Source organism: Triticum aestivum, chromosome 4D (assembly GCF_018294505.1).
Source record: "Triticum aestivum cultivar Chinese Spring chromosome 4D, IWGSC CS RefSeq v2.1, whole genome shotgun sequence".
NCBI lineage: Eukaryota > Viridiplantae > Streptophyta > Magnoliopsida > Poales > Poaceae > Triticum > Triticum aestivum.
Window position 1 is genome coordinate 254837795 of NC_057805.1, and position 72089 is coordinate 254909883.

General features: G+C 44.2%; 1 protein-coding gene across 2 annotated transcripts; it reads left to right on the forward strand.

Annotated features, from left to right (window-relative positions):
* The first annotated feature begins 26891 nt into the window (after positions 1-26891).
* LOC123097405 (protein IWS1 homolog A) lies at positions 26892-44439 on the forward strand. 2 transcript variants are annotated; one of them, XM_044519118.1, is made up of 9 exons: positions 26892-27125; positions 27958-28063; positions 29858-30120; positions 39612-39762; positions 39886-40194; positions 40291-40355; positions 40437-40561; positions 42959-43201; positions 44071-44439. In XM_044519118.1, the coding sequence occupies exons 1-9, from the start codon at positions 27016-27018 to the stop codon at positions 44091-44093; spliced, it is 1395 nt and encodes a 464-aa protein (XP_044375053.1). In that variant the 5' UTR covers positions 26892-27015; the 3' UTR covers positions 44094-44439. The 2 variants fall into 2 exon arrangements, with proteins under 2 accessions (XP_044375053.1, XP_044375054.1); XM_044519119.1 differs by having other exon boundaries at positions 39657-39762.
* Positions 44440-72089: the final 27650 nt, after the last annotated feature.

Below are 72089 nucleotides of genomic sequence, written 5' to 3' on the forward strand. Positions count from 1 at the left end.
TTGGGTTTGTGGTGCCAGTAACTATCGATGTGCAATTCTTTCTATTTTACATGTTTCTTTGTTTTTTTATATACCGATTTTGCAATTTGGGTGGCATGTTTCAAGAAATATATTTTCAGGTAGCATTTAACACTGAAATATCTTCCTCGGAAGTCAGTAAGATGTCTCCTTTTCCGGTCTTTTGCTTAATTTAACTGCTAAATTACATGTTCCCAAAACCAATGTTAATATTTTTACAACTAGACTCAGCGAGTATAGTACCGAAACTGAGCCTATTCGCCAAAATATTTGTTATTTTTCTTATCTTCCTAAGGCCAAAAGTTTTTGCCAAGTGGTTGAATGACAATATTACGCGATTGTGTCTCGCATTCAGTAAAATAACATAGGAAATTTGCACCTGAGTAATCATTTTAGAACATCCTACTCCGTTTGTGGTTTGCTCCTCTCGACGATAGGATGAGGCTAGTAATATTCATCTAATCGCCCCTCTACGGTGTGCATCCGTTAATCATGTTTTATACAGCGGGAGTGCTTCAGTTATTTATTTTCTTGACAGAATGGTACAATATCTGTTTTCTTATATGCAGGTTTTAGAATCATTTATTTACCAGGTTTTAGAATCTGTTACGTAAAGAACATCGGGCACACTTTCCAGTTGGTAGACGATTTTTCCCTATATTCTATAGATATGGCGTTTTGGTTAGCTTGTATTTATTGGTTACTCAATGACCTACTAGTTAGTGTATTACTTGTCACCTGCAACATGTCTCGTATGATCACACTCCTGTAAAGAACATGTGGCACCTGCAATATGCAGGAAAAATGAAATATGTAACCAGAAGTGTGATCATACTTCAGTGGTGTTATGGGCCCTGCTTTTGATACTTCAGTATACCAATTACTTGTCACCTTTAGCGTTGTTCAGTTCCATGCATAAATTCAAGTTTGAGTTTGTGTATAATAATTTAATGCCTCGTATGTTCATATCATTTAGTCATCTCAACTTCGACTTTGAAAGTAGTATGTATGTAGTGAATACAAAGTACACACATGCAGTCTAAATCAAGATCACAATGAGATGGCGCAACTTGATAGCTACTGGGATTAGAAGTACAGGGAAGACTGGTTATAATTACAGCTAGCACCATCGACTTGATTGTCGTGGGTGTCACACAAGCAAGGGACCAAAAGGTCTGCTTGTGTCCAGTCACATTTTTCCATGCATGATGCTTTAATTGCAAGATTACATTTTTGTCGCATTATGTGAGCTTGTTTTCCCATGTGATTATCTTCCAAGTTGTGTTGTTACCTCATAAAATTATTTTTCATCATAGATCGTTTATTTTTGTAACTGTTCTCTCATCATGCTTTGGGTAGTTATTTGTTCTATAAACGGCAACTTGTCTTCTCTTTCCGCTAAACATTATACTAAAACCAAATTCTATGTTCTAATGTACTACAACAGTATGTGATTGTTCAGGAGTTGATACTCAGCTACTTCTTTTCTTCCTGTGATTATTGTGGAGCGATTGCATATGTGCCTTTTACACTCTTATTATATGACATGTTGTTTTGTTTTGTGCTTATGATCTTCTTTATGGATATGAATGACCGTATATAAATTTATGTAGGAAAGATAATGGACTCAATGATCTGCAGAGAGAAAGATGAATTATCGTAGTGAGCAAAACATATCCTGAACTTATAAGGAACCCTTTCTAAAGAGTGGCAGTATAAAGCATGAAGGACCTTCTACTAGTCAATCTCAGAGGAAATCTGCAAATTCTTGTGCACGTAATTTTGCAGAGTTTCCTTGTATAACTATATGTTCCCATCGCTCCTTTTTTTCTCTCTTCATTCTAATTATCAGTAAACTTGTGGCAAGTCTACAGTTTCAGGTGTCTTCCAAAAAAAGACTACGCCGAGCAGCTTGGACCTATTTGAAAATTTTAAATCATATGAACGCTTTTACTTTTTCTTAGGACCCTATTTGAGCTCAAGGTAGTTAGTCCTGACGCAGATATGTCTCAATTGGCAATTTCTTATTGTGTCATCACACATTAATATTTGACTTTGCCACATGCAACAGTGAGGATCCAGATATCCATTTCAAATACATAGAACCACCTGCAAGGACTGGACAGATCAAAGAAGTTAAGCGAGTCAGCAGAGAGTCTATTTTTTATGATGCTGATAAACTCACCCTTTCATACTGAAAGTGCTAGTTATCGACTAGAGGGGGGTGAATAGGCGATTTTTATGAATGTCTTCAAAACATGATAGTTTCGAAGACAAACAATAGAAATGAACCTATTGATATGCAGCGGAAGGTAGACTACACTAAGCAAGCCATAGCCAAGTATTCAATGAAGTGAAAGCACGAAGACTAATAGCAGCTAGGTAGTAAAGATCAAGATGGAAGATAGTATGAAGCCAAACAATGATAGTAGTCACACAGTGAAGTCAAACAGGTAGTGCAAGCAGGCAATGACTTCACGAAGACAAATTGTAAGTAAAGAGAGGGAGAGGATGGAACCAGTCACTTGTTGAGGACACAGGATTTGTTGGACCAGTTCCAGTTGCTGTGACAACTGTACGTCTGGTTAGGGAGGCTGAGATTCAACTCAGAAGACCACGTCTTCACCTTATTCCCCTTGAGCTAAGGACACCCAGTCCTCGCCCAATCACTCTGGTAAGTCTTCAAGGTAGACTTCCAAACCTTCACAGACTTTGTTCACCGGCGATCCACAATGACTCTTGGATGCTCAGAACGCGACGCCTAACCGGCTGGAGGATTCACAGTCCTCAAGTGTAACAAGTCTTCAGGTCACGCGGACAGAAATACTTCAGTGATGCCTAACACTCTTTGGCTCTGGGTGTTTGGGCTTTGTCCTCGCAAGGATTTCTCTCTCTCAAAAGCTTCGGAGGTGGGTTGCTCTCAAACGACAAAAGCCGTGCACTAACTCTGAGCAGCCACCAATTTATGGTGTAGGGGGTGGGCTATTTATAGCCACTAGGCAACCTGACCTGATTTGTCCGAAATGACCCTGGGTCACTCAGGAACTGACACGTGTTCCAACGGTCAGATTTCAAACACACGCGGCAGCTTGACTTGGGCTACAAGTAAAGCTGACTCATCCAGCTCTGGATAAGATTTTCTCTCATTGTATTCGCTCGAAGACATAGGATTTTGGTTGAGCATCACTTCAGTCACTCTGACTTTGTTCACTGGGACCCCACTTAACAGTACGGTTGTTCCTATGACTCAACAAAGAAGAAAAGGAAACAACGAAACAACTAAGTCTTCGCGCTCCATAGTCTTCACGCAATGTCTTCTCTTGTCATAGTCTTCAATGTGAATATCTTCACATACCACCATTGTCTTCATACATTTTTAGGGGTCATCTCCGGTAGGTAAACCGAATCAATGAGGGACTACTACCTGTGTTATCCTGCAATTCTCACAAACGCATTAGTCCCTCAACCAGGTTTGTCGTCAATACTCCAAAACCAACTAGGGGTGGCACTAGATGCACTTACAATCTCCCCCTTTTTGGTGATTGATGACAAACTGGTTGAAGTTTTCAACAGGGATAAAAGTATGTGAAATTGTAAAGGATTTAGGTATTGTCTTCATAAGTAGCAAAAGGCTCCCCCTGAAGATGTGCATATAAGTAATTTGCTTTTGGAATGCAAATGCACATGGCAGGTTGTACTTGTGGAGATCCTCTTCAAATTATGAAGACAATTCATCATGCATGATTTGATATAACGAAGATAATGACATGCATAATGAAAAATGGATGTCTGCAATATGACCTCGTGCGGGATTTATCATCGCACATGCGGAATTTATCATCGCATCACAGAATAGCAAACAAGTAGCAGACGACCATCAAGTTTAAGTGTTACAACTCAAAGAACCAAATGTATCCAAAGCGAGAGTTGTAAACACTAGGCAAAATATAAAGCAACCACCCATATGGACCCGCTTGAAGACTATCAACTCATATGCTTCTCCCCCTTTTGTCAGTAAGGACCAAAAAGGTTTGAAGACATGGAGTCTCTACTCGTTCCCAGAAGGAGTAGGAGAAGATGCAGGGTCGGCGTCGGGGTTTGGCGGTGCAGAAGAACTTGGTGCAGTGCATTCACCGTTGCAACCGAGGAGGAATAATCAGAGTCTTCAAGAGAGGGAGTTCAACGCAAAACAGCATTCCTTGGAGGAGTGGAGTCAAACTTGAATCTTTCAGTGAAGCCATCGTCTTGAAGATCTGCTTTAGCACTCAGCAATGTCAAACTCTTCCATGACCTCCGACAGGTTTCATGTGTGACAAAGGCATTCTTGGTGGCAAGATTGCGAATGCGATTGACGTCCACCAAGAGGCTTTGCATCTGCCACTTCAGCCAGTAGTGATGCTTATCCTGTTTCTGATGTAGGGCAACGAGAAGCTCTCGGTCATTGAGAACACGAGATCGCCTACGAGGCCTTTGAGCAATAGTGCTTTCAGTGGCTTCAGTTTGAGCACGGTGAGGTAAGCGTGTATTGCCAGCCAAAGGATAAACACGAGTGACTGCCTGGACTCCTTCAATGGGCTGTGTGAAGCTTTGGTGATCAGCATTGTGAAGACAAACAGGCTCCTTGGCAGGCTCGGGGTATATGGCTTCAACTGACATATCAACCTCTGGCAGAAAGATCAGATGGTTGCGAGCAGAGGGCTGATAGTTGACAGCTGAATGTAGCTTGATGAGGCGCATAACCCATGGAGCGTAGAACTTCAGTCCAAAGAGATCAGAGCATGATGCAGCCAACTTCCTGATAAAGAAGTCTTGAGCATTGAAGCTGATGCCATTGAAGATATAAAAGACCAAAGTCTTCATTGCTCCTTCAAGTTTTGCTGCTGAAGAATGTCCTTTGACAGGCCATAGAGTTCGCCTTATGATATGATAAATGGTGCGGGGCAGATACTCTAGGTCTTCAACAAAGAACTCTTTTGGGTAATCAGTGTCATGTGGCAAAGGCTTCATCATGCTCAGCATTTGGCTCATGTTGGGCTCTGGCTTCTGAAAGATGCTCTCCAAAGCATTGCGGTGAAGCTGACAACCAGGTTCATATAGTTCACCTGGAGTGGGCAGACCAGTGAGCTCAATAATGTCAAAAGCTTTAGCTTCATGATGTACGTTGCCTGTCATCCACTCAAGGACCCATGTCTTCGGATCCCTGTTGTAGCCGCGAATGTGGAGGGTGGCATAGAATTGCAGCAGAAGCTCTTCATTCCAATGCTCCTTATCAGTCACAAAATTCAGCAATCCAGCATCACGAAAGCAGTCAAGGGCTTCTTCAAGGCATGGCAATCCAGCAATGGCTTCGCAGTCAAGACGCATATGAGGGAAGATGCGCCCTTGATCATAGAGAACACATGAGTAGTGGTTGCGCTGCTGATAGCTCCAAAACCGATCAGATGAAATCCTTGGCTTGGAATAGGGGTTCTTGGCGCTATCAAAGAAAGTGTTGTGCGCAATGAAGCCATTTGCATTGAAGGCCCCAGGTGAAGTGGCAGTACCTAGAAACCTGGGCAGTCTTGGCTTTGGCTTCTGGACCTGAGGCCTGTGCTCGACATGGTAATCAAATTGCGGACCAGCAGCAGGTGGAGGAACCAGAATAGGGCATCTGACAGTGACCAGCTGACCATAGTTGTATGCTTGCTCGATAGTATGTGGCCTGGGAGGCGGTACAGGAGCAGTGGCAATGGCAGTGGCAGTGACTTCAGGCTGCAGATTTGCATCAAGTGCAGCATTGACTTCAGGTGCTATCACTTCGGGCACCACATTGACTTCAGGCGCCACATTTGCGTCAGCCATGACAACGTCATTGGCTTCAGTGTTGGTGTTGGTGGTCGCCTCAGCGTTGTTAACCTCCACTTGAGGAGCTGGAGGGTCGGACACGTTCTCCTCGAGAACAACTTGGTTGGTTGGGGGTGTAGCAACAAGTTCTTCTTCTTCTCTGGGTTCTTCTTGGTCATCGGCTGATGCAGCCGGAATATCTTCAGCCATGTTGGCTTCAGTCTCGGGGTTGTTCACAGTTGGAGAGGCTTCAGGAAAGACTTGGCGTGAAACTGATTGGCGCTCTTCTCCTTCTGGAACACTTGACAGAGTGACCTGTGGCCTTGGTCCTTTGCGAAGCCTTCGGAACGCTGGCGACGCTTGTGGAGATGGAGTTGGTTGGGCCACAAAGTCTTCATCTTCAATCACCGGAGTGGTGACTTGAGTTGGGGGAGTAACTGGTGTTTCTGCTTGACAGGGGGATTCTTGAGGGTGATCAGCCCATGAGTCATCCTGAGCAATTGGCGTCAATGGACGACCAATGTTGATGAGTTCGCTGTTCATAAGAACAGGCGATGATACCACATTGTGCTTGATCTGAGGAAGGACTTCATCATCTTCAACATTGTCTTGATGACAATGTCTTCAGCTGCGGTGGGGTCAACAGCTGGAATATCTTCAGCTTCAGGAGCCTCTAGGGAAGCAGGCTCATGAACTATCAAACGACGTTCTTGTTGTGCAGATGCAGGACGAGCAACAGAAATTGGCTCGACGACAAGGGGCTCTGTGGGAGCAGCCCGATCTTTCTTCTTGGTCTTGCATTTCTTGGTGGGTGGAGCATCATCAGTGGTGTTCTTGGTCTTGCGCTTTCTGGCTTTGGCTTCAGCTGCCCTTGTCTTCTGAAGCTTTGAAGCCACTGCGGGGACCTTAGCCTGTCATACTTGCGGGGAAGACAATGTGAGGTTCTTCCCGCCTGGATGGTTCAGCTTGGTCCACAGTTGGCTTCTTTTTCTTGGCAGCCATCTTTGGGTCGATGCCAGGACGCCCACGTGCCTTGTGCTTCTTAGCTTCATTGTAAGCTAGAACACACTTGGCAGCGAGAATCTTCATGCGCTCACGAGAACCTTTGGCTTCATCACGTTTCTTGTGAAACGCTTCCTTGAGCTCATGCAGCATGACCTTGAAGTTTTAGACGTCTGCCACGCTGAGCTTGGCCATGTGCTTCTTGAACTAAGCCTTTTCATAATCGATCTTGTGCTTCAGCTCAACAATTTTTTGAGCAAGAGCCAGCTCAGGAGCAATGGCGCCATGGAAGGAGACGCTTAGGCCAATGGGAAGTTGCAGATCGTCAAAGCTGAGATTGGGGGTATCAAACCACTCACCAATGAAGTTGTTCAATACTTCCACGTCAAAGAGAGGCAAATCATTGAAGATTTCCGCCTCATGCTTGCTCTTTATCAGCTGCTCAAGAGCATCATCAGCAAGATCGTCGTCACTTGACAGATCAATGGCGTCGTTTTCATTCCTCAGAACAGCAGCAGGGGTCAGAGCTGGGCCAGTGGTGTGCATTGGCTTCTTCTTCTTCTTCTCATACTTGGAGATGCGTGAGAGATCTTCAGACTGCACACTTGGTGCAGGAGGAGCTGTGGCCAGAGGCTTCGCTTGCGAAGCTTTTGGTGCAGGGGAAGGCTTCGAAGCCTTGGGTTTCTTTAGCTTCTTAGGCTTCGGTGGAGCAGGCGCTTTGTCAGAATTAGCGTCATCTGCAGGTTCATCCACGGTTGTCCCTTGAACCATAATATGGGTGATGAGACCTTCCAGATTGTAGAATGGCCCAACAAGATTGGGTTCAGCTTCGCGTGTGCCATCGGCACGAGGAGCAGAGGGACCGGGGTTGAAGTCTAATCCCCGCGACTTCTTGTTTTCTTTGGCCGAGTTCTTGGCAAACTGGAAGTTGCGCTTGAACAGATTGTCGTCACGACACCATAGCAATGAAGATGGGTCGGCATCTGCAGGCTGTGGTCCACGGACCATGCAAGGGTAGAAGCCTTGTTCAATGGCTTCAGCTCTGGACCTAGGTGGAAGATTTTTGTACAAGATGTCTCCCCAGGGTCGCTTGATGGCATTCTTCTCAGCATATTCCTGGGTCACGAACCTGTACTTGTACCATTGTTCTACCCAATATCTTCAAATCCATTGGATTCGGGTTTTTCGCTGATTGTAGTCCTCCTCTGGATCTGTCTTGTACAGCTCATAGAGGTCAGGAGGCAAATCTCTTGATGTATTCCCACGGCGCTGTCTGCCACCCTTCCTTGCAGACTTCTCTGTTGCCATGAAGTTCCGACTGAATGGCTTCAACACTGTCAAAGGCTTTCGTCTGCTGGTCAGACAGGAACTGGCTTCGGGAGAGTTGATATGATGCTGTAAGAATTATGCAAATGAATGCAGACTATGAGAACCAAGGGATTCTCCCACGGACATGTACCTGTGACAGCATTGGAGATGCGAGGGAAGGGGAAGAGGTCATATGCATTCTCAGAAGATTTTGAAGATAAATCAGTTTAGAAGACATTAACCTCATAGTGCGAAGACATTCACTTATATGTTGAGAGTTGGTTCCAGATTTGTACGAATCCAAGAATAAGTACAAGTGAGGAATCTAACTACGTGTGAAGCATAAGTGAATATACTAGGCATCACATGAGATGCAGACAGGATAGATCCAAAGTTGTGGAGGCAGAAACCACTTTTGGTAGTATGGATGAATCTATAGGATCAAAAAGACGGTAAAAAGAGGGTTTTAATTTACCACACGATGAACTGCTAGACGGAGTAGAAGATGAGACCGAGCAGTTCAATCTTCCATGCCCTAACTTGGCGACGGAGGACACCTACGGCGGCGGCGCAGAAGACAATGTCCGGGGCCGGCGTGAAGACGGCGTCGGAGAGGTCGCGACAGCTAAGCGCTTCGTCGCCGGCGTCGTCGAGAGCTAGCAGTGGCGCTAGGGTTTGTCGAAGTGGAGAGGTGGAAGAAAGATTTTGACCGCGATTGGATGTGCATTTATAGGGAAAGGGACGGCACAGCGCAATTACGCAGGTGCCCCTGGCGGTTCACATCTGAGGGACACATGGCGAACATGCAACACATTGGGAATTGTCCCACGTTCCCACGCCCGCCTGGACTGTCGGATGGCCGTTCCGGCTTCTCTGGGTTTCAGGCAATAAGAATTGAGCATTTAAAACAGATTTAATGTTTGTCTCTGTATCTTCTGCTGACAAGGACGCAGAGAAGACATTCGATAGTTTCAACAGAATGCATATGATTTGGATAGATAGAGTTTGAGGTAGAAAGCATAGAGAGGTTAGGTTCCGATCACATTCACTTAGTTCAAAAGATTCAAACAAGATGACATAGCTATAAGTGAATGTTGTAGAGGACAGAACACTAAAATATGTGTGTGTATATATATATCAGAATAAAACCAAATCATCATTGTGAAGATAAACATGAAGACATGTTGATATTGAAGACAAACCAAATGCGAAGACATAGCAAATGTAACGCCATGAGAAAAACACTTCAAACAGAAGAATTTGGTGGTGGCGTTACCCACCGTATAGGAAGTATTAGACCCAGACACGGCGCACAATTATCGTGGCGCTCCGAAGTCGAATTCCGCATTAATGTATTCACACTCAGAGTGTAAGTCTTCATTGATTGAAGACATACATTACTTCGTGTGTTGCACATCTAAGTCATAAACATGCATAAGTGTTAGGATGTGTGCCTGATCACAGGACATTCGAGGATTCCAAGATATTTAGCTCACACCGCAACTTGCAAAACCTTTTCTCATCCAAGGGCTTCGTGAAGATATCTGCCAATTTTTCTTTAGTGTTGACGTGTATGATATCAATATCTTCCTTCATGACATGATCTCTGAGAAAGTGATGATGAATTTCAATGTGCTTTGTCTTCGAGTGCTGAACTGGGTTGTTGGCAATCTTGATAGCGCTTTCGTTGTCGCAGTAGAGTGGGACTTATTTCAGATGGATGCCATAGTCCTTGAGTGTATGCTTCATCCATAGAAGCTGAGCGCAGCAAGATCCAGCAGCAATGTATTCAGATTCAGCAGTGGAGAGTGATACACAGTTCTGCTTCTTTGAAGACCAACAGGCAAGTGATGTCCCAGAAAGTGACATGTGCCTGATGTAGATTTGCGATCCACCTTGTCACCAGCATAATCAGCATCCGAGAATCCAACTAGATCAAACTCTGAGTCCTTTGGGTACCATAATCCTAATGTTGGGGTGTAAGACAAATATCGAAGAATTCGCTTCACAGCTAAGTGATGTGATTCCTTTGGTGCCGCTTGGAATCGAGCACACATGCAAACACTAAGCATAATATCTGGCCTAGATGGACATAAATAAAGTAAAGAACCAATCATGGAGCGGTATACCTTTTGATCGAACTCTTTACCATTGGCGTCAGGACCCAGATGACTCTTGGTTGGCATTGGCGTCGTGTAACCTTTGCAGTCTTGCATTCCAAACTTCTTCAGGCAATCTTTGAGGTATTTCTCTTGAGATATGAAGATGCCATTGCTTTGCTGACGAATTTGAAGACCAAGGAAGAACTTCAGCTCACCCATCATGAACATCTGATATTGCTCTTGCATCATGTGTCCAAATTCATCACTGTATTTCTGGTTGGTGCAGCCGAAGATAATGTCATCCACGTATATTTGGCACACAAACAGTTCACCATCATATGTCTTCGTGAAGAGTGTGGGATCCAGGGAACCAGGTTTGAAGCCTTTGCTCTTCAGGAAGTCTTTGAGTGTATCATACCAAGCGCGAGGGGCTTGTTTGAGGCCATATAGTGCCTTGTTTAGCTTGTACACCATATCAGGATGTTTTGGATCTTCAAAGCCAGGAGGTTGTGCAACATACACTTCTTCTTCAATCTTGTCGTTGAGAAATGCACTCTTCACATCCATTTGATACAGCAGGATGATATGATGGTTTGCATAGGCTAGCAATATGCGAATAGCTTCAAGCCTAGCCACGGGAGCAAAAGTTTCATCGAAGTCAATCCCTTCAACTTGAGTGTATCCTTGAGCAACGAGACGAGCCTTGTTTCTGACAACTTGACCATGCTCATCTTGCTTGTTGCGATATATCCATTTTGTGCCAATTATGTTGTGCTTGCGGGGGTCAGGACGCTTGACAAGTTCCCAGACATTGTTCAGCTTGAATTGTTGAAGCTCTTCTTGCATAGCTTGAATCCATTCAGGTTCCATGAAGGCTTCTGCAACTTTCTTGGGTTCAGATATTGAGACAAATGCAAAGTGCCCACAGAAATTTGCTAGTTGTGTTGCTCTTGAACGAGTGAGTGGACCAGGCGCATTGATGCTATCAATAATCTTCTCAATATGTACTTCATTTGCAACACGAGGATGAACTGGACGAAGATTTTGTTCTTGCTGATCATTGTCATCGTTAGGAGGATTGTCTTCGGGCTGAGCACTGTCTTCAGTTTGATTGGGTGCAGAGATGATAAGTTCCTCTTCAGGCTGTGCATCAGACGGTATGATTTCTCCGGTTCCCATTAGCTTGATGGATTCATCGGGTGGAACTTCATCTAGCACATTTGGCAGGTGCTCTCTTTGTGAGTCGTTAGTCTCATCGAACCGCACATCCACAGTTTCAACCACTTTATAGCGAAAGAGGTTGAAGACTCTGTAGGAGTGCGAATCTTTTCCGTAACCAGGCATAAAACCTTCATGTGCTTTCAGTGCAAATTTTGAAGTGTGATGTGGATCCTTGATCCAGCACCTAGCACCAAATACTCTGAAGTAACTGACATGTGGCTTCTTACCGGTGAGGAGTTCATAGGATGTTTTCTTCAGAAGCTTGTGAAGATAAACACGGTTGATGACATGGCATGCAGTATCAATAGCTTCAAGCCAGAACTTTCTTGGAGTCTTGTATTCATCGAGCATCGTCCGAGCCAACTCAATGAGTGTTCTGTTCTTGCGCTCCACGATGCCATTCTGCTGAGGTGTGTACAGAGCTAAGAACTGATGTCTACTACACAACCTTCTTCTTGTAGACGTTGTTGGGCCTCCAAGTGCAGAGGTCTGTAGGACAGTAGCAAGTTTCCCTCAAGTGGATGACCTAAGGTTTATCAATCCGTGGGAGGCGTAGGATGAAGATGGTCTCTCTCAAACAACCCTGCAACCAAATAACAAAGAGTCTCTTGTGTCCCCAACACACCCAATACAATGGTAAATTGTATAGGTGCACTAGTTCGGCGAAGAGATGGTGATACAAGTGCAATATGGATGGTAGATATAGGTTTTTGTAATCTGAAAATATAAAAACAGCAAGGTAACTAATGATAAAAGTGAGCGTAAACGGTATTGCAATGCTAGGAAACAAGGCCTAGGGTTCATACTTTCACTAGTGCAAGTTCTCTCAACAATAATAACATAATTGGATCATATAACTATCCCTCAACATGCAACAAAGAATCACTCCAAAGTCACTAATAGCGGAGAACAAACGAAGAGATTATGGTAGGGTACGAAACCACCTCAAAGTTATCCTTTCTGATCGATCTATTCAAGGGTCCGTAGTAAAATAACACGAAGCTATTCTTTCCGTTCGATCTATCATAGAGTTCGTACTAGAATAACACCTTAAGACACAAATCAACCAAAACCCTAATGTCACCTAGATACTCCAAGGTCATCTCAAGTATCCGTGGGCATGATTATACGATATGCATCACACAATCTCAGATTCATCTATTCAAACCAACACAAAGTACTTCAAAGAGTGCCCCAAAGTTTCTACCGGAGAGTCAAGACGAAAACGTGTGCCAACCCCTATGCATAGGTTCATGGGCGGAACCCGCAAGTTGATCACAAAACATACATCAAGTGAGTCACGTGATATCCCATTGTCACCACAGATACGCACGGCAAGACATACATCAAGTGTTCTCAAATCATTAAAGACTCAATCCGATAAGATAACTTCAAAGGGAAAACTCAATCCATTACAAGAGAGTAGAGGGGGAGGAGAAACATAAGATCCAACTATAATAGCAAAGCTCGCGATACATCAAGATCGTGCCAAATCAAGAACACGAGAGAGAGAGAGAGAGATCAAACACATAGCTACTGGTACATACCCTCAGCCCCGAGGGTGAACTACTCCCTCCTCGTCATGGAGAGCACTGGAATGATGAAGATGGCCACCGTTGAGGGTTCCCCCCTTCGGTAGGGTGCCGGAACAGGGTCCCGATTGGGTTTTGGAGGCTACAGAGGCTTGCGGCGGCGGAACTCCCGATCTATTCTGTTCCCCGAAGGTTTTAGGGTATATGGATATATAGGCGGAAGAAGTACGTTAGGGGATCCACGAGGGGCCCACGAGGGTGGAGGGCGCGCCCCCTGCCTCGTGCCTTCCTCGTTGCTTTCTTGACGTGGACTCCAAGTCTCCCGGGTTGCTTTCCTTCCCAAAATAACTTCTCCAGAAGGTTTTATTCCGTTTCGACTCCGTTTAATATTCCTTTTCTTCGAAACACTGAAACAAGGGAAAAACAGGAACTGGCACTGGGCTCTGGGTCAATAGGTTAGTCCCAAAAATCATATAAAAGTGCATAGTAAAGCCCATAAAACATCCAAGATGGATAATATAATAGCATGAATACTTCATAAATTATAGATGCGTTGGAGACGTATCAGCATCCCCAAGCTTAATTCCTGCTCGTCCTCGAGTAGGTAAATGATAAAAGAAATAATTTATGAAGTGTGAATGCTAGCAGGTGCATAAGTTTGATCAATGATAATTTCAATCACCTTTTCTAGCATCATTATATGTCATAACAGTAGCTCAACTCATAAAACTTTTCATGAACAAGTAACAAGCTATTCACATGTTAAAGTATAGATCATAAACCTTCTTGAAAACTAACAAACCGTGTTATTAGTCATCAAACAATTACAATTCATCTTATTTTCAGGAAGAGTCTATGTCAGAGCTTTGATTCAGCAAACTTCACATACTCAACTATCATTTAGTCTTCCATGATTGCTACCACTCAAAGCATATTTTTAGAACAAATAGCATCCATCGAACACAGAGAAAGATAGGGGCTTAATGTTTCGCCTCCCAACTTATTTATCATATAGAAATTGTCAACAATAATAATTCATGATCAAATATATTTGAATGGCCATATATGCTTAGATCTTTCCATCATATGATGCTTGCCAACTAAAGAGTAGGTTGGAATGAGAAGGAATACTACTGACTCTTGCATAAAAGTAAAAGATAGGCCCTTCGCAGAGGGAAGCAGGGATTTGCAGAGGTGCCAGAGCTCGAAGCAAAAACAGAGATGAAAATAATTTTGAGAGGTATGCTTTCATTGTCAACATAACGACCAAGATTCCCAATATCTTCCATACTAGATACATTATAGGCGGTTCCCAAATAGAAAGGTAAAGATTTTACTCCCCCTCCACCAACAATCACACTCCACGGCTTGTCCGAAACAACGGGTGCCGTCCAACTTTCAACAATCCTGGGGAGTTTTTTAAATTATTTGCGAATTTGTTTTTGATCTTTTGATCATAGGACTGGGCATCCTAGTTACCAGCCATTTTCTCGTGAATGATGAGCGGAGTCCACTCATCGTGAGAATAACCCACCTAGCATGGAAGATACTGACAGCCCCTAGTCGCTACATGAGCGATTCGGGCATACAAAACAGATTATTATTTGAAGGTTTAGAGTTTGGCACATGGAAATTTACTTGGAACGGCAGGTAAATACCGCATATAGGCAGATATGGTGGACACTCATGGAAGAAACTTGGTTCAAGGAATTTGGATCCACAAGCAGTATTCCCGCTTAGTACAGATATTTTGGCTAGCAAAGGATTCTAAATAGCAAGCACCACATGTTAGAGGATCCATAACAATATAACTTCTATACAAATATACCCAAGCATAACTCATTATGTTGTCTTCCTTGTCCAACTTCAACTAATTTGCTCAGGTTTGAAAATAATTAATGGGGCTCACAATCATAGAAGATGTCCAAGATAGTATATTTATATGTGAAATCTCTCTTCCTTCAATATTCTTTCATGAATTGTTCAAGTGACCAATACAATGTTTGCTAACCTTCAAAAAATTTACCACCTCTACTTCTTATATGTGAAGGCATTACTCCCCATGGGAAAGGCATATGAAACATATATAATTTCAGATTTATGACATTCAAATCATTCAACCATTTACTCATAGGATATAAGTGAAGCACACGAGTAAATGACAAACTACTCCAAAAAGATATAAGTGAAGATCAATGAGTAGTTAAATAATTATGTAGCTATGTGAAGACTCTCTCTCATTTAAGAATTTCAGATCTTGGGATATTATTCAAACAGCAAGCAAAACAAAATAAAACGACATTTCAAGGATAGCACTCATCATGTGAAGAAGCAAAAACTTAGGCTCAACCGATACTAACCGATAATTGTTGAAGAAGAAAGGTGGGATGCCTACCGGGGCATCCCCAAGCTTAGATGCTTGAGACTTCTTGAAATATTATCTTGGGGTGCCTTGGGCATCCCCAAGCTTGAACTTTTGTGTCTCCTTAATTCCTTTATATCACGGTTTCCTAAATCTCGAAAGCTTCATCCACACCAAACTCAACAAGAACTCGTGAGATAAGTTAGTATAAACCAATGCAAAAACCTTATCATTCTCTACTGTAGCAAATCACTAAAATTATTATTCAACATTGCATACTAAATGCCTCTGCATATTTAATACTCCTATCCTCAAATAGAATCATTAAACAAGCAAACATATGCAAACAATGCAAACATAACAGCAATCTGCCAAAACAGTACAGTCTGTAAAGAATGCAAGATTCATCATACTTCCCTAACTCCAAACATTATGAAATTCTACCACAGTGTAGAAAATTTATCAGAGCTTATTATGCAAAAAGTTTCAACATTTTATCACATTCTGACTTTTCTAGGGAATTTTTGCAACAGCGGTAAACTTTCTGTTTTGAAACAGCAACATGTATACTTGCAAAATAAGCATGGTAAAAGCTATCCTTGACATTTTTATTGAAACTAGAGATGCAAAACATTATTCTAAATAACAGCAAGCAAATACTAACAAAAGAAAATGACGCTCCAAGCAAAACACATATCATGTGGTGAATAAAAATATAGCTCCAAGTAAAGTTACCGATGAACGAAGACGAAGGAGGGGATGCCATCCGGGGCATCCCCAAGCTTAGGCTCTTGGTTGTCCTTGAATATTACCTTGGGGTGACTTGGGCATCCCCAAGCTTAGGCTCTTGCCACTCCTTATTCCATAGTCCATCGAATCTTTACCCAAAACTTGAAAACTTCACAACACAAAACTTAACAGAAAACTCGTAAGCTCCATTAGTATAAGAAAATAAATCACCACTTAGGAACTGTTGTGAACTCATTCTAAATTCATATTGGTGTAATATATACTGTATTCCAACTTCTCTATGGTTCATACCCTCCGATACTACTCATAGATTCATCAAAATAAGCAAACAACACGCGAAAAACAGAATCTGTAAAAAACAGAACAGTCTGTAGTAATCTGTAACTAACGCAAACTTCTGGAACTCAGAAAAACCTACCAAAATAGTAAGACCTAGATAATTTGTTTATTGATCTGCTTCAATTGGAATCAGTATTTTATCACTTTATGGTGATTTTTAACAATTGTTTTCGTGAACAGAAAGTTTCTGGAATTTTCAGCAAGATCAAATAACTATCATCCAAGAAGATCCTATAGGTTTTACTTGGCACAAACACTAATTAAACATAAAACCACATCTAAACAAAAGCTAGAAGGATTATTTATTCATAAACAGAACCAAAAAGCAAGAAACTAAAATAAAATTGGGTTGCCTCCCAACAAGCGCTATCGTTTAACGCCCCTAGCTAGGCATGATGATTTCAATGATGCTCGCATAAAAGATAAGAATTGAAACATAAAGAGAGCATCATGAAGAATATGACTAGCACATTTAAGTCTAACACACTTCCTATGCATAGGGATTTTGTGAGCAAACAACTTATGGGAACAAGAATCAACTAGCATAGGAAAGCAAAACAAGCATAGCCTCAAGATTTTCAACACATAGAGGGGAAACTTGATATTGTTGCAATTCCTACAAGCATATGTTCCTCCCTCATAATAATTTTCAGTAGCATCATGAATGAATTCAACAATATAACTAGCACATAAAGCATTATTTTCATGATGCACAAGCATAGAAATTTTATTACTCCCCACATAAGCAAATTTCTTCTCATGAATAGTAGTGGGAGCAAACTTAACAAAATAACTATCATGTGAAGCATAATCCAATTGAAAATTAAAATCATGATGACAAGTTTCATGGTTATCTTTATTCTTTATAGCATACGTGTCATCACAATAATCATCATAAATTGGAGGCATGCTTTCATCATAATAAATTTGCACATCAAAACTTGGGGGACTAAAAATATCATCTTCATCAAACATAGCATCCGCAAGCTTGTGGCTTTGCATATCATTAACATCATGGGTATTCAAAGAATTCATACTAACAACATTGCAATCATGCTCATCATTCACATATTTTATGCCAAGCATTCTATGTAATTCTTCTTCTAGTACTTGAGCACAATTTCCCTTCCCATCATTTTCACGAAAGACATTAAAAAGATGAAGCATATGAGGCACCCTTAATTCCACTTTTTGTAGTTTTCTTTTATAGACTAAACTAGTGATAAAACAAGAAACTAAAAGATTCGATTGCAAGATCTAAAGATATACCTTCAAGCACTCACCTCCCCGGCAACGACGCCAGAAAAGAGCTTGATGTCTACTACACAACCTTCTTCTTGTAGACGTTGTTGGGCCTCCAAGTGCAGAGGTCTGTAGGACAGTAGCAAGTTTCCCTCAAGTGGATGACCTAAGGTTTATCAATCCGTGGGAGGCGTAGGATGAAGATGGTCTCTCTCAAACAACCCTGCAACCAAATAACAAAGAGTCTCTTGTGTCCCCAACACACCCAATACAATGGTAAATTGTATAGGTGCACTAGTTCGGCGAAGAGATGGTGATACAAGTGCAATATGGATGGTAGATATAGGTTTTGTAATCTTAAAATATAAAAACAGCAAGCTAACTAATGATAAAAGTGAGCGTAAACGGTATTGCAATGCTAGGAAACAAGGCCTAGGGTTCATACTTTCACTAGTGCAAGTTCTCTCAACAATAATAACATAATTGGATCATATAACTATCCCTCAACATGCAACAAAGAGTCACTCCAAAGTCACTAATAGCGGAGAACAAACGAAGAGATTATGGTAGGGTACGAAACCACCTAAAAGTTATCCTTTCTGATCTATCTATTCAAGGGTCCGTAGTAAAATAACACGAAGCTATTCTTTCCGTTCGATCTATCATAGAGTTCGTACTAGAATAACACCTTAAGACACAAATCAACCAAAACCCTAATGTCACCTAGATACTCCAATGTCACCTCAAGTATCCGTGGGCATGATTATACGATATGCATCACACAATCTCAGATTCATCTATTCAAACCAACACAAAGTACTTCAAAGAGTGCCCCAAAGTTTCTACCGGAGAGTCAAGACGAAAACGTGTGCAAATCCCCTATGCATAGGTTCATGGGCGGAACCCGCAAGTTGATCACCAAAACATACTTCAAGTGAGTCACGTGATATCCCATTGTCACCACAGATACGCACGGCAAGACATACATCAAGTTTTCTCAAATCATTAAAGACTCAATCCGATAAGATAACTTCAAAGGGAAAACTCAATCCATTACAAGAGAGTAGAGGGGGAGAAGAAACATAAGATCCAACTATAATAGCAAAGCTTGCGATACATCAAGATCGTGCTAAATCAAGAACACGAGAGAGAGAGAGAGAGAGATCAAACACATAGCTACTGGTACATACCCTTAGCCCCGAGGGTGAACTACTCCCTCCTCGTCATGGAGAGCACCGGGATGATGAAGATGGCCACCGTTGAGGGTTCCCCCCTTTGGCAGGGTGCCGGAACAGGGTCCCGATTGGGTTTTGGTGGCTACAGAGGCTTGCGGTGGCGGAACTCCCGATCTATTCTGTTCCCCGAAGGTTTTAGGGTATATGGATATATATAGGCGGAAGAAGTAAGTCAGGGGAGCCACGAGGGGCCCACGAGGGTGGAGGGCACGCCCCCTGCCTCGTGCCTCCCTCGTTGCTTTCTTGACGTGGACTCCAAGTCTCCCGAGTTGCTTTCCTTCCAAAAATTACTTATCCAGAAGGTTTCATTCCGTTTTGACTCTGTTTGATATTCCTTTTCTTCAAAACACTGAAACAAGGGAAAAAACAGGAACTGGTACTGGGCTCTGGGTCAATAGGTTAGTCCCAAAAATCATATAAAAGTGCATAGTAAAGCCCATAAAACATCCAAGATGGATAATATAATAGCATGAATACTTCATAAATTATAGATACGTTGGAGACGTATCAAGAACTCATGAGTGATGCCTAATGTATCGAAGTAAAGGTCGAGGCCGGTGTTCTTGAACTCAGTGCCGTTGTCACTCCTGATGTGCTTGATCTTGACGCCATAGTTGTTCATGGCACGGTTGGCGAAGCGTCTGAAGACATCCTGCACTTTAGTCTTGTAGAGAATTATTTGCACCCACGTATATCTTGAATAATCATCAACAATGACGAAACCATAGAGACAAGCAGTAGTAGTAAGAGTAGAGTAGTGAGTAGGGCTAAATAAGTCCATGTGTAGCAGCTCGAAGGGTTGAGATGTCGTCATGATTGTCTTCGAGGGATGCTTGGCCCTTGTCATCTTTCCAGCTTCGCAGGCACCGCACAAGTGATCCTTCTTGAACTTGACGCCCTCGATGCCTATGACATGCTTCTTCTTTGCGAGAGTGTGTAAGTTCCTCATGCCAGCATGCCCTAGCCTCCGATGCCAGTGCCAACACTCTGAAGCTTTTGCTAGAAGACATACGGCAAGCTGTGGTCCTGCTGAGAAATCTACCATGTACAGATCATCTTTCCGGTACCCTTCAAAGACTAGAGACTTGTCAGATTCCATTAGTACAAGGCAACGATATTTTCCAAATATCACAATCATGTTCAAGTCACAAAGCATTGAGACAGACATTAAGTTGAAACCAAGGGATTCAACAAGCATCACTTTATCCATGTGCTGATCCTTTTAGATTGCAACTCTACCTAGACCCAATACCTTGCTTTTACCAGTGTCAGCAAATGTGATGTGACTCTTGTCAGATGGACGTAAGGTTGAGTCCATGAGAAGACTTCGATCACCAGTCATATGATTAGTGCATCCGCTGTCCATAATTCATTCTGAAGCATGACGTGTCATACCCTACAGTACAATTAGGGGGATAGGCTTCACCAAGAGTATTGTGAAGCATAAACATTAGATGGGCAAGAGGATTATCAAAGCTCAGATCAAGATTAGGACTGATAGGATGATTGGCAAGCGATTCAGGAACAAAATACATAGTAAGACCATTTGGGCATTTGATCTTGCGCCCTACAAGATGTTTTAGGTCCCCAGCAATAGCATCAGGCGCCTTTGATTTCTGGCTGGAGACCTTTCCCTGCAAAATAAAGTTAATTCTTCTTAACCACCCACATCTTCAGGGGTGGCTCAGAAGCAATGAGTCTAAGTGCAGCATTTGAGAACTTCGGCTTTGGAGCCCTAGCAAATAGCCTTGCAGGAGGTGAATAGTACTCATATGAATAAGCAGAAAAGTTCTTAGTTTTATGAACATAGCGGTTTGAAGAAACACGCTCATATTCGTAAGTCTGAGTATGGTTTCCCTGCAAAACATTGGCGTTAGGGTGACTCAGGTGAGTCATGTATCTGTATGAAGCCTTTGGACCATATGAAGCCTTTGGTCTGGGATTTGTCTTCTTCCCAGGTGGTGTCATGATGACGTTCACGGGAAGATTCCCAAGACAACTTTTGGGAACCCAGATCTTCTTCATAGGCGGCCCATTCCTGCAGTTAGTACCAATATACCTGGCAAACACTTCACCATTCTGATTCTTAAACAGTTTATAGTTTGCATCAAAGGATTCATCAATGATAATAGGGTTAGCACAAGTGAAGCCAGATAAGGTGGATGGATCCACTGAAGATCCCTTTGCAGCAACCCATGTGGTTTTGGGGTACTGCTCTGGCTTCCAGTAGGAGCCATCAACATTCATTTTCCTCTCGAACCCAACACCCTCTTTCCTAGGGTTTCGGTTCAGAATCTGCTTTTTGAGGACATCACACAGTGTCTGATGCCCTTTGAGACTTTTGTACATCCCTGTTTCAAGCAATGTCTTCAACCTAGCATTTTCATCAGCAATAGTAGTGGTGTCCTCAACAGAGGGGTTAGTTACCACATCAACAGTTGAAGATATTGCAACAGTAGCAACAGTACAACATTCAGCAACAGAAGTAGCGTTATCATGCTCAAGGCATTTTAGACATGGTGGTTCAAATCCTTCCTGAGCGGAGCTGATCTGTTGAGCGCGAAGTGACTCATTCTCTTTTTCAAGATCTTCATGAGCCGCTCTCAATTTCTCAACCTCTTGCTTCCTTTGAATATAATCATATGAAAGCTTTTCATGAGTGGTTGAGAGCGTTTCATGACGACTTTCAAGTTCCTGATACTTAACATGAAGATTTTTTATGTCTTCAATTAAGGACTGAGAACGGGTCATTTCCGCGTCCAACAGGTCATCGCTTTTGTCTAACAGTTTTTGAGTATGTTCTATAGCTTTCTGTTGTTCAGTTGCAATTTTAGCAAGTGTTTTGTAGCTGGGTTTGGATTCACAATTAGAGTCATCTTCACTTGATGTTTGAAAGTAAGCATCGCGTGATTTTACTTTGGCACCGCGTGCCATGAAGCAGTAGGTGGGAGCAGAGCCGTCCTTGTCATTAGCATCAGCGTTGGTGACGGGGTCATTGTCTTCAGTGTTGAAGATAGACTTGGAAACGTAGGCTATAGCTAGAGCCAGACTTGCAACGCGAGGGTCGGACTCCTCCTCAGACTCCACCTCCGCCTCCTCAGAAGCAGACTCCTCCTCTGAATCCATCTCCTTGCCAGCAAAAGCACGAGCCTTGCCAGATGAGCTCTTCTTATGAGATGAAGACTTGGATGAGGACTTGGAAGAAGACTTTGAGGATTTCTTCTTCTTCTTGTCATCCGAATCATATTCCTTGCTCTTCTTCTTCTTGTTGTTCTCATTGTCCCACTGTGGACACTCAGAGATGTAGTGTCCAGGTTTCTTGCACTTGTGACATGTTCTCTTCTTGTAGTCATGAGTGGAAGCTTCATCATTTCTTGAGCTAGATCGTGAAGACTTTCTGAAGCCCTTCTTCTTAGTGAACTTCTAGAACTTCTTCACAAGCATAGCAAGTTCCTTTCCAATGTCTTCAGGATCATCAGAACTGCAGTCAGATTCTTCTTCAGATGAGGAAACAGCTTTTGCCTTCAAGGCGCGAGTTCGGCCATAGTTGGGACCATAGATATCTCTTTTCTCAGATAGCTGGAACTCATGTGTGTTGAGCCTCTCAAGTATGGCAGACGGATCGAGTGTCTTGAAGTCAGGGCGTTCTTGTATCATCAGGGCAAGGGTGTCGAATGAGCTGTCAAGTGATCTCAGCAGTGTCTTGACGATTTCATGCTTGGTGATCTCAGTGGCGCCGAGAGCACGAAGCTCATTTGTGATGTCAGTGAGGCGATCAAACATGAGCTGGACATTCTCATTGTCGTTTCTCTTGAAGCGGTTGAAGAGGTTGCGAAGAACACTGATCCTTTGACCTCTCTGAGTTGAGACGCCTTCATTGACCTTGGAGAGCCAGTTCCAGACTAGCTTCGACGTTTCCAGAGCACTCACACGGCCATACTGTCCTTTGGTCAGATGACCACAGATGATGTTCTTGGCAATAGAATCCAGTTGAATGAACTTCTTGACATCAGCACGGGTGACACCTTCACCAGTCTTGGGAACGCCATTCTTGACGACATACCAGAGGTCAACATCAATGGCTTCAAGATGCATGCGCATCTTATTCTTCCAGTAGGGATATTCAGTTCCATCGAAGACGGGGCAAGCAGCGGAGACTTTGATTATCCCTGCAGTCGACATAGCTAAAACTCCAGGTGATTAAACCGAATCACACAGAACAAGGGAGTACCTTGCTCTGATACCAGTTGAAAGTGATAGTTATCGACTAGAGGGGGGTGAATAGGCGATTTTTATGAAAGTCTTCAAAACATGATAGTTTCGAAGACAAACAATAGAAATTAACCTATTGATATGCAGCGGAAGGTAGACTACACTAAGCAAGCCATAGCCAAGTATTCAATGAATTGAAAGCACGAAGACTAATAGCAGCTAGGTAGTAAAGATCAGGATGGAAGATAGTATGAAGCCAAACAATTATAGTAGTCACACAATGAAGTCAAACAGGTAGTGCAAGCAGGCAATGACTTCACGAAGACAAACTGTAAGTAAAGAGAGGGAGAGGATAGAACCAGTCATTTGTTGAGGACACAGGATTTGTTGGACCAGTTCCAGTTGTTGTGACAACTGTACGCCTGGTTAGGGAGGCTGAGATTCAACTCAGAAGACCACGTCTTCACCTTATTCCCCTTGAGCTAAGGACACCCAGTCCTTGCCCAATCACTCTGGTAAGTCTTCAAGGTAGACTTCCAAACCTTCACAGACTTCGTTCACCAGCGATACACAATGACTCTTGGATGCTCAGAACGCGACGCCTAACCGGTTGGAGGATTCACAGTCCTCAAGTGTAACAAGTCTTCAGGTCACGCGGACAGAAAGACTTCAGTGATGCCTAACACTCTTTGGCTCTGGGTGTTTGGGCTTTGTCCTCGCAAGGATTTCTCTCTCTCTTAAAAGCTTCGAAGGTGGGTTGCTCTCAAACGACAAAAGCCGTGCACTAACTCTGAGCAGCCACCAATTTATGGTGTAGGGGGTGGGCTATTTATAGCCACTAGGCAACCCGACCTGATTTGTCCGAAATGACCATGGGTCACTCAGAAACTGACATGTGTTCCAACGGTCAGATTTCAAACACACGCGGCAGCTTGACTTGGGCTACAAGTAAAGCTGACTCATCCAGCTCTGGATAAGATTTGCTCTCATTGTCTTCGCTCGAAGACATAGGATTTTGGTTGAGCATCACTTCAGTCACTCTGACTTTGTTCACTGGGATCCCACTTAATAGTACGGTTGTTCCTATGACTCAACAAAGAAGAAAAGGAAACAACTAAGTCTTCGTGCTCCATAGTCTTCACGCAATGTCTTCTCTTGTCATAGTCTTCAATGTGAATATCTTCACATACCACCATTGTCTTCAATGTCTTCATACATTTTTAGGGGTCATCTCCGGTAGGTAAACCGAATCAATGAGGGACTACTACCTGTGTTATCCTGCAATTCTCACAAACACATTAGTCCCTCAACCAGGTTTGTCGTCAATACTCCAAAACCAACTAGGGGTGGCACTAGATGCACTTACACATACTAATCATCTATAGAGCTGTGTTCAGTTCCAAATCTGTTTTCTTATATTATCAAATATAAAATCCTGCCTATGTTTTCCCATTGTAACTCTAGATAAAGCCACACACGATTAGATAAACTTCATAATCTTACTGCTTGTTTGCAGATGCTCCCAGTCAAACAGGAGGAACTCGACGGTACCAATGATGTTGACATCAACCATATGACTCAGGCTCACGCCAATAGTTATCGCTATGGTAACTGTGTTATTCCAATTCTAGATAATTCACATCATACCACCCAAGCTTAATACCCCTTGTTGGGGATATGACTATTGAATATGACCCGCCCAGGAGAGCCCGGGTTATCCCAAGGGCGATTCATAAACCATGCCCGTGAATATCTTGAAGATGGTGGTTCATGTAATAGGCTCGTTCAAGGGCCCAAAACCCAAAGACGGCTTAAGGCCCGTGAGTATAACCCGTCATGTATATGTGACTTGTGTTGTAAGGCATGTAAGATAAGTTACCGAGCCGGACACGTTTGTATGAGCCGGCCGGGACTCTGTAAACTGCGGGGCGTCAACCCGTGTATATAAGGGGACGACCCGACAGCGGTTTAGGGCAAGAGACAACAGATCGAAAGCCAGGCCAAGCGTATTCGCTCCCTAGTAATCGAAACCCTAGCAATACCACCTCAAACTGGGTTAGGCTTTTACCTTCACCGCAAGGGGCCGAACCAGTATAAACTCCTCGCGTCCTTTGTCCCGTTTTAACCCCTTTAAGCTAACCACGTCGCTATGGCTCCACAACTAAGTCCTTTCACTAGGACATCCGCCGTGACAATTCCACGACACCCCTCTTACTTGTCATTTATAGAACTGTCGCCCTGCCGCAAGCACAAGCAACACTAGAATATATTCATCGCCCACGCAAGGCCGGGTCAGTCCCAAAGTTCAAAGGGAAAAAATCCATTTGAAAGCTGGAAAATATATTACTCGCAATAAAAACTCTATTACTTGCTTATGAACTCCTCCAACAAATACTAAATACTACTCCATAGTTTTGTGTAAATTGGCAGGCAAGACCGGTGAGCACTACTTATAAGTTCGCTGTCCACTGTGTGTGGGGAAATACAATTAAGCTGTATAACAAAAATGTTCGCAATCTGCGAAATATCATCAAAGACAAGAAAACACCTGGCATGACAGAAACATTTGCTACTGACAGCAAAAGAATGGTAATTTTAAACAAATGCATTCTTGTGTTTCCTACAAGAACATGCCGACAAACTATATACTGAATAACCTTTATCCTCATTTGCAGTACTTTAGCACACACTTTTCTAAGAGAAGCCTCTTCCCGCACATGTATGCTGAGCTACCAATTAGTACATGAGACGGGACCATCAATGTCATGGCTCACTTTATCAAGGGCGTCGACAACAGGGCTACACTCACAAAGAACTGGAGCAGCTTCTTCCATAAGGCAAACATGAAGAAAGGGTGTGCATATGCTTTCGCCTTCAAGTGCACGTCCAAGGGCCTTTGCATGATTGTCTATCCAATCTAAGCAGATCACAATAGTCCTTTGCTACGTAACTTGGTATTACTATAAGTACCTATCGAGACTTTTATATCTGGCATCATTTTGGATCTTACCTAAGAAAATTATGACAATCCTGTCCGTATGACTATCATCAATCCGTACTTATTTTCATATGTTTCCTTCCGTCTCTACATATTTTGATGCACACTCTTTTAATAATTGGCTTACTCTCGCCCTTTACACCATTGACGCAACGGGTTATCTAGTGAAGGAGAGAGGAGGGATGAAGAGTAGAGAGAGTGCGATAATGATGCATCTTGCTCGCGCCTTGTTTCATCCCGCACGCCAGCTTGGAGGGGAGCACTCGACTCTAGGATGTGAAAACTGAAAAGGAGACGAACACCATCTATAGCTAGATAAGGATTAGGCAATGTTGTACTAATATATATACACAGGTTAGGGCACACACGGGCAAACTAAAAAAATGTGTTTCACATCTAGTTTATAAATTATCCTTTTTTATTATATTTTTTTGATATATAAATTATTGCAACTTCACTGATTTAATTTATTGGGTTGAAATGAGTGTTATTTTTTTTCTCCCGTTGCAACGTACGGGCTCTTTTGCTCTTATAAATTATCCTTCCTATTACTTCTTTTCTAGTATATAAATTATTGCAACGTCACTGATTTAATTTATTAGGTTGAAATGAGTGTTATTTTTTTCTCCCGTTGCGGCTCTTTTGCTGGTTAGATAAAAAAAAACTGCAAATATACTTTGCATCTAAAGTTCCGAAAGCACCCTAGGCCTTGGTTGTTGCCTTGCAAAAACATAACTTTGTGCACATCAAGGCAGACGACCGAAGCAGCGGGATAGTCGCGGTTACCACCGAAAGAAGTCCTCACTGCTACCAGTCTACCATCACTGCTCCCCGCAAAAAAAAAAAAGTCTACCATCACTGCTACCGTCGCATGGAGGCGGACGGCGCCGCCGCCGCCGCCGCCGCGGCTACAAGGGGGAGGGAGGCGGAGATCATGGAGGCCCTCCGCGCCCGCGTCCCCTTCTTCAAGAAGCAGGCCGAGTGAGCGCCTTCTCCACCTCTGCTCGTTTCCCCTTCTCGGACTAGTTGGTTGTGCGGGGTCTATGCCTTCTAGGGTTTTTGTCTGGGCGACGCGCGGCGCGAGTTGCTGTCCGAGGGTTTCGGCGACGGGGATGGGCTGCTTCGGAGTTCGAATTTCAGTCTGTGGCTCGTTGGTGTATGTTCTATTGTTCTGGAACCGAGAGGGTTTTGGTCGTCTGGATTCAATTTAGTCTGTGCGATGATGGTGGTCGAGGCAAATAGATGCAACAGGCTGCATTGATTCCAGGTCCGTCCAGAATGTGGCACAGTACCTGTAGCTCCTAAGATTTAGGTCTTAAGGGGGATGGAAAGGAAACTCTAGGGTTTTATCCTTTAGACAGAGGGAACTGGAACCTCGCGGGCAGTTAATTGTTGTGTACTGCTGGCTTTGTCGATTTTGTGGGCACTTCATTGCTGTGTATGGGCACATGTGTTAGCCAGAGGGAATGGACCTTGGTGTCCTGTAATGCAATGTGCATGGTTGGTTCTTCCTCTCCGCGGTGTTCTGCAAAGCTGTTGCAACTTGCAAGTGCTATACCAAATGCAGCTATTAAAGGTTAGTAAGGGCTAGGAAGCAGATTTCTTGTGAGCAGGCGACACTCGAAGAGATCATGACAACTTAAGGTGTTTCTGTAGACCTGGGTGCGTCGGGTAGTACCGTCCATCTATGCTTTCTAGTCTAAAAGTAGAGGCCAGTGTTTTCTTCTTCCTTAAGGAATTTTGGACGATTTGTGCCCTCTTATTTAGCTTGGTCAACGCAGAAGAATATAACACCAATGTTTCCCCTTTTCAGCTATTTGACTCTTGAAGGTGTGAGGAGAACATTGGAGAAGGACATGGATTTGAAGATAAATTCACTTGATCCTCATAAAAAGTTCATTAGGCAATGTGTAGACAAGGTATGATGGATGATAATGTACATGGGCTTTCCGATGATGCAATAATTAACATGGAGAAAATACCACAAGTGCAATTAATGGTTCCATATGTTAACGATATTTTATCTTAACTTTGTTAAATGTTACTTCTAATATTTACGGAAGCTATTGGGCTGAATTATATAAAGGTATCCGTGGCCTTTATTGTTTTTGACTGCATGGAAGGTTAATTGTATTTGTTTATCCGCTAAGAAGCTAGCACTGATTATTTTGCAAATAGTGTATTCTGCAGATCGGCTTATCTTTTGATTAAGAAAATGAAGTTTTTTATCTCGGAATTGTAGACTGTTCCTGCCAAGTCCTTAGTAGGCTGCAGGTGCCAACCTGCCGCCTGCCTAGCTCCTACTCTCTTCAGAGCACTGCAATTTTTTTTCTTATTCCAAAAATGTTATGTCTTACTACAAAAGTAAGCACGGACAATTGTCTCCTATTTAATCTGCATTGTAGTTGGCTAATTTATCTTCTTTTGTAATGCAAAGTTGACTGATTATCTTCAAGATAATAATGTGACTACTTACGTGAATGTGAAAACTGAGTACCCATAACGTATTTAATATCTTGTGAAGACACCATAATAACATTTACTTGATATAACACACACGTCGTAGAACAAGCACTTGAGTCCATTAACCTGTACCTATGACTAGTACTGGTTTGATTGCATGACTAATTCCAAATTTTGATACACGCATGGCTAAGCACTCTAGGCCATGCAGTAATAAGCAGTAGTTTTTATGCTATATCAGATGACTTGTCACTGAGAATGAAATCTGCTTAACTTAAATGCATGGAGATCACCTTTTTCTATTGAATATCAATGAGCAGGAGTCAGGAGGATATTTAGAGATTATCATTCATATGACAAGTTAATAAGTGAGAAATGAATGATGAGGTGCAGTATGTACTCATGCTAGATAAATTTAATTGCACTTGTATAGCTAATATGTTGTTACTTTCAACCGTTAAACCTTTGTGTCCATGATTTTGGTCAATTCGTTGTTGAACTCAAAATTTGTGTGCCCAGATTTTGTAACTGGGGAACTTTAATCATGTATATTTTTTATTTGATAAAATATTGTGATAGTTCAGATGTTAGTTCCCTTAAGTTTTGTTTGGAAGTTTAGAAAATTAGTCCATTAGTATAATACTCCCTCCATTCCAAATTGTTAAATTACTAGTTTTATCCCAATTCTACAGGAAATTGTGCTGATATTTTACAACATCAAATATACTCCCTCCGTTCCCAAATATAAGTCTTTTTAGAGATTCCAACAAGAGACTACATATGGAGCAAAATGAGTGAATCTACACTCTAAAATATGTCTATATACATCCGTATGTTGTAGTCCATAGTGGAATCTCTAAAAAGACTTATATTTAGAACAGAGGGAGTATATACTCCCTCCGTTCCGAATTACTTGTCACAGGTATGGATGTATCTAGATGTATTTTAGTTCTACATACATCTATTTCTACGACGAGTAATTTGGAACGGAGGGAGTAGTATGGAAATATATTTTATGATGGATCTACTAAATTAATTTTGTTTTGTATATGTGGATGTATTTTTCTGTAGACTTGGTAAAAAGAAGTTTGACTTAGGACAAAGGTAGAACTTCATTTAATTTGGAATGGAGGCAGAAGTATTTTTATTTCTTAATTTCAGATAGAACCTGCTAGGTTTGTATTCATCACATATTATTTACTCAGCTTTCTGTAATGTTCACTTTTACTATCCGTTGTGCACGATACCAGGTGTTTTCTGGTTGTGACAATGAGAATACTGATAATGCATCAGAGAGGGCTGAAGCTAAAGTGGATAACTTATCAGAAGATGCCCAACCAATGTTGGGCTCAAACAAAATCTCCTCCAGTCCTGATGAGCAGGGGGCAAGATCCAGTGAAACCGATAAAGACCCGGAGGGGGTGAAAAATCACAGTTCTGGTAGTAATATCACCGAAGCTATGATAAAGAAAGCTATTGACAAAAGGGCTTCCTATTTCAGAGAGAACTCAGAGTATGTCTCCTTAACCTGTCATTGTTAATCTCTGCTGTTACTGTTTTGAAAGCCTTGCGATGGCCAACAATTACTAATATCTCGCTTGAGTATAAGCATCTACCTTTACCTTGTGACATAAGCACATATGCCATCAGAAGTATTGGCGTGAACTAGATAATTTAAAATTGTAAAATTTGCTTCTGGGAGCCTGTAGAAAGTAAAAAGGGGTCAACCATTCCATCTGTGACCTGATTGATTATTTTAGTTGGAAGACATTATTTCGTATTTCCATACCCATCGTGAAATATCTTTTTTTTTGGGGGGGGGGGGGTTCATATTGGAGATACAGTTTTCTCTTCCCATGACCAGTAAAAGATAATGTTTCATGAGTAGTAAATAGTTATGTTGCACATTGTCATGCTATAAAGATTTATTTCCGAAATGGGCAATATTACCGTCAGTTGGAACTTGTATATGCAGTGCATAATTTATAGGGCATGTGGGCAGTGTAGTGTCACAGCTGGTGGAAACTTAACTTGGGAACTTGAAAAGGTCAATGAGATTTAGTTGTTTGCGGTGATCTGATTATTTATTAGGAACCGTGATAATAACAGACTATTAAGTGCATAATTGATCCATTGAAAGCTATAAGACAGGTCTTTTATCAAGCATTTGTGATAATAACTAGCATAATACCCATGCGTTGCCACGGGCGACAAACATACGGGAATTGAACATTTGGTCAAAAGGTCATTAATTCTACTTCGCAGATTTTGACCACGATACATGTGCAAGTTTCACAGATTTTTTGTTCAAAAGATGTCCTGCTAAGTAGACAATGGATATAATACCAGACATCTTAATCTTCAATAAAAAACATAGAGGTAAGAAACTCCTACATCTATTGATAAAATAAAACTACAATAAATTAGTCTAATTGAAACTATTATATCATTCCTACAAATTTAGTACTCCAAAATGACACTAATACGAACTTTAACTGTATTCATAAGAAGCGGCTAAGACTGACGAACTTTTTGACCAATACCATTCTGATTCGGGGCATATTGTTAGCTCCTCCCTGGCTGATTCAACCTTGGTGTCTCTTGTATTCTAGTAGACCAGACAAAGTAATCTACACAATGTATTTTAACTGCCAGTGCCAGCGACTCAGTAGTCAAATATCTTACATATAAGGTGAAGACAGTGACTCGGGATACCAAAGCATGCCCATATTTCATCGCATTGACGAAGGTAAGGCAGCAAAAAATGGCCTTGTCTCCAGCTCTGCCCTGATGTATGATAGGCTTCACTACGCTTCTGCTTAATCCTAGGCTCAGTCTCTAGCTCCACTTCCATCGCACTGTCGCTCCGCTGTTAAGATCTGAAACAAAAAAGTAACCCAATCAACGCCTAGCACTGGGTGGTGAGTTATAACATACTTTTCTGCTTGTTCGTACATAAGAATAATATGATCTGTGCAGCTACAACTATGACATGAAGAATCAAGGAGAAAAAGAATGAATCATGTCCATGTTAATTAGCGAGCAGTCTGATGTCTATCAAGTTTGCAACATGTACATGATAAAAGATTTATAGGCAAACACCACAACACAAGATGTAAATTAGCTCTCTCGCAAGTTACCTCAAAGATAAATATCAGCTAAATTAATATGGCCACTCACTCTTAACTCGCTTATCCATGTATAAAAACATCTCCTGTTCATAGCTCACACCGGAGAACTCCTCTGCCCTAAACTGCTAGGCTCCTCCTGGTACACTAATAACACCGTGGGGGCGCCCAAGCCCTAAATGTGTGGATAAGTGTGGCATTGTTGTGGTGCAAACATGGTCAGAAAGCAAGTGGAACACCTACAGTCAATTTGGTGTAGTTGTGCCTATTCATACAAATCCAAAATGAAAGTCTGTTATGAGCACCATAAAGATAAAAATCATCCATAGCATTTCAGTGCATAGTTGCACACTCTTAAAGACAAAAGTTAGTTTCATACAGTGCATTACCTAGGAACACCATTTGGTGTACTGAGCATAATAATTCCAATTTATTCTATGGCTATGAAATGCCTAAAAGTGAGATTGTGACATGAAAGCAAGCACTCAGCAAGGTGATGCCAGTGGCAAGCTCTCTCTGCCACTCCATTGTTGGAGCTTAACTCTTCGAAGCAGCAAAATGAGCAATCTCAAGTTCTCAATGAGCAGGATAGCAACATTTAAGGTGTAGTTGTGCCTATTCATATGCCTGGCATTCACACCATGTTCACTTCGGCATTGAATCCTAAATTGATCAAATTTTAACATGTATCAATTCTTTGCCCTGGTTATTGAGTAACATTTCTCATGATTCACCATTTCTGATGTAATTAGAGAACTGTTGGTACGGGAGGGGAGTGCCTTCAGACGGGATTCCTTCTCGTGTCTGGTGGCTCGCGTGGTTCACTCTTTTTGTGGCGGCTCTCACGGGACAGAGGAGGGGCATCTCTTCTAGGTCAAATCCACTCATGGGCTTGGGCCCAACAGACATATCAAGATGGGCTAGGGCCCATACCGGCAAGGTTTTTGAGTCGCGACTTGGCGAGTCGCCGCGAGCCCTGCGGCTCGGCGTATAGTCGACGAAAGTCGCTGTATAGTCGCGATAAGTCGCTGTATAGTCGCAAGTCGCCCTGATTTTTGGAAAACGACTTGGCGATTAGTCGGCGACTATACAGCGACTAATCAGCGACTCAAAAACCATGCATACTGGTTCAACACTCCCCCTCAAGATGGGTGGTAGATATCTACCATCCCCATCTTGTCACACGCCAAGTTACAGTCCTTTGTTCCCAGTCCCTTTGTCAAGCAGTCTGCAAATTGCTGCCCAGAGCTGACATGTGTAAGGCTGATGATCCCAGCATCAAGTTTCTCTTTAATGAAGACGCGATCAATTTCCACATGCTTCGTCCTATCATGTTGAATTGGGTTATTAGCAATGGCTATAGCTGACTGATTGTCACACCACACCCTCAAGGGTCCCTTACTCAGAAGTTTCAACTCGCACAGCAGGTGCTTCACCCAGAGCATATCACACAACCCTTGAGCTAATGCTCTATACTCAGCTTCTGCTGTTGATCTAGACACAACAGTCTGTTTCTTGTTTCTCCATGACACCAAATTTCCTCCCACAAACACACAGTAGCCTGAAGTTGATCTTCTATCATCTTGACAGCTAGCCCAATCAGAGTCACTATAGCCATCCACCTCAAGATGTCCACTCTTCACAAACCACCACCCTTTACCCAGAGTCCCCTTCAAGTATCTCAGGATTCTGTGAACAATATCAAGATGTCCACTACTTGGTTCATGCATGTATCTACTCACAACCCCCACGCGCGTACGTAATGTCAGGCCTTGTATGACACAAGTACAATAACCTCCCAACCAGCTTATGATAATCTTCCTTATTCACTAGCTCACCTGATTGTGCTGTCACTTGATGATTTTGTTCAATCGGAGTAGGGGCTGCACGACATCCCATCATGCCCATGTCACTCAAGAGATCCAAGGTGCATTTTCGTTGGCACAAAGATATTCCCTTCTCTGTCCGAGCCACTTCTATGCCAAGGAAGTACTTTAGATTGCCCAAGTCTTTTACCTCAAACTCCTTGCTTAGACAGCCTTTCAATCTCTCTATTTCCTCCTTATCATCTCCAGTGATGATAATGTCATCCACATAAACAGCAAGAATGGTGATCTTCATATCAAAGTGCCTGTAGAACATCGTGTGGTCACCGTTACACTGACCATACCCCATGCCACGGACAGCATGTCTGAACCTATCAAACCATGCCCTCGGTGATTGCTTCAGTCCATACAAGGATTTCTTCAGCCTGCATACCTTCTCCGTGGTCTCTGAAGTACCAAAACCTGGTGGTATCTTCATGTACACTTCTTCCTGCAACTCACCATGCAAGAAGGCATTCTTGACATCTAATTGATGCAATTTCCACCCAAAGTTTGCAGCACAGGAGACCAATATCCTTACCATGTTCATCTTTGCCACGGGAGCAAACGTCTCATCATAGTCAATTCCATAAGTTTGACTATATCCTCTGGCGACCAATCTGGCCTTATACTGTTCCACCTTCCCTTCGGGATTCTGCTTCACTGTATAGATCCACTTACAACTCACTGCTTTCTTTTCTGCCGGCAATGTGGTTAGCACCCAGGTCTTGTTTTTTCTCAGTGCTTCCAACTCCTCTATCATCGCTTCACGCCACTTCGGATCTTGCTTTGCGGCCCTCCAATCCTTTGGGATTGACACAGTTTGAAGAGACGCAACAAACACTCTATAGGAAGGAGACAAAGCCTCATAAGACACATAATTTCCAATGTCATGATCATCAAAAACCTCCGGTGGTAAAGCCTTCTGTGTTGCTTCACGTGTCCCCTTTCGCAATGCAATAGGCAGTTCCACTGTGTCAGATGAGCTTGCACCACTGCGTTGCTGCTCCCCAGGCACTGATTGCTCCCCCTGCACTTGTGGTTGCCGCCGGGAATATACCAGACGAGTCATGCACTTGTGGCACTTGTGGCTGTCGTCGAGAGTACACTAGGGGAGTCTTCTGCCACCGATCTCGAACAGGGAGCTGGAGATTACCAATCTGAATGGAACCCATTGGTGCCTGGACCTGAACCTGCACATCACCATCAGTGAGAGTACCAACTGGAATTGTACCCACAATTGGCTGGACTTGAACCCGCACATCATCATTAGTGTTGGTGTCCACAGAACCCTCCTGAGTGCGAGATACAGCCTTCTCCCCCTCTTGACCATCCTGCACAGAGTGTGAATGGTCAAGCCCTTGAAGCAACACACTTAGATCTGTGGGCTCACCATAGAATGGCTCAGACTCCCTGAAGGTGACATCCATACTGACAAACCTACGCTTCTCAGAGGGACACCAACATGTATACCCCTGTTGACTAGAAGAATAGCCCAGAAAAATACACTTCACTGCTCGCGGATCAAGTTTCCCAACAGAAGGACGATGATCACGAACAAAACAAGTACTGCCAAACAACTTTGAGGGAACAACAAACTTAGTTTCTCCGTATACTAGCTCACACGGCGATTTCATGCCTAGTATTCTTGATGGTGTCCGGTTGATCAGGTATGTGGCTGTCATAACTGCTTCACTCCACAAGAACTTGGGCACATTCATTGTAAACATCAATGACCGAGCAACCTCAAGAATATGTCGATTCTTCCTTTCTGCCACTCCATTCTGAGGAGGGGTGTCTGGGCATGATGTTTGATGAAGAATACCTTGATCAGACAAGAAGGCCCCAAAGGTGTTGTTCACATACTCTATACCATTGTCAGTCCTGATCACCTGCACCTGCACCTGAAATTGATTCTTCATGAAGGCATGGAAATTCTGAAAACAGCTAAACACCTCATCTTTGTGACGCATCAAATAAAGCCAAGTCATACGAGAATAGCAATCGATGAATGTAACAAAGTACTTCATTCCATTCATTGACACAACTGGGCAAGTCCATACATCCGAATGAATCAACACAAACAGGGATATGCTTCTAAGCCCCTTACTCACATATGAGGCTCTTGTGTGTTTGGCATATTCACAAGCATCACATGTCAACTTGCCCTTGCCTATCCCACACATAACATCCGGAAAGATTCTACTCATCTTATCAAAAGATATATGCCCCATCCTACAGTGATGGATCATCACCTCCTTCTCCTTGTCCTCCATGGTCGCAGCACACACCAAGTTCGGCTGCACCTCCTGGTCCATGTACCAGAGCCCCCTATGCCTGGTGCCAGTCCCAACCATCTGCCTCGTCTGTCGCTCCTGAATCACGCAACCGAATTTGTCAAGGATCACACGACAGTCTATGTCATCAACGAGAGCACTGAAAGATACCAAATTGACAGGACAAGCTGGCACATGTAAAACTGAGGATAGGGAGATGGTTGGAGTGCACTTTACTGTACCAATCCCTATGACAGGCTGTTTTGTGCCATCAGCCGTTTGTATAGTGCCCGTGTGAGAAGGGGGATGCTTATTGTAAGACTCGAACACACAGGATTTACTAGCAACATGCTTAGATGCTCCAGAGTCAAGAACCCACTCTGGAGCACTTTCATTAGTAGCAAGAGATGCTCTTTCCAAATTACCTTCATCAGTGGAGGCCCAGTGAGCAAAGTGACCATAGGCAGCATCATCAACATCCTTGCCTTTTGATGTCCCCATGTCTCCTGCAACGGCCATGTGAGCCCTCTGACCCCCCGAGTGTCCTGAGTAGCCACCTCTGCCCCTAGAAGCCTGACCCCGTGAGGTCTGTGAGTATCCACCTCTGCCTCTAGCACTCCTGCCTCTGCCAGTTCCCCCTCTGTTGTATCCCCTGCCTCTGCCACGAGTTGGACATTCCCTCTTCCAGTGTCCCGCCTCCCCACAGATATGACATTTGTTGGGATCTCCCCACTCCATGCGCTCAGTGGCTGCAAATGTCGAAGCTGGCACAACCTTCACGTCTGCATGCTCAAGAGATAGGCGCACCTCCTCTTGAGTCATCGCTGCAATAGCCTCGGCAATGGTAGGCAGACTAGGTGCATCAGGGAAGCCTTCCTGCCATCAAAGCAACCTTTGAGGCCAGCCAAAAGTTTCAGCACATGTCTCCGTGCCATCCATTTGTGCCCTGACTCGATTGAAGCGGCATCATAGAGTTCCAAAGGGTCGCAGTTATCCTGGTCTGCCCATAGAGCCTGCAGTTCTGCCACGTATGCCATCACTGACATGTCATCATCTTGGCGCAGCAACCTAATCTTGTCCTCAATCTGAGCAATGAGCATGACATTGCCCTTGCCAGAGTACTGGGTGTACAGAATCTTCCATATCTCTGCAGGTGTGGATAGCCCCTCCACGGAGCGTCCAATGGAGGGCACCACGGAGTTCAACAACCACACCATAAGTACGGAGTGGATGACCTTCCACCTCTTTCCCTCTGCACTACACTTGTCTCCTGGTTCTGCAACGGTGCCCAGCAAATGTCCATCAAGCTCCTTCTGCTCCACAGCCCACAAAGCCCTCCTGGACCAACTCAAATAATTTGTCGCCCCCTAGCTTCATGTCCAGAGGCGACATTTCAAGTTTCTGAGACACTTCCTGTCGAGGAGCGTTGGCCCCAGAGTTGGACTCTGCGAGGATCTTCGCTAGCTTCTCGAAAGCCTCAGCAAGAGCATTTGGTTCAGCCATCGTTGGTCGGGATAAACAGCAGCAGCAACCCCCAGAATAACACAGTCCAGTTACTCGACAGTAGCAGCTCTCAACGGCAGCAGCCACACCACACTCCCAGCAGCCACACCGCAGCAAGTCCCCAAAAGAAAATTTGAATCCACAGCCTCACGAGCAAGCTGCAGAGACAAGTAGCAACAGCAGACACACCAGCGGTCCAGCCCGAGCACGTCCTAATCCAGATTGAGCTCCCACAAAGTGACAGAGCCACACCTCCTCTGTCGTGCAGCCACAGCACCGCCAGCCGCCTCTGCTCCTAGATCCGCCAGCCGCCTCTGCTCCTGGCTCCGCCGCCGCCGGCCATGCAGCTCCCGCGCCGCCGCGTCACAGCACTGCCGCCTCGCGCGCACGCACACGGCCGCGCCCGCAGCCGCCTCTACCCGCCTGGCCCTGCCACCTCGATGGCGAGCGACTACGCCACTGCCGCCGCCTGATCTGATACCATGTTGGTACAGGAGGGGAGTACCTTCAGACGGGATTCCTTCTTGTGTCTGGTGGCTCGCGTGGTTCACTCTTTGTGGCGGCTCTCACGGGACACAGGAGGAGGGGCACCTCTTCTAGGTCAGATCCACTCATGGGCTTGGGCCCAACAGACATATCAAGATGGGCTAGGGCCCATAGCGGTTCAACAAGAACATATTGTGGAATAAAATGTCATGTGATTCACATATTCAGAGCGAGAATAGGAGGCTAGCAAAATTTCATGCACAGTTCGGTGCCATAATAAAAGCCCCATAATCGGATCACTAAACCTACGGATTGACCATATCTAGTGAACAAGGGTAGACATAGTTTTGCACAAATAAATGGTTGCCATACATGCACATGAAAGGCCCAAACAATATAGGGCCAACCAAATAAAGAAGGGTTGAATCAGCAGTCTCACCATCGTCTCAAGGTTCTTCTACCTACGTCCTTCTCTCACCTCCTCCTGAGCAAACCCACCCCATCCAAATCCATCTCATGCATTGATCGATCTCACTACTAATCATCAAAAACCGAATCCCCACTCTGCCTTGTTGCTATAAATCCCGTTTTCCCTTTCGATTGAGCTCCACAATGATCTAATTTATAAATCAATGTGGTATCCTTGTTTTGCTTTACCACTTTTCCTCGAAACTAACCTATATGAAACCTGGCATGGCCTCCAGATCCTCACCCTTCCAGCCTTCCTGATGATGGCCTTCTACATGGCCTACACAAATCTAATGAAGAAATATGATCAAACTAAAGAACTCCAAAAAAGATCAAAGCATGCGATGCAAGCAGGAGAGATAAATGGCACACATCCGAGCAGCTCACCACATTGGCAATACATCCGATGAACTCACCATAGGAGAGCTCCATGAGGTACTTGGGGACGAAGATGGCGGGTGGGTGCAGCCTGTAGAACCCTGGCGTGGCAACATACATGGGAGGCTGCTCGACATGGCATGCTGCGAGCACCAGCCTATGTCGAAGGCGAGGCTCAGTGTCGGCAAGATGATGCAGGTCTCCAGTCAGCTGATGGAGATGTGTTCCACGGGGTACCCCTCGATTTCTAGCCGCCTTAGGCTTTACGGCTGGGGAGGGGTTTGGAGGAGGAGCAGCCGTGGAGGTCACCACCTCGTCTGACTTGCTCCGAGCGGGATCGAGGGCGAGGGATGAGCTGTCATCGGTGGCGGCCATCTAGGGTACGCCATAGCCAGGAGTGTTGGGCCTCTCAAGTGGGAAGAGGTGAGAGGGAGCCGTCCGACTCATGAGGGATTAAAAACCCAATGGAGGAAAAACCTATTTCACGCGTAAACAAAGGCAGGAGAAAAAAATCGGAACGGAGAAGGTGGGGGAGGGAATCATAGGAGGGAGGAAAACCCTGGAGGCAAGGAAGCGAACGTACCAATTCCCATTTAATAGTAAAGATTGATTGTGTTAGCATTATAAAGTACTCATCTTAAAATGAATTATCAGGTACTGACTATTAATGTACGAGAAATTTTATATCGAGTTTAATTATACACTTCAACATGTCTTGTTCTAATTATGCTTCAGATTTTTTCATACTTTTTAGGCATGTCTATTTTATCTTGGCGAAAGCATGTAGGTTTGTATTTACTTGATTTTGGTTTGAATGCTGGAGTCTGGATTAAATCTAAATGAGGAGAGCATAAGTGACTTTCTACAGAACATTCCAACATCCATTTTACCTGTTTGTAGCGTGTTTGATTATTCAGCATGTATTCACAAAATGAAGCAATGCAGAACTCTTACTCTACTAGGAGTTCGACGGACTTTAGAAGAAGACCTCAAACTTGAGAGGAAAGCTTTGGATGCTTTTAAGGATTTTATTACCAAAGAGTTAGATAGAGTAAGTTTTAAATGTGCATTAGAAACGTGTCTATTTGGTTAGCTCATGTGGTGTGATGCTTGAATTAGCTTTAGCTTAGAAAGACTTTTTTGACTGTGTTTCTCTTATTTTTCTGTATGATAGGTTTTGCAAGAACCTGAAAATGGAACAACGGATCATAGTAAACAGGAGGCTTGCAAGGATGCTGGTCAGAAAACAAGTAAAGGCTCTAAAAGAGCTCGTCAAGACTCTGATACCTCTGAACTAAATAATAGTCATAGTGAGAAGGAAGACAGTGATGAGGATATAAGGCCAATAAAGAGGGGGGCTGAAAAAGGCAGATATATAAAACAGCAGATTTTTTTTGCAAAAAGAGACAATAAAAGTGATAAAGATCAAGGTCAAAATTCTGCAGAAGATAATCCCCTTTCATCTGCTGTGAATGATAAGAAGGTTTTTATTTGTTTTTTATGTTGGGTTCTGGAATACTTGTTCTCTCGATATATTAGCTTTACCGTTTTTATATTTTGATTTGCGCAAAAACAACAGGCAGCTCCAGCCCATGGCAAACGAGTAGAACGTCTTAAGTCAGTAATAAAATCTTGTGGAATGAGGTAATCCTTACTTTGGATACTTGAATGCAAGTTGATGCATTTTCAAATAACGAATTTTACTAATGTGTTATCTTAAACTAGTGTGCCACCTTCTGTGTATCGGAGGGCAAAGCAGGCCCCGGAGAGCAAGCGTGAGGCTTGTTTGATAAAGGAGTTGGAGGATATACTTGAAAAGGAAGGATTGTCTTCACACCCTTCTGAGAAAGGTCCAGTTTGTTGCTGAATTACTTGTAATTATTACGTGCGGAAGCTTCTGTTAGTTGTTTCATTTTCTAAAGTTTATATGGGTAGCAATAGGATGTTAGGTAATCGAATTGTTCTTTGTGGAGAACTCTGCTTGGGTGCAGGATCCAGCGGTGGGTGCACAAGGTTGTGAATCTGCCCACCCGATCCGATTCTCACTTCTACCTTGATTTAGAAAGTGCGGTAATGAGTCTTGTCCCTTGCATCTTAAAACAGAAAAAGGAAAAATTATCGCATGTTCGTCAAAACTATGAACATTATGGAAGGTGTTTGTTCCCAATAATAATATATACTGCATGACTGAATTGTGATGGGATAATCTCGTTCGAACTCTTTTACCTTGGAGAACTCTCCTTGGGTGCAGGATCAAGCGGTGGGTGCACAAGGTTGTGAACCCACGCACACAGATCTGAGTTTCTGCCTTGACTAGCAAAGCGTTCGTTTGTTGCAATGAATAAAAAATAAACCACTACGTGCTCATGAATCTGAGAAACAACTTAGTGTACTTCTTACCACTCAAATGTTGCATCAGTTAGATGCCTTGTATTCTTGAATAGTATCTATGGCGGACCATCTCCAGGTAAATGATGAGTACATTCGATGAGCAAGAAATATATGAGATGCGTCAAAAGCAGCAAGTAATAATGATGATCTAGAAACAGATTCTGGCCAAAAAACAGAGCACGAATGCTTTGCTAGGCTGATGGTCCATTGGTCTTCTGCATCCGTGCCTATACATACCTTTAACCCGTTGTTGGTGCTCTATTGTTCTTCTGAACATTCTTTTCCGGATCACTGACACAAATCATGTTGGCCATCTCCACAAAACACCACCACGGATTTGCCCAAGCAGGTTTGAGCTGAGCTCCCACCATATTTTCCTTTCAATCAAGTCTTGCCTAAATCATCTAAATGCCTGCAAATAAAACATGCATCTTTGGAAACGTTTTTCAACAATTGATAAAACCAAACCAATCTCATGTTAAACCAATTTCTTTCTGTAAATCATTCTAACAAACACATGGCAAGCATATTAAAAGGTATAAATCTCTGCCAAGCATTTTTAGCAAACTCTTGATATGGTAACTTGATGCACTGATAAAACAAACAATAGGGAGGGGCAAGGAACGAGGCAACCTGGGATCTGAGAAGGCTGTTAGTCTAGTCGGCTTCAACAGATGGGATAGCTTCGTGCCTGTCCTCGCCGCCCGTGGCTCTAGGGGAGTCGCGGTTTTGAGGGCTGCTGCTGCTGAGGTAGAACAGAAGGGAGAGTGGCTTCTCCGGCGGGACTCACCGGCTCCGGGGTGGAAGAGCTCTGAAAAATTGAACCTGAGATCGGCTCCAGCCGCTGTGAACATCGGCCATGGCAACTTAGCATGAGGAGGGAGGCACAAAGGTCATGCCATCTCCTGGGCTCACGACGAAGAAGCTGCAAGCCAGGAAGGTGACCTCGTTGGCGTCTTTGGCGGTGAAGGTCACCAAATTCCGAGGAGATGATGGCCATGGGAGGTCGAGGCGCATGAACTTCTCGCGCATCTTCTTGCGGCGGCAGTTTGGAGGTTATCCCGTGAGATGGCGGAGCGATTGCGGTGAGGTACGCCAACTCGCTGTCCACCACCCACCAGTCCGGCTTCATTGCGGCCTATCACAGAGGCTGGGCTTTCCATCTGCGACCATCCAGTGCCACCGGTGACGAAGCCACCTCGGTGGTGTGCCTAATGGCGCTGCGTGTGGATGTGGGAGATGACGAGCGTCTGGCCCTGTGACCCTGTCTTGTTGCGCAACCAATCGAGAGCACGTTCCAGCCTCACCCCGCGGTCCTTCTTTCCCCCTGTGGCCGCCTCCGGTCTACATAAGAGAGCACAGGAGAGTTCTACATAAGAGAAGGGCAGTTGTACTTCGGTGACACGAGGACGCGGGCGTGTATGTTTTTTTTTTCTGTTTCTTTTTTGCCCTAACCGATCATGCATGGAGTTTTTCTCCTGATTTTGCGATGATATTTTTTCTCCCATTTTTTATCATGCGGGGGTAGGAAGGATCTCAGGACAGAAGACAAAACTCTCTCTTTATAGTAAGTAGAGATTTAGGAATAGTGCATTAACGAGTCTTGAATCTTAAAACAGAATAGGAAAACTAGCACGTGTTTCTCAAAACTATGAACACTGTAGAATGTGTTTCCAAATAATAATATATGTGACTGAATTGTGATGGGGTAACCTTGCTCCTGAACTCTTTTAGCTGGTTATGTATATTTTTTCTGTTGTGAGTGCTGCCTGGAGTTAATGTATAGATTACTTGAAGCATGTGTATGTTACATGTAATCAGTTGACTTGCCTAACTGTTATGCATTTTTTAAACAGAAATTAAAGCAGTGAGAAAAAGAAAGGAAAGAGCAAAGGATCTTGAGGGCATAGACATGAGCAATATTATCACGAGTTCTCGTAGGAGAAATGCATCTAGTTTTATACCCCTGCCAGTGCCTAAAATTGAAGCTGATAGTGACAGCGATGATGATGATGATGATGATGGTGAAGAGGAGAATGTGGAGGGTGGAGATAAAGGTGACGACGACGATGCAGAAGCTGGAGATGGATGTGCTGATGGTATGATTCAATAGTTTGTAACATTTGAATTTACTGTCAACAGCATTGCTATTTACAACTTTCTTTACTGTTGTATTGAGGAGAAATATCAATTGTTGTCTACATTAACTTTTTTGCGATGAAGTTTGGAAAAATTGAACTTTGAAAGATATGAACCTGGCAGGCAGCACTAGGTGGTGTTTTAAATGTTTTTATCACTTTGGCACCTATATTTATCTTCTTTTGTATCCTGCAAATAGTATCAAGTTTGATCCTGAAACTTTGTAGTGCCATAGAAGTCAGACATTTTTCAGTTTGAGAATTTCAGGAAACTCCTGCATACATATCCATTTACATCTGTTTTCTGTAGATTCCTACGCTTACTAGTAAAGGAGTGACCATGATTCAAATTGCCTAAAATATGTGTAGCTGTTTGAGCCACACAATCTAATGGAAAAAAAATAACTTTTTGATTCAAAGGATTTCCATGGGAATTTTGGAGGGTTGAAACCCTTGGGGAATTTTCATGTGCTGGTCCTTTGATTCGTAGGTACTGAATACCATAGGAATTTTTCATAAGGATTCCATTGTACTACATTTCAGCATCGACTCAAACCTGTTGGAAAGGAATCCTTTGCTTTTCCTGTGAAGCAATCAATCAAACCAAATTCTTGTAGGATTCAGATGGACATGACATTGCAATCCTGTATTTTTCCTATTCCTGCATTTTAAGAATCTTGTGAACCAAAGAGGCCCTTAAACATTTTCTTTGTTAGCGGTTAACTATTTTGTCGTTCTCTCATGCTAAATCACCTAATGTAAAGCTTTATGCACTCTCTGAAATGCCCACATCTGTTTCTTACCATAGTGACAATTCTATGCATGTTCAGATGCTGGAAACGGGAGCGATTGACTCTTGCGGCGTTACTACAAGGTAGAAGGAAGTAGTTCTGGCCTTGGCTGGTTCGCTGTGGGCCGGGATTAAGCCAGTTGTTCAGAAGTTACTTTCTGGCATCTTATTTATGCTGCCGTTAATATGGTCCCTACTATATTATTGGCTGGGCATATTTATTAGACTAATACACTAGGCAATCATTGCTGTAGTCCCTTAACCTAATGTATAATATCAGGCGTGTTATCTTGGCAGCTGGCTCAGATTCGTGTTTTCATCTAGTTCGAAAGCTACATCAACATTACGTTTGTTCAATGTGTGTGTGACGCACGAGAAGTCGCATCTTATCAATTTTGAGAAATTGTCATGTCTGGTGCCCACTCGTGGTGATTTTGTCGTGGCTAGGGATTATTCGTTGTAGTCATATTTCGTTTAGTTTTATGGCTGGTCTGATGCAGGCGAGGAGCTCCAATGTTCTAAGTTTCTTTAGCAACAAAACTTCACTGATTAATGACGGCGATATGCAACGGCGCCGCACACTGTGAACTAATCCATTGCAGAACGAACGCAAAAATGCCGAACCCTGTATTCACTAATCAAAAGCAGAGCGCGCGCAAAAATTTATGGCAAATAAGCAAAAGGGCAGGCAGATGCATGCGCATGCATCCTGATTCCAGGGGTCCCATTGCGAGTTTTTTTTTGACGTGGAACACAATGCATTCCAATTAACTAGTGGACACGGCACAATCGTCGGCCACAGCACCATTTACATCTTGGGAAAGATCAGTAAGTCAAATACGTTGGCTGTTGATCAAGGCCCTTGAACCATAACCACCATTTACATCTTGGGGAAGATCAGTAAGCCAAATACGTTGGCTGTTGATCAAGGCCCTTGAACCATAAGGGCATCTTCAATGCTGGGCGCTTGGAGAGGCGCCAGGGATTTTTTCCTGCTGATATCCCGGTCGATGGGCAGTTGGAGCTGTCAAATCCTGGCATCGGACGCCAGCGGGCGCAAAAGGTTGCGTCGAACGCTTCCTTCCTTTTCTCCCTCGCATGCGCCACATAGTCAGTTTAATTAGCGTACAATTAGCGTCCATGGTTAGCATCTGGCGTTGGAAGGTCAGGCTCTTAGATTTTTCTAATTTAATACTATTATTTTGTTTCCTTCGTAAGCGCCTGGTCAGGCACCTGGCATTGTAGATGCCCTAACCAGCTAACAAGTGGGCCGGAACATTACATTGACGAGGACAAGCATCTATTCTATAATCTATAAATCCTGCTTGCAGTTTGAACTTTGCTTCACGGAACAGGATGCCAAGAGGTGCACGATCCTAGGTATCTGACCCCAATGCAAGCTTCAGAGGAAGACATTCCGTGATAAATATAACTCGGCCCATACTGAACTGTTCGACTAGCCTGATAGCATTCATCATGGCCAACGCTTCTGCATGTATGGCTTCAGAGAGACAGTCCATTCTGCCAGCAGCTGCAAAAATAACATCACCCCCCCTCGTCCCTAGCAATGCAGCCCCATTCGCCATCTCCACTATTTAAAAAGGCAGCATCCACACAAATCTGAACGCAATCGGGAGGCGGAGAACTCCATTTTGGTTCGCTAGCGACAGTCACAGTTTGTACAAGGGGTTGTTGAGGCAACCATTCAGATAAAATTGTGGTCTGGCTCGAAAAATCTGACGGAGACAAACGTCTTTCACCATGTCGTTTCCTGTTTCGCTCTGTCCACCATTTCCACAGCAGGCAGATAGTACGAAGCTTAGTCTCCGCCGGCAAACCTAGAATGCGCTCAGTCATCTCCATAGAGTTGCTTGCTTCCGTAAGATAAAGACGGGTTAATCAAGCTCGGACACTCGCCAAATAGCCTTGACCTCTTTGCACCGGAGGAACAGATGACTACCATCTTCAAACACCCTCCCACACATAACACATTTTGTGTCAAACTCAACTCCACGTCTCTCGATATTCATCAACAGAGGATGGCTATTATGTGCAAGACGCCACAAAAAATGGTAAACTTTCCCAGGACATTTTACTTCCCAAAGCTTCTTCCAAATTTTCTGTTTCCGAACACCTGTACTGGAACTCGTCCCGATGGTCTTGCAGATTTCATATCTAACATATTGACATGCACACAGTATGCAGATTTCACAGAGAAAAGACCTTTCGCATCATACTGCCATGCTACAAAATCATAATGTTGTTCGCACAAAGGAATGCCCAAGATTACATTGGAGTCGGGGGGTACAAAAGTTTGCTTGACCAATTGTTCATCCCAAGTGTTTGTTACTGGATCAATCAATTCTGACACACGGGTTAGAATTTGATTCCCCTGTCTAGTGAAAGGTGCCCTTGCTTCATTCGTAGGCAGCCACGGATCAGACCACATGTTGATATATTCGCCAGAACCGATCGTCCAGATATAACCCTCCTTTACAATCTCGAGCCCCTTCAAGATACTCCTCCAGGTGTACTCATACTGTTTGTTGGAATTGCCATTAGAATGTCACCATTTGGGTAATATTTTGCCTGTAAAACCCTCGCACAAAGTGACTCCGGAGCTTGCAATAGGCGCCATGCCTGCCTAATTGCTGAGCTGAGTATTAGTACCAAGGGCAACTTACGACGGCCGTGCACCAAAACGCTCCCAAACGTTTGGACCATGTCGCCCCGATACCCTTTTCCCTCTATACGGTTGACTATGTGTATAAGAATGTACAAAGATGAGTTTCACCATATTTCCAAGGAGAGACCCCTCAATGCCTTTTCCCTATGACTCAAATAAAACCAAAAAATCCTTGAGTCTTCAGAAAACCAATGCCTTTTTCCCTTTTTGAATTAGGGGGCCATCCATCTCCTCCAAAGAACACCAAGAAACCAATGTTCTGAGATACACTTGATAACCGACATTAGTCCTTACTTAACCCATTGTCATTGACACCAAAATGTCATTGAGAAATCAATGCACTTTCAATCTGGTGATTTGATGACAATACGGTTAGAGCATGTCCAGAAAGATATAATATATGAGTGATGCCATGCCAAACTACAAATATAGGAAGCCCCCCTTGATATGCGTAAATAAACAACTAATGCTTGAAATGCACTTTGCACATAACAAAGGAGCTCCCCCTGTATCAATAGACAAGTGTAATGAAATGAGTGAAGCATATAGCAAAGAATACATTGCACAAGCTGGTAAGTGACCATAAAGATCAACAACGGTGCACAAGGTCACAAACTAGAGGTGTGGTGTGAGAGAGGAAGTAGCGATGATATGATATGAATAAGATGGCATGGGTATGAATAATAATACTTCTCCCCGAAAAGATGTGTTTCAGGAAGTGCTACACTTAGGAGAATACTAACTACTTGATATTTTATAGTGAGAGTTTAGCCTAATAAAAATGACTAGCACGCTATCAAAAGGGTGCAAAAATATATACATTCATAATAGCATGATATCGTATAGCCCCTTCCATCGGAGAAGTTCTCTTCGTCTTTGCGAAATTTCAACAATTTGCCGTGGCAGCAATTTTAACAAAAACAAATTTCAACCAAAACTGCTTGCCCGTGGCAATTTAAAAAATTACTGCCATGGCCGTAGTTTCTTCAGCTTTTCTTCTCCGTCTTCTTGTACGACCTTCTGCGTTGGGGTCATCGTCTGCAAACTTGTCACCATCATATGTAATTAGTATTTTATCACCGCTATCTCTATGGCCACTATATAAAAATTGTATTACATAGAATTTGACACACATGTGATGAAAGTGAATATCATATGGCTCCAGCCATCATGTCATACCGTAACAAGCAGGTCATGTTAAATATTACAACATATAGATATCTCATACAAAATCTCATCAATATGACGAAAGCTATACCACATCACATGTAACCTGCAAAACCAAGTTAGACGCCTCTAATTGGTTTATGCAAATTTTCTCTAGCCCCCATACTAAACTTTATATGCATGACCCCATGTAGATCAAATCTACATGCCCTCTAGTTTGTGAAAATTAACTTTCTTGACTAAGGTGGAACCCAAAGAACCGAGATAACACATCGTCGATCTGACAACTAGCATACTATAAGCAAACATAGAAGATTGTGGATAGCCAGAACTTTGTAAAAAAATTCCACTATGCTGCCAAGAACATAATAAATGCAAATTCAAGGGAGGTAACAATAACATCAAGTAATAAATTGCATATACTAATAACATATCTTATCTACTACTCTCACAAATTTTATTAAGCAATAGATCTAATCTACCACATAGTTATTTTTGCAATATATCTAATTGATGAGTGGATTTTATGCATACTTTTGGAGTATATTGAAGTGCCAAACCCCCTCATATCATATCCATCTAGCACTTATTCATGTCCCCAATGCATAGTTTTCTGTTTTTACCCATTTCACCAAGTTTGTTGCACAACTTTTATTTTTATTTAGTTTTTCTTTGTTTTGTGGCCTTTGTAGGTGTGCTCGCATGTTCATGGACTTAGCACATCAAAAGCACCAAGTTGAGGGTCAAACCAGAGAAGTTCCAGGCAGTAAATTAAGGCCCTATGGGGAGTTTGATGTTTTGACATTTATTAAATGTCCAAATTAAAGATCTAAGGCCTTAGAAGCACCAGGCTTTTCTCTAGCAATCCAACGAGCCCAAGAAAGTCAAAATCTAAGTTCATATGAAGAAATGGCGACCAATGTACGAAACAACACTCGAGACTCTAGAGCGCAAGACGGCATCCGGTACGACCGGGTGCGGCCATACCTGCGCTCGTACCAGAGCCTGACAACATTGTAAATCGGCCATTACTTGCCCGATTTTGCTCCGATTTTGTCCCTGTTTGTTCCTACGAGATCCTTCATGACCAGGGCTTGTTCTGCACAAGGATTTGGCCCCTCTAAAGCCATTGCATGAAGGTGGAGGCTCTACATCAACAACGAAGAACCGATGAGGCCTCCTATAAAGTCCACCTCCAACCCCAGACGCTGGTCATCTCCTTCATCATCCTCCACAAGTTCCATCAGCCGCCGGCACACCTCGATAGCAGTAACACCACCATAAAGAGATGACCAAGACAAGAAGAAGGGTGAGAGGAGGCGCATCCCATGCCCGGCGTCAGCCGGAGGGCTAGCGCTCTCTTCATCACCACCGCCATGCTCCTCTCCATCTCCAACACTATGTTGGCTTGTAACTTGCCTCTACCCTCTATGTACTCCATCTACATGTTTGAGTAATTTATTAGTTCTTTGGAAATAATATGAACTCTAGTTTGTACTAGCACCAAATACTTTTACGGGATATAAAATCCTCTCTTTCATGTATTGTTAATATTCTTCGCGATGTTGGGTGAAGAGCACCATCCAACATTTGCCAACTTTGGACACATAGATATTACTATCGGATGAAGCGGAGAGCAGAGAAAGCCGTGACAGTGTAATCTCTAGGGAAGTGGAAGTGAAAGAGTGAAGTAGTAACCTCCCTCTTCCCATCTCTGCCAATTTGATAGGGGAATGTCGGAGACCTCCCATTGGCCGCATCCATGGGGAAATCCTTAATTATCATTGCCATAATCTACTGGGAGAGGAATGGTGGTGGCGTGCGTGATACATTTGACTATGTGTAGCGCCGTATACTGTACTAGGTTCAACCCACAAATGAAAACGTGATAAGTGGCTTAGGTACCCGTAGAATGTGCACATATAAATGACCCCGAACACCTCAAGAACATCCTTTTACTCAAGAGCCATGTGATAGCCTGGCTTAATAGGGATGATAAACTACTCATATCAATAAGGAATTCCTTCTTTTTCGGAAGCCCATTCGGACAGAACTTCAAAGTTAAGCGTGCTCAGCTTGGAGTAATTTCATGATGGGTGACCGACCAGAAAGTTGCTCCCGGGTGCGCACGAGTGAGGACAAAGTACGCAGAAAAGACTAGTATTGATCTGTGGGTCCAGTCTAGATCCCGCAGTAGTAACGACCACCGGCGGGTGTGTCCGGGGCGTTACAAGTTGGTATCAGAGCCGACCCTCGCGGTTACACGGATGTTTGCGGACAGGTGCGCAGTCATGTTGTTCATGACGTTTGTGACCCGTCGTGGCACACGACATGACACATGTACCAGACTGGATGCACAGACGTATGTGCCAAGAGGGAACGTTCCTGTGGCCCGATGAGGACGTTGGTTCCTCTGAGTGGGGTGTATGTGATAGCCTGGCTTAATAGGGATGATAGACTACTCATATCAATATGGAATTCCTTCTTTTCCGGAAGCCCATTCAGACAGAATTCCAAAGTTAAGCGTGCTTAGCTTGGAGTAATTTCAGGATGGGTGACCGACCGGGAAGTTGCTCTCGGGTGCGCACGAGTGAGGACAAAGTGCGCAGAAAAGACTAGTATTGATCTATGGGGCCAGTCTAGATCCCGCCAGGAGTAACGACCACTGGCGGGTGTGTCCGGGGCGTTACACGCCACCCTTTACTTTATCCGACATACTCTACTTACCGCAATTTTCAATAGCCCTGTGCCCTTCTAGGTCATCAAGCTTTTCTAGCGTCATCAAGCTTTTCTTGTTGGTGCTAGTGAAGTTCCTCTTAGAATAAGAAATACGAGGGTAAAATGCATTTTGCTAGAAAACATTTATAAGAAGGTACTATTTTCAGATAAGAACGTAGCCGTGTGTGCGTGTGTGACGAGGTAGCTGCGGGGTTGGTAGTTGCATGTGCAATTGCTCCCTATGGGATCGACATACTCTACTTACCGCAATTTTCAATAGCCCTGTGCCCTTGTAGGTTTTATTTATGCTTTTACCTTTGCTTAGATGTTTAGATAAAACCACCAACATTATCGTCTCGTTAGCTACCGCCGAATGTACTATTTTCAGATAAGAACGTAGCCGTGTGTGCGTGTGTGACGAGGTAGCTGCGGGGTTGGTAGTTGCATGTGCAATTGCTCCCTATGGGATCTACATACTCTACTTACCGCAATTTTCAATAGCCCTGTGCCCTTGTAGGTCATCAATCTTTTCTAGTGTCGTTGCCGAGGAACAAAGCGCTCGGTTATTACCCTCCCACTCACATATAGTTTATTTTGTTAGTTATTGATTATCTTTTAGTTTTTTCCTTAAATCAAAAAGAAAAAACTACTATTCATGTCTTTTGAGATGTCTACTTAGGAAATCTTGCAGGAGTTGATGAGAGACTACACATATGTACCACAATTTGCTATCTAATTGACATTCACATTAAGCACACAATATATTTCATTTCCATATTAAGGAAGCAGAATTTCATAATTGAAATACATTAGAGTACAACATGATATAGCTTCAGCACTCAGCTACCCCATTACACAACTGCACCAGCAGCAAGTTCCACATGCAACATGTAGAACCTTTCGAAATTAGCATCATAGACGGTATATAGATAGATGCATCTCATCTGGAAAACTGCTGAAGCGGAAGGCGAATATTGAGCCTTCATTCATGTTGAAGGTCTTTGCAACTTTAGGCCAGTGCCTATGAATGATTGACCGTCCGTCCTTCGACCTCTTCGGGAACACTTCAATATTGAACCGTGGGTGTTGTATGAAAACCTTCCTCGCCTCCTGACCATAGAGGTGGTTTGAGAGGTAATCATCAGTGAACTGCTTTGGAAAGGCCTGAAAACAAGGATGTGCAAATATCTTCTCTATATTGGAAATGGGTCAAAGGAATAAAAAAAGGCAAGGTATAATAGTTAGTACCATCTTGTAGTGAACTGATGTCTTCTTCATTGTGCAGACAAAGATCTTGTTGTTTTTTGTTGCTAATTTCTTTATCCTAACAATCTTTCTGAGTTTCTTGATTTGATTGATATTCATGGACAACTCATTTCCCCATATGCAAAAAGGGTCGTACAGTGGGTCAAAACCTCCGAAAGCAGGACCTACATGTGCAAGACCAAATTGTTAAAAACCAAAATATTAGAATGGTTCCTGCAATTGCACAATAATGTGCTATTAGACAACGGACCATGCACGTGCTAATCTCGATTGTAAACCCCAGTGCTTCCCATTGTTTCCCTGCAACACATATAAGGTAGTTAGTCATCAGGTTAAGTAAGGGTTCGCATGCTATTAGTAAAATATGTTGATAAAAAATAAGCACATTGCAGATTCATCAGATTAATTGAAGCCACACGGAAAACCCATTTACCCAAACCAAGCATGATTAAGAACTAGGAAATATAACACTTGTATATGTTTCTCATGTATTAAGTGCAGCCAAATTCGATTTATTCTCACATGCACAACAATACAAAATTCTACCCACGACAATTGGACATCGCATTGCAAAACTGAACCAAGCAGTTAACTAAACACCACAACAAATGAACCAAACATTAACTGAGCACCACATTGCATAATATAACATTGAACCAAGCAGTTAACTAAGCACCACAACAAATGAACCAAACATTAACCGAGCACCACATTGCACAATATAACATACTCCTAATAGAAGATCAGAGAGTTAACCAAACAGTTAACTACAACCAATTGTAGCAATTGTATTTGTTTCTCATGTATTTACTACAGGCAAATTCAATTTATTCCTCACATGGTATACAATAACAGAATGCACCCACAATTTTGTAAAGATAAATTCGCAGAATGCACCCACAATTTTGTAAAGATAAATTCGATTTATTTCTCACATGGAAGACAATACAAAATTGTAGCCTGAAGAATTGAACATCACATTTGCAGAATTGAACCAAAAAGTTAACTGAAGACGACAACTAATTAAAAAAATAGTTAATAAGTGAGCACCACACTGCACGACATATAGAACATATACACTAGAGCAACAGATTGCATGGTGAAATTAGATAGCACAATTCACTAGATTTTGTGAAGGAAAGGCAGGAACAGCACACGCAACGGGTAAACCGAGCATGCTTAACCGGCATAGCTAGCAATTGGTAAGGTGCTCCTCCAAGATCTGGGGGTCGGCACGAATGGCAGCCATCGCGACCTCATCCGCGCGTGCGGCCGCGATTTGCTTCTCCGCTGCCAAATGCTCCTTGAGGTCCTGGCTATACTGCGTGCACCATGGCTTAGGCCGGTGCTTATTTGGTGGAGGAGTCGGTGACTTGGGTGGAAGGTGTCGCGCTCGCGCCGGCGGTCGGGGCATGTGGGATGTGGAAGGAGGAGGAGGATGGGGGTCGGGTGTGGATTACCTGCCTGGATAGAGGAGGCCGAGCAGCGTGAAGGAGGGTCGCCGGCGAGGAGGCGGCGGCGCTGCAAGCAAGGAGTGAAGGTTTTAACTTGGAAAGGAAGGCAGAAAGAGGGGAAATGTGGCTTTTGGTAAGGGGAAGGGGGCGGGGAGGTAGATATTTCCACGGAAGCCAAAAATTTGAAATCACTTCAGCCAAAAAACTGGCGTGCAAAGTGTCATCAGAGTATCAGACACGGTCCCTTATTCAGAACTGTGTACGATATGTGGACATCACAAACGATTCAGATAGCTTAACCCATGTGTGATGAGTTTGAACGTCAAAAGTTTTGGTTTGAATTTCCATGATTATAGTGGTCATCCACGTCATTGCATGATTTGGGTACACAAAGGAGACTACAGCACACCCACTCTTCTTAATCGAGCAAGTTCAACAATTAAACAGAGCTAGCTGACCTAAACATTACTCTAACAAATTAAAGACCGGCGCTCTTAATTAAACAAAACATAGATTACTACTATGGCTGGTGCTCGTCGATCTCCGCCGCCGCCTCCATGTCCAGCTCGCGCCCGACGGTCTCCTGGGGAAGGGGCTCCATGGCATCCATCGCACCATACTCGGCAAGCATCTCGCCATCCACGTCCGCCATCTCTTTGGAAAAGGCCGCCACGAGCTGGGCGTGGGCGGACACGATCTGGGCTTGGACGGGCTCCGTTGTCGCAAGGTATGCGGCGGAGGAACGGACGACTGCTCGAACGCTCTCGGCGATTGCAAGCTCTTCGGCCATGGGTTGCCGACCGTTGTCGGAGAAGCTTCGTTCGACTTGTGCAGTGACCGCCAGGAGCTGGGCGTGGGCGGCCTCCATCAGGGCTAAGGCCGCCGCTGTGGAACAGACAACTGCTGTGCCGCTCTCGCCAGTTGCTATCCCTGAGGCAGATGTTGTTGGAAATATGCCCTAGAGGCAATAATAAAATGGTTATTATTATATTTCCTTATTCATGATAATTGTCTATTGTTCATGCTATAATTGTGTTATCCGGAAATCGTAATACATGTGTGAACACATAGACCATAACATGTCCCTAGTGAGCCTCTAGATGACTAGCTTGTTGATCAATAGATGGTTACGGTTTCCTGACCATGGACATTGGATGTCATTGATAACGGGATCACATCATTAGGAGAATGATGTGATGGACAAGACCCAATCCTAAGCATAGCACTAGATCGTGTAGTTCGTTTGCTAAAGCTTTTCTAATGTCAAGTATCATTTCCTTAGACCATGAGATCGTGCAACTCCCGGATACCATAGGAATGCTTTGGGTGTACCAAACGTCACAACGTAACTGGCTGGCTATAAAGGTGCACTACAGGTATCTCCGAAAGTGTCTGTCGGGTTGGCACGGATCGAGACTGGGATTTGTCACTCCGTATGACGGAGAGGTATCTCTGGGCCCACTCGGTAATGCATCATCATAATGAGCTCAATGTGACTAAGTATTTAGTCACGGGATCATGCATTATGGAACGAGTAAAGTGACTTGCCGGTAACGAGATTGAATGAGGTATTGGGATACCGATGATCGAATCTCGGGCAAGTAACGTACCGATTGACAAAAGGGAATTGTATACGGGATTGCTTGAATGCTCGACATCGTGGTTCATCCGATGAGATCATCGTGGAACATGTGGGAGCCAACATGGGTATCCAGATCCCGCTGTTGGTTATTGGCTAGAGAGCTGTCTCGGTCATGTCTGCATGATTCCCGAACCCGTAGGGTCTACACACTTAAGGTTCGATGACGCTAGGGTTATAAGGAAGATTTCTATGTGATTACCGAATGTTGTTCGGAGTCCCGGATGAGATCCCGGACGTCCCGAGGAGTTCCGGAATGGTCCGGAGGTGAAGATTTATATATGGGAAGTCATCATACGGTCACCGGAAGTGTTCGGGGGTACGTCGGTATTGTACCGGGGCCACCGAAGGGGTTCCGGGGGTCCACCGGGAGGGTCCATCTGCCCCGGAGGGCCTTATGGGCTGTAGGTGGAAGGGAACCAGCCCCTAAGTGGGCTGGGCACCATCCCCCCAGGGCCCATGCACCTAGGGTTTGGGGGAACCCTAAAGGGGGCGCCCCCTTGCTTGGGGGGCAAGCCCCCTCCCCCTTGGCCGCCGCCCCCCTCTAGATCTCATCTAGAGGGGCTGGCCCCCTTCCCCCTTCTCCCTATAAATAGAGGGGTGGAGGGAGGGCTGTAGCACAACATCCAAGGCGCAGCCCCTCCCCTCCCCAACACCTCTCCTCCTCCGCGTGAGCTTGGCGAAGCCCTGCCGGAGAACTGCCACTTCATCACCACCACGCCGTCGTGCTGCTGTTGGAGCCCTCTTCCTCAACCTCTCCCTCCTCCTTGCTGGATCAAGGTGCGGGAGACGTCACCGGGCTGCACGTGTGTTGAACGCGGAGGTGCCGTTGTTCGGCACTAGGATCGGAATGCACCGCGATCTGAATCGCTACGAGTACAACTCCCTCATCCGCGTTCTTGCAATGCTTCCGACCCGCGATCTTCAAAGGTATGAAGATGCAATCCCCTCTCGTTCCTAGTAAACTCCATAGATTGATCTTGGTGATGCGTAGAAATTTTTTAATTTCTGCAACGATCCCCAACAGTGGCATCATGAGCTAGGTCAATGCGTAGTTTCTATGCACGAGTAGAACACAAGTTGTTGTGGGCGTCGATTTTGTCAATTTACTTGCCGTTACTAGTCTTATCTTGATTCGGCGGCATCGTGGGATGAAGCGGCCCGGACCAACCTTACACGTACGCTTACGTGAGACATGTTCCACCGACTGGCATGCACTAGTTGCATAAGGTGGCTAGCGGGTGTTTGTCTCTCCCACTTTAGTCGGATCGGATTCGATGAAAAGGGTCCTTATGAAGGGTAAATAGAAATTGGCATATCACGTTGTGGTTTTGGCGTAGGTAAGAAGCGTTCTTTCTAGAAACCTATAGCAGGCACGTAAAAATTTGCAACAACAATTAGAGGATGTCTAACTTGTTTTTGCAGCATGTGTCATGTGATGTGATATGGCCAGAAGAATGTGATGAATGATATATGTGATGTATGAGATTGATCATGTTCTTGTAATAGGAATCACGACTTGCATGTCGATGAGTATGACAACCGGCAGGAGCCATAGGAGTTGTCTTAATTTATTTATGACCTGCGTGTCAACTGAAACGTCATGTAATTACTTTACTTTATTGGTAACCGTTAGCCATATTAGTAGAAGTAATAGTTGGTGAGACAACTTCATGAAGACACGATGATGGAGATCATGATGATGGAGATCATGGTGTCATGCCGGTGACGATGATGATCATGGCACCCCAAAGATGGAGATCAAAAGGAGCAAAATGATATTGGCCATATCATGTCACTATTTGATTGCATGTGATGTTTATCATGTTTTACATCTTATTTGCTTAGAACGAAGGTAGCATAAATAAGATGATCCCTCGCTAAAATTTCAAGAAAGTGTTTCCCCTAACTGTGCACCATTGCGAAGGTTCGTTGTTCCGAAGCACCACGTGATGATCGGGTGTGATAGGTTCTAACGTTCGCATACAACGGGTGTAAGCCAGATTTACACACGCAATACACTTAGGTTGACTTGACGAGCCTAGCATGTACAGACATGGCCTCAGAACACAAGAGACCGAAAGGTCGAACATGAGTCGTATAGCAGATACGATCAACATGAAGATGTTCACCGATGATGACTAGTCCGTCTCACGTGATGATCGAACACGGCCTAGTTGACTCGGATCATGTATCACTTAGATGACTAGAGGGATGTCTGTCTGAGTGGGAGTTCATTAATAATTTGATTAGATGAACTTAATTATCATGAACTTAGTCTAAAATATTTACAATATGTCTTGTAGATCAAATGGCCCACGCTAATGTCAACCTCAACTTCAACGCGTTCCTAGAGAAAACCAAGCTGAAAGACGATGGTAGCAACTATACGGAATGGGTCCGGAACTTGAGGATCATCCTCATAGCTGCCAAGAAAGCATATGTCCTTGAAGCACCGCTAGGTGAAGCACCCGTCCCAGCGAACCAAGACGTTATGAAGGCCTGGCAAACACGTGTTGATGATTACTCCCTGGTTCAGTGCGGCATGCTTTACAGCTTAGAACCGGGGCTCCAAAAGCGTTTCGAGCAGCACAGAGCATATGAGATGTTCCAAGAGCTGAAAATGGTTTTCCAAGCTCATGCCCGGGTCGAGAGATATGAAGTCTCCGACAAGTTCTACAGTTGTAAGATGGAGGAGAATAGTTCTGTCAGCGAGCACATACTCAAAATGTCTGGGTTGCACAACCACTTATCTCAGCTGGGAGTTAATCTCCCGGATGATGCGATCGTTGACAGAATCCTTCAGTCGCTCCCACCTAGCTACAAGAGCTTTGTGATGAACTTCAATATGCAGGGGATGGAAAAGACCATTCCTGAGGTATATTCAATGCTGAAATCAGCGGAGGTGGAGATCAGAAGGGAACATCAAGTGTTGATGGTGAATAAAACCACTAAGTTCAAGAAAGGCAAGGGTAAGAAGAACTTCAAGAAAGACGGCAAGGGAGTTGCCGCGCCCGGTAAGCAAGCTGCCGGGAAGAAGACAAAGAATGGACCCAAGCCTGAGACTGAGTGCTTTTATTGCAAGGGAAACGGTCACTGGAAGCGGAACTGCCCCAAGTACTTAGCGGATAAGAAGGCCGGCAATACCAAAGGTATATGTGATATACATGTTACTGATGTGTACCTAACCAGCGCTCGTAGTAGCTCCTGGGTATTTGATACCGGTGCAGTTGCTCATATTTGTAACTCAAAGCAGGAGCTGCGGAATAAGCGGAGACTGGCGAAGGACGAGGTGACGATGCACGTCGGGAATGGTTCCAAGGTCGATGTGATCGCCGTCGGCACGCTACCTCTACATTTACCTACGGGATTAGTTTTAAACCTCAATAATTGTTATTTAGTGCCAACTTTGAGCATGAACATTGTATCTGGATCTCCTTTGATGCGAGATGGCTACTCATTTAAATCCAAGAATAATGGTTGTTCTATTTATATGAGAGATATGTTTTATGGTCATGCCCCGCTGGTCAATGGTTTATTCTTAATGAATCTCGAACGTGATGTTACACATATTCATAGTGTGAATGCCAAGAAATGTAAGGTTGATAATGATAGTCCCACATACTTGTGGCACTGCCACCCATGTCACATTGGTGTCAAACGCATGAAGAAACTCCATGCAGATGGACTTTTGGAGTCTCTTGATTATGAATCATTTGACACGTGCGAACCATGCCTCATGGGCAAAATGACCAAGACTCCGTTCTTCGGAACAATGGAGCGAGCAACCAACTTATTAGAAATCATACATACTGATGTGTGCGGTCCAATGAGCGTTGAGGCTCGCGGTGGCTATCGTTATGTTCTCACCCTCACTGATGACTTAAGTAGATATGGGTATGTCTACTTAATGAAACACAAGTCTGAGACCCTTGAAAAGTTCAAGGAATTTCAGAGTGAGGTTGAGAATCAACGTGACAGGAAAATAAAGTTCTTACAATCAGATCATGGAGGGGAATATTTGAGTCACGAATTTGGCACACACTTAAGGAAATGTGGAATTGTTTCACAACTCACGCCGCCTGGAACACCTCAGCGTAATGGTGTGTCCGAACGTCGTAATCACACTCTATTGGATACGGTGCGATCTATGATGTCTCTTACCGATCTACCGCTATCATTTTGGGGTTATGCTTTAGAGACTGCCGCATTCACTTTAAATAGGGCTCCGTCGAAATCCATTGAGATGACACCGTATGAATTATGGTTTGGAAAGAAAGCTAAGCTGTCGTTTCTTAAAGTTTGGGGATGCGATGCTTATGTCAAGAAACTTGAACCTGAAAAGCTCGAACCCAAATCGGAAAAATGCGTCTTCATAGGATACCCTAAGGAAACCACTGGGTATACCTTCTACCTCAGATCTGAAGGAAAGATCTTCGTTGCCAAGAATGGGTCCTTTCTAGAGAAAGAGTTTCTCTCAAAAGAAGTAAGTGGGAGGAAAGTGGAACTTGATGAGATGACCCCTCTCGAACCAGAAAGTAGCGCAGCACAAGAAAATGTTTCTGTGGTGCCTGCACCGACTAGAGAGGAAGTTAATGATGACGATCATAATCAAGTTACCACTGAACTTCGTAGGTCCACAAGAACACGTTCCGCACCAGAGTGGTACGGCAACCCTGTCATGGAAATCATGTTGTTGGACAACGGTGAACCTTCGAACTATGAAGAAGCAATGGCGGGCCCAAATTCCAACAAATGGCTTGAAGCCATGCAATCCGAGATAGGATCCATGTATGAAAACAAAGTATGGACTTTGACAGACTTGCCTGATGATCGGCGAGCGATAGAAAATAAATGGATCTTTAAGAAGAAGACGGACGCAGATGGAAATGTTACCATCTATAAAGCTCGACTTGTCGCTAAGGGTTATCGACAAGTTCAAGGAGTTGACTACGATGAGACCTTCTCACCCGTAGCGAAGCTGAAGTCTGTCCGAATCATGTTAGCAATTGCCGCATTCTACGATTATGAAATATGGAAAATGGACGTCAAAACGGCATTCCTTAACGGCTTCCTTGAGGAAGAATTGTATATGATGCAGCCGGAAGGTTTTGTCGATCCTAAGAATGCTGACAAGGTATGCAAGCTCCAGCGCTCAATCTATGGGCTGGTGCAGGCATCTCGGAGTTGGAACATTCGCTTTGATGAGATGATCAAAGCGTTTGGGTTTACACAGACTTATGGAGAAGCCTGTGTTTACAAGAAAGTGAGTGGGAGCTCCGTAGCATTTCTCATATTATATGTTGATGACATACTATTGATGGGAAATGATATAGAATTCTTGGAAAGCATAAAGGCCTACTTGAATAAGTGTTTTTCAATGAAGGACCTTGGAGAAGCTGCTTACATATTAGGCATCAAGATCTATAGAGATAGATCGAGACGCCTCATAGGTCTTTCACAAAGTACATACCTTGACAAGATATTGAAGAAGTTCAATATGGATCAGTCCAAGAAGGGGTTCTTGCCTGTATTGCAAGGTGTGAGATTGAGCACGGCTCAATGCCCGACCACGGCAGAAGATAGAGAAAATATGAGTGTCAGCCCCTATGCCTCGGCCATAGGGTCTATTATGTATGCCATGCTGTGTACCAGACCTGATGTAAACCTTGCCGTAAGTTTGGTAGGAAGGTACCAAAGTAATCCCGGAATGGAACACTGGACAACGGTCAAGAACATCCTGAAGTACCTGAAAAGGACTAAGGATATGTTTCTCGTTTATGGAGGTGATGAAGAGCTCGTCGTAAAGGGTTACGTCGATGCTAGCTTCGACACAGATCTGGATGACTCTAAGTCACAAACCGGATACATGTATATTTTGAATGGTGGGGCAGTCAGCTGGTGCAGTTGCAAGCAAAGCGTCGTGGCGGGATCTACATGTGAAGCGTAGTACATGGCAGCCTCGGAGGCAGCACATGAAGCAATCTGGATGAAGGAGTTCATTGCCGACCTAGGAGTTATTCCTAATGCATCGGGGCCGATGACTCTCTTCTGTGACAACACTGGAGCTATTGCCCTTGCCAAGCAGCCCAGGTTTCACAAGAAGACCAGGCACATCAAGCGTCACTTCAATTCCATTCGTGAAAATGTTCAAAATGGAGACATAGATATTTGCAAAGTGCATACGGATTAGAATGTCGCAGATCCGTTGACTAAACCTCTTCCACGGGCGAAACATGATCAACACCAGAACTCTATGGGTGTACGATTCATCACAATGTAACTAGATTATTGACTCTAGTGCAAGTGGGAGACTGTTGGAAATATGCCCTAGAGGAAATAATAAAATGGTTATTATTATATTTCCTTATTCATGATAATTGTCTATTGTTCATGCTATAATTGTGTTATCCGGAAATCGTAATACATGTGTGAACACATGGACCATAACATGTCCCTAGTGAGCCTCTAGATGACTAGCTCATTGATCAATGGATGGTTACGGTTTCCTGACCATGGACATTGGATGTCATTGATAACGAGATCACATCATTAGGAGAATGATGTGATGGACAAGACCCAATCCTAAGCATAGCACTAGACCGTGTAGTTCGTTTGCTAAAGCTTTTCTAATGTCAAGTATCATTTCCTTAGACCATGAGATCGTGCAACTCCCGGATACCGTAGGAATGCTTTGGGTGTACCAAACGTCACAACATAACTGGGTGGCTATAAAGGTGCACTACAGGTATCTTCGAAAGTGTCTGTTGGGTCGGCACGGATCGAGACTGGGATTTGTCACTCCGTATGACGGAGAGGTATCTCTAGGCCCACTCGGTAATGCATCATCATAATGAGCTCAATGTGACTAAGTAGTTAGTCACGGGATCATGCATTACGGAACGAGTAAGTGACTTGCTGGTAACAAGATTGAACGAGGTATTGGGATACCGACGATCGAATCTCGGGCAAGTAACGTACCGATTGACAAAGGGAATTGTTTACGGGATTGCTTGAATCCTCGACATCGTGGTTCATCTGATGAGATCATCGTGGAACATGTGGGAGCCAACATGGGTATCCAGATCCCGCTGTTGGTTATTGGCTAGAGAGCTGTTTCGGTCATGTCTGCATGATTCCCGAACCCGTAGGATCTACACACTTAAGGTTCGATGATGCTAGGGTTATAAGGAAGATTTGTATGTGATTACCGAATGTTGTTCGGAGTCCCGGATGAGATCCCAGACGTCACGAGGATTTCCGGAATGGTCCGGAGGTGAAGATTTATATATTGGAAGTCATCATACGGTCACCGGAAGTATTCGGGGGTATGTCGGTATTGTACCGGGGCCACCGAAGGGGTTCCGGGGGTCCACCGGGAGGGTCCATCTGCCCCGGAGGGCCTTATGGGCTGTAGGTGGAAGGGAACCAGCCCCTAAGTGGGCTGGGCGCCATCCCCCCTAGGGCCCATGCGCCTAGGGTTGGGGGGGGGGGAACCCTAAAGGGGGCGCCCCCCTTGCTTGGGGGGCAAGCCCCCTCCCCCTTGGCCGCCGCCCCCCTCTAGATCTCATCTAGAGGGGCCGACCCCCTTCCCCCTTCTCCCTATAAATAGAGGGGTGGAGGGAGGGCTGTAGCACAACATCCAAGGCGCAACCCCTTCCCTCCCCAACACCTCTCCTCCTCCGCGTGAGCTTGGCGAAGCCCTGCCGGAGCACTGCCACTCCATCACCACCACGCCGTCGTGCTGCTGTTGGAGCCCTCTTCCTCAACCTCTCCCTCCTCCTTGCTGGATCAAGGTGCGGGAGACGTCACCGGGCTGCACGTGTGTTGAACGCGGAGGTGCCGTTGTTCGGCACTAGGATCGGAATCCACCGTGATCTGAATCGCTACGAGTACGACTCCCTCATCCGCGTTCTTCCAACGCTTCTGACTCGCGATCTTCAAAGGTATGAAGATGCAATCCCCTCTCGTTGCTAGTAAACTCCATAGATTGATCTTGGTGATGCGTAGAATTTTTTTTAATTTCTGCAACGATCCCCAGCAGATGTTGCTGCCGCCACCTGAGAAGCAACAGCGACCGTTTGGGCTGCCTTTGCCGCTCAGTCGCAAATTGCGGCCGCGCTCATGCACCTTGTTAGCACGCGCATGGCGGCTGCGGCCGCACTCTCGCCGGAGTGGGCCACCGAAGTTGCCCTCACGACGCGGGTCCACGTGCCCATCTTTCACCGCCGACGATTGAATAGTGAAATGATATTTGAGCGAGGTAGTGTGTTTGTGATGCCGGCTGTGGACTGTAGCCGACGCACCTTCTCGCGTAAGCCATAGGTGTACTATACACCGACGGTGCTCCAAGATATTTTGTACTACATCTCACACGGTTGCTGATAATAAACTTTGTGCGATCTACTTGATTTTTCATCTCGATTTGAATTACATAATGGGGTCATAGCGGCAATGGACGGTGTTTGAATTGCTAGACCTTTTATCTGGAGTGAACATGCAGCTATATGTGTGTCGTAAAAGAATTGGAATTATTCAGGGTTCGTTTGAATATTTTATACATTAAATTGGTTTTCTAGCCATTTCAGGTGAACAATTCAAATTTGAACTACATGCAGATGCTCCAGTGCATATAAATTGGTTAAAAAAATCAAATATGTGTCCTTGGGTGCATGCTTAGGTCCCATGCAAGAAATGGGAATGAATTTCAAACACCGGGATACCGTTGATTGCCGGCAAAACATTGAGATGCCTGGTTTTTAAATTCTAGTAAATCCAAAACTCGTCTGAAATTTATGAAACTTGGCATGCTATCATGGAGCGGCATCAACATGCCGTGGTACAAATTTTGTTCCATTTGGGGCAGGTTTGGGTATATGCTTCTCACAAACCGGAGCTTCTCACAACAAGCATGATAGTTTTCGGTAGGGAACGTCCCACCTTTGGGGACGAAACGATATCCATTGCCTCTTATTGCTTTCAATTTTTTTTCTCGTGTCAACATAGAACAACAGGAGTGTTGTGTGATTTTTTGTGATTTTTCGGGATTCGTTTGGACATAATTATGCATTAAGTGAGTTTTCCACTACTAGAAAAAGGCCTGTTAGTGGCGCACCTATTTTTGCCATTAATGGCGCAATATAGGTGCGCCACTATTACCACGCCACTAGTAACAAATAGTAATGGCGCACATTTGGTGCGCCATTACTATCTGTCCTATAGTGCGCCATTACTATGCCTATAGGTGCGCCATTACTATGCCTATAGGTGCGCCATTACTATCTGACATAGTAATGGCGCACCACATAGAAGTGCGCCATTACTAACAAATTTTTTTATTATTTTTTCAAAAAATTTTTGCAATTTTTTTTCTTTTTTTTCTTAATCTTGGGTCACTATGGCTTAATCTCGGGTCAATATGCTTAATCTCAAGTCAAATCGCACTAAGTGGTCAAACTTCCTGGAAGGTCACCCATCCTCACACTACTCCAGCCCGAGCACGCTTAACTTCGCAGTTCTATCCAACCCCAGCACCACCTCTCTTAACAGGCACTTGTTGATATATCTATCATATCAATCCTATTAAACCTTGTTGATGTCTAGGACTTCGTTCATGTTCATGAGTGTGATGAAATTTTGAAAAAATATTTCAAACTTCCCGGTCATATTACGTATCATATTTTGAAAAAAAATTCCAATTTTTTTTTCAAAACCAAATTTTTTTCTGTTACTAGTGGCGCACCTAGCAAATGGTGCGCCATTACTAAGTTTGAAACTTTTTCCATTTCCCCCCTCTAGATCTTAAAAGCCCCGTATCTTTCGTTCTGTTAGGTTTTTGGGGATTCTAAAAATCTTCAACGGGGTTCCCCCGTTGAATTCGGATGTAACTTTTCGAGTAGATGATTTTTCATATAAAAAACTTTTTAATCTGAGTTCGTATGCAAAAGTTATGCCCATTTTACTAAATTTCAGAGAGATTTTGCAAATAAAGTCGAAATTCATATTTGTAAATTTTCCCAACAACTAGACCACATATCACGTAGGAAACTTATTTTCTTTTATTTTTTTGACATTTCCATCATTTTCTTTTATTTTTTTAAAAACTGAAAAGGCGGTCCAGGGGGGTGTGCAAAGAAAGTTAGTAATGGCGCACCTTCGCTAAGTGCGCCATTACTGTGTGTATGACTTGGTCAAAGTTAGTAATGGCGCACTTTGTGTAGGTGCGCCATTACTAAGTTTGACATAGTAATGGCGCACCTATGCAAAGTGCGCCATTACTAAGTTTGACCAAGGTTTGACCCAGTCATACACATAGTAATGGCGCACTTTGTACAGGTGCGCCAATACTATGTCAACTAGTAATGACGCACTATCCCCTGGTGCGCCACTGCTAACATTTTTTTTCAAAACTAGTAATGGCGCACCACACACGAGGTGCACCATTAGTAATATGTCAATAATGGCGTACCTGTATCTGGTGCGCCACTGCTATATAGCAGTGGCGCACCACATACATGGTGCGCCATTAATGTCCATATTAGCTATAGCCGTTTTCCTAGTAGTGTTCAATGCATTTTATGTGCATAATTCAAATTTGAACTACATGCACATGCTCCAGTGCATATAAATTGGTTGAAAAATCAAATCTGTGTCCTTGGTAAGGATGTCAATGGGTAGGGTGTGGGGCGGGTAGAGCAATACCATACCCATACCCGTGTAGTCAATGGGTACAAAATTCTACCCATACCCGTACCCATGGGTATGAAACTTTACCCGTACCCATACCCGGCGGGTACCCATACCCATTTGGTACCCAATGGGTAGATCAAATAGTATACAAGTTATTCACAATTTCACATTCATTGATATCATATTTGACCCAAAAAATATTTATCTCAACTCAGTTACAGATAGATGAGTACATAACAATTATCTCAATTCAAATTGATGATTGGTGACAACTTTAACATAGGTTCATAATCTCAAGACACACTTCATGGGTAAGGTACACGTGTCAGTATAAATGGGTAGGGTATGGGTATATCCATGGGTACAAGGCTATACCCGTGCCATACCCATGACTTAACGGGTAGGGTATGGGTACTACCCATGGGTAAAAAATTGTGCCCATACCCTGCCCATGCGGGCACGGTATCCACGGGTACCCATACCCATGGGTAAAATTGCCATCCTTAGTCCTTGGGTGCATGCTTAGGTCCCATGCCAGAAATGGGAATGAATTTCAAACACCGGGGCACCGTTGATTGCCGGCAAAACATTGAGATGCCTGGTTTTTAAATTCTAGTAAATCCAAAACTCGTCTGAAATTCATGAAACTTGGCATGCTATCATGGAGCGGCATCAACATGCCGTGGTACAAATTTTGTCCCATTTGGGGCAGGTTTGGGTATATGCTTCTCACAAACCGGAGCTTCTCACGACAAGCATGATGGTTTTCGGTAGGGAACGTCCCACCTTTGTGGACGAAACGATATCCATTGCCTCTTATTGCTTTCAATTTTTTTTCTAGTGTCAACATAGAACAACAGGAGTGTTGTGTGATTTTTGTGATTTTTCGTGGTTCGTTTGGACATTTTGATGCATTAACTGAGTTTTCAATGCATTTATGTGCATACTTCAAATTTGAACTACATGCACATGCTCCAGTGCATATAAATTGGTTGAAAAATCAAATATGTGTCCTTGGGTGCATGCTTAGGTCCCATGCAAGAAATGGGAATGAATTTCAAACACCAGGCCACCGTTGATTGCCGGCAAAACATTGAGATGCCTGGTTTTTAAATTCTAGTAAATCCAAAATTCTGTTAACCATTCACGTGACGTCACGTGTCTTGGTTTTAATGGCTGTAGGAGGTGCCGTGCGGACAACTGCTTGACCTTGACTGAACGGGAGACGTGCGAGCACCATCCAGTGCGCAGGCTGACCGAGAGGCATGCAAGCTGTCCTTGAGTGCGCAGGCTCATCGGGAAGCGTGCGAGCTGTACGCTGCGCAGGCTCACTGGGAAGCGAGCCCTTTGACTTCCATGGCCTCCCGCCTTGCTCGCATCCTCTCCATTAATGGCGCCCAAGCCGCAGTTTAATTCACTTTTTAAATATAAAACACTCATTGCAAACGTTTTAGTTAGAACACCCGTATGCAAACCGACAGCTTCCCTAGGAAGCCAAGAGAAAATGTGGCGAGCAGGATTTCTGCAGCTCTTGATCGCAAACGTTTTAGATAGAACACCCGTATGCAAAGTGAGAGCAGCGCAGGATTTGTGCATCCCTTCAATGCAAACGGTTGTTTTGGATGACCCGTGTGGAACCACGTACAAATAATTTGGTAAGATTTGTCAATCCTTGTAACACTGCGATTTGTCAAAATATGAAGCTAAAAATCACTAGCAGTATCTAATTTTTGCAACTAAAATTCAGTAATTAAGCATAGATTTCATTCATAGATTAAGCAGTCGTTCTTAATTTATACAAACAGTTCAACTCGACAGCTGAACCGACCAAACTTTTCCCCAATTGTTGCCAACCACGTACTGAAATAGCTAGTTCAACTATATATACTAGCTAATTTTAAGTACGTTGTACAGTTCCACCACATCTATAGTCAGATGAACTGAACAAAATAGCCCCTAAATACTACTACTACTACTACTACTACTACTACTACTACTACTGCGGAGGGGCTTTGTACTACTTCCGGCTGCCTTTCCTCTGTCGAGCGCGCTCAGTAAGAGGCGGAGGAGGAGGAGCCTACCGACGAGCTGGGCAACCGCAATGCGGTGCCTGCCGCTAATGCAGCTTCAGCGACGCTTGCCTCGAACGCCCTCTGCCGCTCCAGACGACCCCTCTCGAAGCGGTGGTTCTCCTCGTAGATCTCCTGATTCCTCGCCTCTGAGGCGGCCTGTGCCGCTGCCACTGCGGCGGTAAGGCTCTTTGCGTGCTCGACGAGGCGCTCCTCCTCCTCCCGCAGGAACTCGGTGTAGCGCGCAAGGTCGCTGTCGCACGTGCGGGCATCCACCTCCGCCTCCCGCCTTCGGGCGGCGGTGGCGGAGCGGGTGATGACCCCGGCGGTCGACGGTGAGCTGGCGGCCACGGCGGCCGACGACGGGGTGGCGGCCACGACCACCACCTCCCGCCTTCGGGCCGCGGTGGCGGAGCGGGTGATGGCCATAGTGGCCGGCAGTGGGGTGGCGGCCACGACGGCTATCTCCCGCCTTCGGGCCGCGGCGGTGGAGCGGGCGATGGCCCTGGCTTTCGATGGTGGTGTGGCGGCAACGGCGACCGGCAACAGCTGCCGACGTGCACCAGCGGCGGAGTGTGTGGTGGGTGTTCCGCGCACACCCAACAGGGATGCCACGCGCACTACACTACGCAGGGGACTGCGCCGCCGCCGCGGTGTAGCCTCCCAGCTGGAGCTGTCCTCTGATGACGGCAGAGTGACTGAGCGACGACGACGGACCGGTGCCATTGGCGAATGTGGGAGAAGCAGACGAGATAAGCTACAGGGATGGAGGGGAAAATTTGACGCGTGACTCGCCGGCCGTGAGGGTTTTTATAGCAGGCCGGTAAGCATTGGGATTTTGGGGGATTTCACCGAGTCGGGCGGGAATCTTGCGCGGGAACCTGCGAGGTTGCGCGGGAACGGGCTCACCGACGATTCATTGGCGCCACCATTTGGCAAAAAGAACGCCCCCGCGCGCTGCGCAAGCTTGCGCTGTAAGCCGTCTGCGGCAGCGGGGTGACAAGACGTGCGAGAGAAGGACGAAAGGCCATGTACACATACGGTTAGTAAAAAATGTTTGTGATTTAATTACCTGCTATACCACCGTCCTGGTTTATAAGTATGATTTAACTAATAAAATACGAATGCATGTCGCCAAAGATTATATAGTTGGATTTGTATTTGAACATAGTTTCCAGTTATATAATTTTTAAAACATGCATTAACATTTTGTTGGTTAAATTTGAGGGCAAAGTATGGCATGGAATATAAAGGAGACTATAGACTAGACAGAGGTGGTACCACACGGCCGCTCTCTACGCAGCGAAGCAACTGTCGGCCAGCTTGTAGGCGACAATTTGCTGCGTGTTCAACTGCTCCATGTGTGTGGTTGCTTGCGGTTCAGGCGGCCGCGGCGCGCTCTGCTCACGTCCCGCCGCGCACGCTCTGCTCTCGCGTCCCTCCGGGTGCTCTGCCCCCGTCCCTCCACACGCGCTGCCAGTGTTTTGGGCCGGTGCACGATCACACACGTTCGTGTGCAAGCGGTTGCGCCGGGCGCGGCGCGATGATGCAGTTACCCGCTGCAAAAACTGCCATGCGGACGCGCCGAGAATCCATGCCGCCCGGCCCCCTTTTATTCCTGCGGCCATTTACCTTCATCTCTCGTCTCACACGTCACAATAAGCACACCCACGAGGACACATACAGAGAGGACATCCAGCGGTTCCAGTGGCGCTCCCCGTGGCTCCAATGGCGCTCCCAGCGGCCGACGACGACAACGGCGGGCAGTTCACCACGCATCACGTAGTGGACACCCACGTGAGGGGAAGGCCCTCTCGGTGGTGTACACGAACGATCCGGTCTCGGTGGAGAGCTCCATCAAAACTATGGAGAAGTTCCTTGCCGAGGACAAGTACCGAGTGGTCGGCTTCGACCTCGAGTACACCATCGGTCGTGCCAGGCACGATTAGAAGGTTGCCGTCGCCCAGTTGTGCGTGCAACATGACGTCCTTGTCTACCACTTCCACCTTGCCACAAGGCCTTGCAAGCGTTTCTCCAGGTTTATCAAGAGCTTCGACTACAGTTTCGCTACAGTGGACACCACCAATGATCAAAAAGCACTCAAGGTTTCGGACTTGAAATGCCCGAATCTTGTCAACATCCAGCACCACTACAAGGTCTGGGGCACCGACAAAAGCAAATTGAACTCCCTGGTTGACCTCGCCTCGGCCATCATCGACCCCTACTACGCGAAGATGAAGCAAGAGAGCAATAAGGACAAGAACGCCTGGCACAGTGTGTGGCATAAGATACTGGATGAACAACATGTCAAGTACGCGGCCATGGACGCGTACACAAGCTACGAGATGTACAGGCGGATCGTTGACATGAGGAACTGTCTTCTTCCTGACCCAGACGAGGGATCAAGTCACATAGCAGTGGCGGGAGCGTCACAAGAAGTAGATGACTAGACGATCGTTTCTCCTACTTTAGAATGCATGCAATTGTTTATTGAGGTGTGTGCAAATGATCTGTATAGTCACTTATGTAATTGGATGTTTATTTCAGTTATATATGTATACATGTTATTCTACTATAGACAGAGCAATTCACACGGCTTATTAGCAGCAATCGTCTGTGTTATTATTGGTCTTCACACACATTTCAGATTACGGACCTGTTTGCCGCGTATCACACACATCTTGTTCAGTTGAACTGTTTCCATTATGTTGCCTAATCACACACAGTTCATCCCAGTGAACCGTATGCTGTATATCGCACACGCCTTCATCTGGCTGCCCGTTTCGTTTGTGCGTCCTCATCACAAACAGTTCATTGAGCTGAACTGTATGCCCTGCATCGCATACGCAACTAAATTCTGAACCGTGTTTGATGCATCTGTCATCGCAAACGTTTTGCACCTTTTTTGACGATTTTTTACACCACCGTTTGTGATTATGGCATCGCACACAGTTTCATCGAAGGGTCTCTGATCATAGTGTCGCGTTTGGACCATTCTCCAGTAGTGATTTGAAAATGAATAAAGAAAGATAATTCCTCGCCGGGAAGAAATAGAAAAAAAAGCACGAAGATACTTGAGGGAATTTAGAGACAAGAGAACAAAGAGATCGCGAACTGATTAAAGAATATTTGACAGATGCGCCGGGATAATTAGATAATGATAGCTGGAATGTGATGACGAAGAATTCTTCTGGAATGATGGCCTCCGGTGAAACAAAACGAAAACAACTCCTCGCGTACTCCGGATGGGTAATAAAAGAATTTCTGACAAACAGAATAATTTGAGAGGATAACATGAAGTAGAACCACGAATCTTCGAGAGAACGGTCAAGATTTAGAGGAAAACTCTCCTTCGGTCTTCAAATGTTGAGAATGAAGACAAGGAACACCACCAAAATTGTTGAGGAACTCCGGGAAAATGAAAAGCGAAGAGGTTGAGCCAACAATGAAAATAATTTGAAATCAATCTTGGGAAAGCATCTGACTGATGAAATTCATTCTTATGTCAAACTTCGAAAAGAATTTGAGAATAACTCCGAGAAAATTAGAAAGTCAGGTAAGATCCTGGGAAAAGACCTATGGGTTTGGGCCCACTAAAAGAAAACACCATTGGAAAGGATTGTTTGAATGAGAAATGACGCACCAGAACGATTGAAAGACTCGAATGAGGTGACAACCTCGAATTAATTGAATGCAAACACGAATCTTTTGAGATGTCTTCATCACTCCGGAATGATTAAATGGCGAGAGGCGAACGAGCAAAGGAAAACACTTGAGCCAAAGAAAGGAATATGATCAACCCAGGAAACATGAATTGAATCCACCGGAAAGAAAACGAGACGAACCATGATGAAATTGATGAGAATTCACCGGTTGAGACAATTGAGGAAAGATTGAAGAGGCTCCGCATGAATGAAATTGATGCTCGAATAGAGGCTCAGACTCCAGGAACAAAAGGGGTGGGAGGGCGGGAAAAAACAAAGGCAATTGGAACGGGCAACCGACGAATAACTTGAAGAGAAAAGCACCGATTGAAATAATTGAGGAAAGAATGCAGAGGCTTCACACGAGTAGGATGAATACTCGATTAAGGACTCTGGCTCCGAGAAGGAAAAGGGTGGGAAGGTGGGAAAAGGAAAGACAACTTCATACGGGGGAACAATGTAACGCCCACGATGCGGCTATATCTCCCACGTGTCGAGGCACGACTTAGAGGCATAACCGCATTGTAGGTATTGTCACAAGAAGGGTCATCTTCACACAATCCCATGTAATGAACAAGAATGGGATAACGAGAGTTGGCTTACAATCGCCACTTCACACAATACATAAATTAAATCATACATCATCCAAAATCCACACATAGACCGA

What these genes read in the sequence shown, in the direction of transcription:
- LOC123097405 (XM_044519118.1), top strand. Translation starts at nt 27,016, where the DNA reads ATGGAGGCGGACGGCGCCGCCGCCGCCGCCGCCGCGGCTACAAGGGGG. An exon ending in TATTTCAGAGAGAACTCAGA is followed by an intron (nt 30,121 to 39,611) that starts GTATGTCTCCTT and finishes ACCTGTTTGTAG; the next exon opens with CGTGTTTGATTATTCAGCAT. An exon ending in TTCACACCCTTCTGAGAAAG is followed by an intron (nt 40,562 to 42,958) that starts GTCCAGTTTGTT and finishes TTTTTTAAACAG; the next exon opens with AAATTAAAGCAGTGAGAAAA.